This window comes from Vicugna pacos, unplaced genomic scaffold (genome assembly GCF_048564905.1).
Source record: "Vicugna pacos unplaced genomic scaffold, VicPac4 scaffold_103, whole genome shotgun sequence".
NCBI classification, from domain to species: domain Eukaryota; kingdom Metazoa; phylum Chordata; class Mammalia; order Artiodactyla; family Camelidae; genus Vicugna; species Vicugna pacos.
This window is the reverse complement of record NW_027328783.1, coordinates 1,785,289-1,857,377: the sequence shown is the minus strand read 5'-3', so window position 1 is coordinate 1,857,377 and position 72,089 is coordinate 1,785,289.

Below are 72,089 nucleotides of genomic sequence, written 5' to 3'. Positions count from 1 at the left end.
AGCCAAGTGATTCTATTAGATCCCAGGTGCTGCTGTCAGTTGGAGGAGCCTCCCCACTCTCAGGATACCAGAAAAGTTCTTCATGTGTGTCCTGCAAGTGGGGAAACAAAGTCCACGTTTATTTATTGGATCACAGGTGTTCCCAGTTTGGGGATATAGGTAAGCATTTACACTGCTCATAGAGAGGCACTCGCTATTACTTTGGTTTACTTCCCAACCCCACCTTAACTCACATCGCGGCCAAAGGAAACAATCAGGGATGTCATTCCAAGAGATTCTATTAGATCCCAGGTGCTGCCATCAGTTTGAGGAGCCTCCCCACACTTAGGATAGCCGAAGAGTTCTTCGTGTGCGTGCTGGAGTTGGGGAAACAGATCTACACATCTTGCAAGGGGCACAGGTATTCACATGTTGTGGATTGCAGTTTAAAGACCTCCACATCCCGTGGAGCGGCACTCGATTGTACTTGTTTGTGGAGGCTGAACCCGACAATCCCCCGCACTCTGGCATAGACAAGTCATCAGGGAAGGCAAACTTAGGGATTGTATTAGAATCCAGTCGCTGTTGTCAGTTGGAGAATCTTCCCCACACTCAGGATCGGAATCCAGCCTTTAGTGTGGGGGATGAGTGGTGACCCACCCCACGCAGAAGAATGGGGGCACAGGTGTTCCACGTTAGGGAGAATTCCTCAAAATATTTCCTCAGTCCATTGGAGGCACTCGATGCCACTTGGCCTCCAATCCCAACCCCCAGCTTTCCCTCGCAGTCCGGCGTAGGGAAACACACAGGAAATACAAGCTAAGGGGTTTTATTGGAACCCAGGCACTGCTGTCATTTGGAAGATCTTCCCCACTCTCAGGATACCTGAACACATTTTCGTGTGTGTGCTGGAGTTGGTGAAAGAGTGTCCACGCATCTTCATGAGGGCACAGGTGTTCCCAGGTTTGGATGTCGTTTAAACACCTCCACTGAACATAGAGTGGCACACGCTAATACTAGGCTTTAGAGCACAACCCCTACCTAGGCTCAGAGCCCGGCCTAGGAAAACACTGAAGGATGTCAAACATAGGGATTATATTAGATCCCAGGTGCTGCTGTCAGTTGGAGGAGTCTCCCCACACTCAGGATACCAGAACACCACATCGTGTGTGTGCTGAAGGTGGGGAAACAGTGTCCTTGCAACTTTCAGGGGGCACAGTTATTCCCAAATATTTGGTTGTAGGTTAAACCACTTCAAATCCCGTGGAGAGGCACTCAATAATTCTTGGGTTTAGAGCCCAACCCTCACATTCCCCCGCACTCCCGCCTAGGCTAGCCATCAGTGAAGACAAGTTAATGGATTGTATTAGAACCCAGGCCCTGCTGTCAGTTGTAGGTGCCTCCCCACACTCAGGAAACCTCAACCCGTCTTCGTGTGTGTGCTGGAGTTGGGGAAACAGAGCCGACGCATTTCTAGGGGGGCACAGTTGTTCCAAGTATGGGGATGTATTTTAAACAACTCCACTGCCCATAGAGAGGCTCCCGCTATTACTAGTCTTTAGTGCCCAACACCCAACTTCGCTCACAGCCTGGCCAATGGAAACACTCAGGGAAAGCAAGCCAAATGATATTATAAGTTCCCAGTTGCTGCTGTCATTTGGAGGTGCCTACCCACACTCAGTATACCAGAACAATTCTTCGTGGGTGTGCTGGAGGTGGGGAAAGAGAGACCACGCATTTATATGGGGGGCAGGTGTTTAAACTTTAGGGATGTAGTTTTAAAAACCTCCAATCCCATAGAGAGGCACTCGCTAAAACCTAGCTATAGAGACCAAACCCCACATTAAATCAAAGCCTGGCCTATGTAAACACTCAGGGAACACAAGCTAAGGGATTCTAATAGAACCCAGGTGCTGCTGTCATTTGGAGTAGCCTCCCCATGCTCAGGATTCCAGAAAACTTCTTCGTGTGTGTGCTGTTGGTGGAGAAACATTGTCCACGCATATTCCAGGGGGCAAAGGAAGTCCCTTGTTTGTGGTTGTTTGTTAAGCACCTCAATTTCCCATGGAGATTCACTCACTAATACTTGGATTTAGAGCCCAAATCCCACTTTGAACCGCACTCCGGCTTATGCAATCCATCAGGGAAGAGAAGCTTAAGGATTCTACTAGAACACCAGCACTGCTCTCAGTTGGAGGGACTTTCCCACTCTCAGAATTCCGGAAGCCAACCTTGTGTGGCTGGGAGATGTGGAGCCAAAATCCAAGTAGGTGAATTGGGACACACTTGTTTCCCATTAGGGAGAAGTCCTCTAAATAATTCCATATTCCATCGGGGGGCACTTGCTGCTACTTGGCCTCCAAGCCAAACTCCCAGATTTCCCTCTCAGCCCGGCATAGGGAAACCCTCAAGGAATACAAGCTAAGGGATTCTATTAGAACCCAGGCGCTGCTGTTATTTGGAGGAGCCTCCCCACAATCAGGATACCTGAGCACGTCTCCGTGTGTGTGCTGGAGGTGGGGAATCATAGACCACGCATCTTTATGGGGCACAGGTGTTCCAAGGTTGGGGAAGATGTTTTAAATCCTCCAATGCCCACAGAGATGCACTCGCTTATTCTTGGCTTTAGAGCCCATTCCCCACCATCGCTCACTGGTTGGTCTAGGAAGATAATTAGGGAAGTTAAGCTGAGTTATTCTATTAGAACGCAGGCGCTGCTGTCAGTTGGAGGATCTTCCACACACTCAGGATTCCGGATCCCAGCCTTGTGATTGGGGGAGTTGTGGATACCGAGTCCACACAGATGAATGTGGGCACAGGTGTTCCACAATAGCGTGAAATCCTCTTAGTACTTCCTCAGTAAATCGGGGGGCACTCGTTGCTACTTGGACTTCAAACCCAACCCCCACTTTCCCCCACTCTCCAGCCTAGGCATGCCATCAGGTAAGACAAGCTAAGGGATTCTATTAGAACCCAGGCGCTGCTGTCATTTGGAGGAGTCTCCCCACAGTCAGGATACCTGAGAAATTCTTTGTGTGTGTGCTGTTGTTGGAGATACATAGTCCATGCAACTTTAAGGGGGCACAGGTGTTCCCAGGGAGGGAATGTACTTTAAACACCTCCACTGCCCATGAGAGGCACTCACTATTACTTGGCTTTAGAGCCCAAACCCCACCTTCGCTCCCATCCCGTCCTTGGAAAACACTCAGGGAAGATAACCTAAGGGATCCTATTAGATCCCAGATGCTGCTGTCAGTGGGAGGTGCCTCCCCACACTCAGGATACCAGAACAATTCTTCATGTGTGTGCTGGAGGTGGGGAAACAGAGTCCACGCATTTTTCAAGGAGCACAGGTATTCCCAGGTTGTGGGGTTTCGGTGAATAATTTCCTCTTCCCATGGTGAAGCACTCTCTAATATTTGGATTTACAGCCCAACCCCCAATTTCCCCGCACTCCGCCCTTGGCAAGACATCATTGAAGAGAAGTAAATGTATTGTATTAGAACCCAGGCGGTGCTGTTATTTGGAGGAAACCCCCACACACAAAACATCTGAGCCAGATATCGTGTGTGTGCTGGAGGAGGGAAACTGAGTCCACACATCTTTATGGGGGCACAGGTGTTCCCAGGTTGGGGATATACTTTAACCACCTCCACTGCCCAATATAGGAACTCGCTAATACTCGGTTTTAGAGCACAACCCATAACTTCGCTCAAAACCCGGCCAAGGAAAATACTCAGGGAAGTCAATCTAATGGATCCAATTAGATCCCAGGTGCTATTGTCAGTTGCAGGAGCCTCCCCACACTCAGGATACCAGAAAACTTCGTGTGCGTGCTGGAGATAGGGAAACAAAGAACACGTTTTTTTCAGGGGTCTCAGTAATTCCCAACTTGTGGGTTGTAGTTTAAACATCTCCACTACCCATGAAGAGGCACAAGCTGATACTAAGTTTTAGAGCCCAAATCCCACTTTCAACCACACACTGGCCTAGGCAAACCATCAGGGAAGACAAGCAAAGGGATTCTGTTAAAACCAAGACGCTGATGTGAGTTGTAGGAACTACCCCACCGTCAGGATACTGGAACCCAACCTTGTGTGGTGGGGAGTTTTGAAGCCCCACTCCAGGAAGATGAATGGGAGCTCAGGTGATTCCCTTTATGGAGAATTCATCTAAATACTTCCTCAGTCCATCGGGGTCACTCGCTACTCTTTGGCCTCAAAGCCCAACCCCCAGGTTTCTCTCAGAGTCAGTCCTAGGGAAACACTCAGGGATTACAAGCTAAGGGATTCTATTAGAACCCAGCCGCTTCTGTCACCTGAAAGTTCCCGCCCACACTCAGGATACAAGAACACTTCTGCATGTGTGTTCTGCAAGTGGGGATACAGAGTCCACGCTTTTTTCAAGGAGCACAGGTATTCCCATGTTGTGGGTTTTTGCTTAATATCCTCCAAATCCCATGGAGAAACACTCGCTAATACTTGGATTTAGATCCCAACCCACCCTTTCAACAGCACTCCGTATCAGGCAACCAAACAGGGTAGTCAAGTTAAGCGATTTTTTAAGAACCAAGGCCCTGCTCTCAGATGGAGGAGGCTGCCCACTCTCAGGATAACTGTGCAAGTGTTCGTGTCTGTGCTGGTTGTGTGGAAACAGACTCCACGGATCTTTATGGGGCATAGGTGTTCCAAGGTTAGGGATGTTGTTTAAACACCTCCACAAACCATAGAGAGGTCACCGCAAATACTTGTTTTCGGAGCCCAAACCACACTTTCCCCCGCACTCCCGCCTAGGCTTTCCATCAGGGAAGACAAGCAAAGGGATTCAATTAGAACCCAGGCGCTGCTGTCAGTTGGAGGAACTTCCCTGCACTCAGAATTCCGGAACACATTCTTGGGTGTGGGAGAGTTGTGCAGCCCCACTCCACCCAGATGAATGGAGGAAAAGTTGTTCCGTTTCGGGAGAAGTCCTCTAAGTACTTTCTCAATGGATCAGGGGGTACTCACTGCTTCTTGGCCTCCAAGCCCAACCCCCAGCTTTCCCTCATGGCCTGGCCTTAAGGAACACTCAGGGAACAGAAGCTAAGGGATACTAATACAACCCAGCTGCTGCTGTCAGTTTGAGGAACTTCCCGAAATTCAGAATACCAGAACTCTTCTTCGCGTGTGTGCTGGATGTAGGGAAACAGTCAAAGCATCTTTCAGGGGGCACATTTATTCCATGGTTGTGGGTTTTAGGTTAAAACCCCACATCCCATGGATAGGCTCTCGCTAATAATTGGTTTAGAGCCCAACCCCCACATTCCCCCACTCTCCAGCCTTGGCATGCCATCAGGGAAGACAAGCTAAGGGATTCTATTAGAACCCAGGTGCTGCTGTCATTTGGAGGAGCCTCCCCACACTTAGGATAGCCAAAGAGTTCTTCGTGTGTGTGCTGGGGTTGGGGAAAAAGACTTACACATCTTGCAAGGGGCACAGGTATTCACAGGTTGTGGATTGCAGTTTAAAGCCCTCCACATCCCGTGGAGAGGCACTCGATTGTACTTGTTTGTCGAGGCTGAACCCCACATTCCCCCGCACTCTGGCATAGACAAGTCATCAGGGAAGGCAAACTTAGGGATTGTATTAGAACCCAGTCGCTGTTGTCAGTTGGAGAATCTTCCCCACACTCAGGATCCGGAATCCAGCCTTTAGTGTGGGGGATGTGTGGAGACCCACCCCACGCAGAAGAATGGGGGCACAGGTGTTCCACCTTAGGGAGAATTCCACAAAATATTTCCTCAGTCCATTGGAGGCACTCGATGCTACTTGGCCTCCAATCCCAACCCCCAGCTTTCCCTCGCAGTCCGGCGTAGGGAAACACACAGGAAATACAAGCTAAGGGGTTTTATTGGAACCCAGGCACTGCTGTCATTTGGAAGATCTTCCCCACTCTCAGGATACCTGAACAGACTTACTTGTGTGTGCTGGAGGTGGTGAAAGAGTGTCCACGCATCTTCATGTGGGTACAGGTGTTCCCAGGTTTGGATGTAGTTTAAACACCTCCACTGAACATAGAGAGGCACACGCTAGTACTTGGCTTTAGAGTCCAACACCCACCTAGGCTCAGAGCCCGGCCTAAGAAAACACTGAAGCATGTGAAACATAGGGATTATATTAGATCCCAGGCGCTGCTGTCATTTGGAGGAGCCTCCCCACAATCAGGATACCTGAGCACGTCTCCGTGTGTGTGCTGGAGGTGGGGAAACAGATTCCACGCATCTTTATGGGGCACAGGTGTTCCAAGGTTGGGGAAGTAGTTTAAAACCCTCCACTACCCACAGAGATGCACTCGCTAATACTTGGCTTTAGAGCCCATCCCCCACCATCGCTTACTGCTAGGCCTAGGAAAACACTTAGGGAAGTCAAGCTAAGGGATTCTATTAAAACCCAGGTGCTGCTGTCTGTTGGAGGAACCTCCCCACACTCAGAACCCCAGAACACTTCTTCCTGTGTGTGCTGGACGTGGGGAAAAAGCACACGCATTTTTCAGGGTTCACAGTAATTCCCAAGTTGTGGGTTGTAGTTTAAACCTCTCCACTACCCATGGAGAGGCACACGCTAATACTTAGTTTTAGATCCCAAATGCCACTTTCAACCACACACTGGCCTAGCCAACCATCAGGGAAGACAAGCAAAGGGATTCTATTAAAACCAAGACGCTGATGACAGTTGAAGGAACTACCCCACCCTCAGGATACTGGAACCCAACCTTGTGTGGTGGGGAGATTTGAAGCCCCACTCCACGCAGATGAATGGGTGCTCAGGTGTTTCCCTTTATGGAGAATTCATCTAAATACTTCCTCAGTCCATCGGGGACACTCGCTACTATTTGGCCTCAAAGCCCAACCCCCTGGTTTCTCTCAGAGTCAGTCCTAGGGAAACACTCAGGGATTACAAGCTAAGGGCTTCTATTAGAACCCAGCCGCTTCTGTCACCTGAAATTTCCAGCCCAAACTCAGGATAGCAGAAAACTTCTTCATGTGTGTTCTGGTGTTGGGGATACAAAGTCCATGCTTTTTTCAAGGAGCACAGGAATTCCCATGTTGTGGGGTTTTGGTTAATAACCTCCAAATCCCATGGAGAAGCACTCGCTAATACTTGGATTTAGAGCCCAACCCACACTTTCTCCAGCACTCCGTATCAGGCAACCAAACAGGGTAGACAAGTTAATCGATTTTTAAGAACCAAGGCCCTGCTCTCAGTTGGAGGAGGCTGCCCACTCTCAGGATAACTGTGCAAGTGTTCGTGTGTGTGCTGGAGGTGTGGAAACAGCCTCCACGGATCTTTATGGGGGCATAGGTATTCCCAGTTTAGGGTTGTAGTTTAAACAACTCCACAAACCATAGAGAGGTCATCGCAAATACTTGGTTTCGGAGCCCAAACCACACTTTCCCCCGCACTCCCGCCTAGGCTTTCCATCAGGGAAGACAAGCAAAGGGATTCAATTAGAACCCAGGCGCTGCTGTCAGTTGGAGGAACTTCCCTGCACTCAGAATTCCAGAACACATTCTTAGTTGTGGGAGAGATGTGCAGCCCCACTGCACCCAGATGAATGGAGGAAAAGTTTTTCCGTTTAGGGAGAAGTCCTCTAAGAATTTCCTCAATGGATCAGGGGGCACTCACTACTACTTGGCCTACAAGCCCTACCCCCGCTTTCCCTCATGGCCTGGCCTGAAGGAACACTCAGGGAAAAGAAGCTAAGGGATTCTAATAGAACCCAGGTGCTGCTGTCAGTTTGAGGAACTTCCCCATACTCAGAATACCAGAACACTTCTTCGTGTGTGTGCTGGATGTAGGGAAAGTTTCAAATCATCTTTCAGGGGGCACATTTATTCCATGGTTGTGGGTTGTAGGTTAAAAACCCACATCCCATGGATAGGCTCTCGCTAAGACTTGGCTTAGAGCACAACCCCCACATTCCCCCACTCTCCAACCTAGGCATGCCATCAGGGAAGACAAGCTAAGGGATTCTTTTAGAACCCCGGTGCTGCTGTCATTTGGAGGAGCCTCCCCACAATCAGGATACCTGAGCACGTCTCCGTGTGTGTGCTGAATGTGGGGAAACAGATTCTACGCATCTTTATGGGGCACAGGTGTTCCAAGGTTGGGGAAGTAGTTTAAAACCCTCCACTACCCACAGAGATGCACTCGCTAATACTTGGCTTTAGAGCCCATCCCCCACCATCGCTTACTGCTAGGCCTAGGAAAACACTTAGGGAAGTCAAGCTAAGGGATTCTATTACAACCCAGGTGCTGCTGTCTGTTGGAGGAACCTCCCCACACTCAGAACCCCAGAACAATTCTTCCTGTGTGAGCTGGACGTGGGGAAACATAGCACACGCATTTTTCGGCGGCACAGGTATTCCATGGTTGTGGGTTGTAGGTCAAACACCCACATCCCATGGATAGGCTCTCGCTAATACTTGGTTTAGAGCCAAATCCCAACTTACCCCCGCACACCGTCCTATTCAATTCATCATGGAATACAAGTTAAGGTATTGTATTAGAACCCAGGCGCTGCTGTTAGTGGGAAGAACCTCCCCACACTCAAGACATCTGAACCCAATGTCGTGTGTGTGCTGGAGGAGGGAAACAGAGTCCACGCATCTTTCTGAGGGCTCAGGTGTACCCAGGTTGTTGATGTATTTAAACAATTCCACTGCTCATAGGGTGGCATCAACTATTACTTTGGTTTAGTGTCCAACCACACCTTCGCTCACAGCCCGGCCTATGGAAGACTCAGAGAATTCAAGCCAAGTGATTCTATTAGATCCCAGGTGCTGCTGTCAGTTGGAGGAGCCTCCCCACTCTCAGGATACCAGAAAAGTTCTTCATGTGTGTCCTGCAAGTGGGGAAACAAAGTCCACGTTTATTTATTGGATCACAGGTGTTCCCAGTTTGGGGATATAGGTAAGCATTTACACTGCTCATAGAGAGGCACTCGCTATTACTTTGGTTTACTTCCCAACCCCACCTTAACTCACATCGCGGCCAAAGGAAACAATCAGGGATGTCATTCCAAGAGATTCTATTAGATCCCAGGTGCTGCCATCAGTTTGAGGAGCCTCCCCACACTTAGGATAGCCGAAGAGTTCTTCGTGTGCGTGCTGGAGTTGGGGAAACAGATCTACACATCTTGCAAGGGGCACAGGTATTCACATGTTGTGGATTGCAGTTTAAAGACCTCCACATCCCGTGGAGCGGCACTCGATTGTACTTGTTTGTGGAGGCTGAACCCGACAATCCCCCGCACTCTGGCATAGACAAGTCATCAGGGAAGGCAAACTTAGGGATTGTATTAGAATCCAGTCGCTGTTGTCAGTTGGAGAATCTTCCCCACACTCAGGATCGGAATCCAGCCTTTAGTGTGGGGGATGAGTGGTGACCCACCCCACGCAGAAGAATGGGGGCACAGGTGTTCCACGTTAGGGAGAATTCCTCAAAATATTTCCTCAGTCCATTGGAGGCACTCGATGCCACTTGGCCTCCAATCCCAACCCCCAGCTTTCCCTCGCAGTCCGGCGTAGGGAAACACACAGGAAATACAAGCTAAGGGGTTTTATTGGAACCCAGGCACTGCTGTCATTTGGAAGATCTTCCCCACTCTCAGGATACCTGAACACATTTTCGTGTGTGTGCTGGAGTTGGTGAAAGAGTGTCCACGCATCTTCATGAGGGCACAGGTGTTCCCAGGTTTGGATGTCGTTTAAACACCTCCACTGAACATAGAGTGGCACACGCTAATACTAGGCTTTAGAGCACATCCCCTACCTAGGCTCAGAGCCCGGCCTAGGAAAACACTGAAGGATGTCAAACATAGGGATTATATTAGATCCCAGGTGCTGCTGTCAGTTGGAGGAGTCTCCCCACACTCAGGATACCAGAACACCACATCGTGTGTGTGCTGAAGGTGGGGAAACAGTGTCCTTGCAACTTTCAGGGGGCACAGTTATTCCCAAATATTTGGTTGTAGGTTAAACCACTTCAAATCCCGTGGAGAGGCACTCAATAATACTTGGGTTTAGAGCCCAACCCTCACATTCCCCCGCACTCCCGCCTAGGCTAGCCATCAGTGAAGACAAGTTAATGGATTGTATTAGAACCCAGGCCCTGCTGTCAGTTGTAGGTGCCTCCCCACACTCAGGAAACCTCAACCCGTCTTCGTGTGTGTGCTGGAGTTGGGGAAACAGAGCCGACGCATTTCTAGGGGGGCACAGTTGTTCCAAGTATGGGGATGTATTTTAAACAACTCCACTGCCCATAGAGAGGCTCCCGCTATTACTAGTCTTTAGTGCCCAACACCCAACTTCGCTCACAGCCTGGCCAATGGAAACACTCAGGGAAAGCAAGCCAAATGATATTATAAGTTCCCAGTTGCTGCTGTCATTTGGAGGTGCCTACCCACACTCAGTATACCAGAACAATTCTTCGTGGGTGTGCTGGAGGTGGGGAAAGAGAGACCACGCATTTATATGGGGGGCAGGTGTTTAAACTTTAGGGATGTAGTTTTAAAAACCTCCAATCCCATAGAGAGGCACTCGCTAAAACCTAGCTATAGAGACCAAACCCCACATTAAATCAAAGCCTGGCCTATGTAAACACTCAGGGAACACAAGCTAAGGGATTCTAATAGAACCCAGGTGCTGCTGTCATTTGGAGTAGCCTCCCCATGCTCAGGATTCCAGAAAACTTCTTCGTGTGTGTGCTGTTGGTGGAGAAACATTGTCCACGCATATTCCAGGGGGCAAAGGAAGTCCCTTGTTTGTGGTTGTTTGTTAAGCACCTCAATTTCCCATGGAGATTCACTCACTAATACTTGGATTTAGAGACCAAATCCCACTTTGAACCGCACTCCGGCTTATGCAATCCATCAGGGAAGAGAAGCTTAAGGATTCTACTAGAACACCAGCACTGCTCTCAGTTGGAGGGACTTTCCCACTCTCAGAATTCCGGAAGCCAACCTTGTGTGGCTGGGAGATGTGGAGCCAAAATCCAAGTAGGTGAATTGGGACACACTTGTTTCCCATTAGGGAGAAGTCCTCTAAATAATTCCATATTCCATCGGGGGGCACTTGCTGCTACTTGGCCTCCAAGCCAAACTCCCAGATTTCCCTCTCAGCCCGGCATAGGGAAACCCTCAAGGAATACAAGCTAAGGGATTCTATTAGAACCCAGGCGCTGCTGTTATTTGGAGGAGCCTCCCCACAATCAGGATACCTGAGCACGTCTCCGTGTGTGTGCTGGAGGTGGGGAATCATAGACCACGCATCTTTATGGGGCACAGGTGTTCCAAGGTTGGGGAAGATGTTTTAAATCCTCCAATGCCCACAGAGATGCACTCGCTTATTCTTGGCTTTAGAGCCCATTCCCCACCATCGCTCACTGGTTGGTCTAGGAAGATAATTAGGGAAGTTAAGCTGAGTTATTCTATTAGAACGCAGGCGCTGCTGTCAGTTGGAGGATCTTCCACACACTCAGGATTCTGGATCCCAGCCTTGTGATTGGGGGAGTTGTGGATACCGAGTCCACACAGATGAATGTGGGCACAGGTGTTCCACAATAGTGTGAAATCCTCTTAGTACTTCCTCAGTAAATCGGGGGGCACTCGTTGCTACTTGGACTTCAAACCCAACCCCCACTTTCCCCCACTCTCCAGCCTAGGCATGCCATCAGGTAAGACAAGCTAAGGGATTCTATTAGAACCCAGGCGCTGCTGTCATTTGGAGGAGTCTCCCCACAGTCAGGATACCTGAGAAATTCTTTGTGTGTGTGCTGTTGTTGGAGATACATAGTCCATGCAACTTTAAGGGGGCACAGGTGTTCCCAGGGAGGGAATGTACTTTAAACACCTCCACTGCCCATGAGAGGCACTCACTATTACTTGGCTTTAGAGCCCAAACCCCACCTTCGCTCCCATCCCGTCCTTGGAAAACACTCAGGGAAGATAACCTAAGGGATCCTATTAGATCCCAGATGCTGCTGTCAGTGGGAGGTGCCTCCCCACACTCAGGATACCAGAACAATTCTTCATGTGTGTGCTGGAGGTGGGGAAACAGAGTCCACGCATTTTTCAAGGAGCACAGGTATTCCCAGGTTGTGGGGTTTCGGTGAATAATTTCCTCTTCCCATGGTGAAGCACTCTCTAATATTTGGATTTACAGCCCAACCCCCAATTTCCCCGCACTCCGCCCTTGGCAAGACATCATTGAAGAGAAGTAAATGTATTGTATTTGAACCCAGGCGGTGCTGTTATTTGGAGGAAACCCCCACACACAAAACATCTGAGCCAGATATCGTGTGTGTGCTGGAGGAGGGAAACTGAGTCCACACATCTTTATGGGGGCACAGGTGTTCCCAGGTTGGGGATATACTTTAACCACCTCCACTGCCCAATATAGGAACTCGCTAATACTCGGTTTTAGAGCACAACCCATAACTTCGCTCAAAACCCGGCCAAGGAAAATACTCAGGGAAGTCAATCTAATGGATCCAATTAGATCCCAGGTGCTATTGTCAGTTGCAGGAGCCTCCCCACACTCAGGATACCAGAAAACTTCGTGTGTGTGCTGGAGATAGGGAAACAAAGAACACGTTTTTTTCAGGGGTCTCAGTAATTCCCAACTTGTGGGTTGTAGTTTAAACATCTCCACTACCCATGAAGAGGCACAAGCTGATACTAAGTTTTAGAGCCCAAATCCCACTTTCAACCACACACTGGCCTAGGCAAACCATCAGGGAAGACAAGCAAAGGGATTCTGTTAAAACCAAGACGCTGATGTGAGTTGTAGGAACTACCCCACCGTCAGGATACTGGAACCCAACCTTGTGTGGTGGGGAGTTTTGAAGCCCCACTCCAGGAAGATGAATGGGAGCTCAGGTGATTCCCTTTATGGAGAATTCATCTAAATACTTCCTCAGTCCATCGGGGTCACTCGCTACTCTTTGGCCTCAAAGCCCAACCCCCAGGTTTCTCTCAGAGTCAGTCCTAGGGAAACACTCAGGGATTACAAGCTAAGGGATTCTATTAGAACCCAGCCGCTTCTGTCACCTGAAAGTTCCCGCCCACACTCAGGATACAAGAACACTTCTGCATGTGTGTTCTGCAAGTGGGGATACAGAGTCCACGCTTTTTTCAAGGAGCACAGGTATTCCCATGTTGTGGGTTTTTGCTTAATAACCTCCAAATCCCATGGAGAAACACTCGCTAATACTTGGATTTAGATCCCAACCCACCCTTTCAACAGCACTCCGTATCAGGCAACCAAACAGGGTAGTCAAGTTAAGCGATTTTTTAAGAACCAAGGCCCTGCTCTCAGATGGAGGAGGCTGCCCACACTCAGGATAACTGTGCAAGTGTTCGTGTCTGTGCTGGTTGTGTGGAAACAGACTCCACGGATCTTTATGGGGGCATAGGTGTTCCAAGGTTAGGGATGTTGTTTAAACACCTCCACAAACCATAGAGAGGTCACCGCAAATACTTGTTTTCGGAGCCCAAACCACACTTTCCCCCGCACTCCCGCCTAGGCTTTCCATCAGGGAAGACAAGCAAAGGGATTCAATTAGAACCCAGGCGCTGCTGTCAGTTGGAGGAACTTCCCTGCACTCAGAATTCCGGAACACATTCTTGGGTGTGGGAGAGTTGTGCAGCCCCACTCCACCCAGATGAATGGAGGAAAAGTTGTTCCGTTTCGGGAGAAGTCCTCTAAGTACTTTCTCAATGGATCAGGGGGCACTCACTGCTTCTTGGCCTCCAAGCCCAACCCCCAGCTTTCCCTCATGGCCTGGCCTTAAGGAACACTCAGGGAACAGAAGCTAAGGGATACTAATACAACCCAGCTGCTGCTGTCAGTTTGAGGAACTTCCCGAAATTCAGAATACCAGAACTCTTCTTCGCGTGTGTGCTGGATGTAGGGAAACAGTCAAAGCATCTTTCAGGGGGCACATTTATTCCATGGTTGTGGGTTTTAGGTTAAAACCCCACATCCCATGGATAGGCTCTCGCTAATAATTGGTTTAGAGCCCAACCCCCACATTCCCCCACTCTCCAGCCTTGGCATGCCATCAGGGAAGACAAGCTAAGGGATTCTATTAGAACCCAGGTGCTGCTGTCATTTGGAGGAGCCTCCCCACACTTAGGATAGCCAAAGAGTTCTTCGTGTGTGTGCTGGAGTTGGGGAAAAAGACTTACACATCTTGCAAGGGGCACAGGTATTCACAGGTTGTGGATTGCAGGTTAAAGCCCTCCACATCCCGTGGAGAGGCACTCGATTGTACTTGTTTGTCGAGGCTGAACCCCACATTCCCCCGCACTCTGGCATAGACAAGTCATCAGGGAAGGCAAACGTAGGGATTGTATTAGAACCCAGTCGCTGTTGTCAGTTGGAGAATCTTCCCCACACTCAGGATCCGGAATCCAGCCTTTAGTGTGGGGGATGTGTGGAGACCCACCCCACGCAGAAGAATGGGGGCACAGGTGTTCCACCTTAGGGAGAATTCCACAAAATATTTCCTCAGTCCATTGGAGGCACTCGATGCTACTTGGCCTCCAATCCCAACCCCCAGCTTTCCCTCGAAGTCCGGCGTAGGGAAACACACAGGAAATATAAGCTAATGGGTTTTATTGGAACCCAGGCACTGCTGTCATTTGGAAGATCTTCCCCACTCTCAGGATACCTGAACAGACTTACTTGTGTGTGCTGGAGGTGGTGAAAGAGTGTCCACGCATCTTCATGTGGGTACAGGTGTTCCCAGGTTTGGATGTAGTTTAAACACCTCCACTGAACATAGAGAGGCACACGCTAGTACTTGGCTTTAGAGTCCAACACCCACCTAGGCTCAGAGCCCGGCCTAAGAAAACACTGAAGCATGTGAAACATAGGGATTATATTAGATCCCAGGCGCTGCTGTCATTTGGAGGAGCCTCCCCACAATCAGGATACCTGAGCACGTCTCCGTGTGTGTGCTGGAGGTGGGGAAACAGATTCCACGCATCTTTATGGGGCACAGGTGTTCCAAGGTTGGGGAAGTAGTTTAAAACCCTCCACTACCCACAGAGATGCACTCGCTAATACTTGGCTTTAGAGCCCATCCCCCACCATCGCTTACTGCTAGGCCTAGGAAAACACTTAGGGAAGTCAAGCTAAGGGATTCTATTAAAACCCAGGTGCTGCTGTCTGTTGGAGGAACCTCCCCACACTCAGAACCCCAGAACACTTCTTCCTGTGTGTGCTGGACGTGGGGAAAAAGCACACGCATTTTTCAGGGTTCACAGTAATTCCCAAGTTGTGGGTTGTAGTTTAAACCTCTCCACTACCCATGGAGAGGCACACGCTAATACTTAGTTTTAGATCCCAAATGCCACTTTCAACCACACACTGGCCTAGCCAACCATCAGGGAAGACAAGCAAAGGGATTCTATTAAAACCAAGACGCTGATGACAGTTGAAGGAACTACCCCACCCTCAGGATACTGGAACCCAACCTTGTGTGGTGGGGAGATTTGAAGCCCCACTCCACGCAGATGAATGGGTGCTCAGGTGTTTCCCTTTATGGAGAATTCATCTAAATACTTCCTCAGTCCATCGGGGACACTCGCTACTATTTGGCCTCAAAGCCCAACCCCCTGGTTTCTCTCAGAGTCAGTCCTAGGGAAACACTCAGGGATTACAAGCTAAGGGCTTCTATTAGAACCCAGCCGCTTCTGTCACCTGAAATTTCCAGCCCAAACTCAGGATAGCAGAAAACTTCTTCATGTGTGTTCTGGTGTTGGGGATACAAAGTCCATGCTTTTTTCAAGGAGCACAGGAATTCCCATGTTGTGGGGTTTTGGTTAATAACCTCCAAATCCCATGGAGAAGCACTCGCTAATACTTGGATTTAGAGCCCAACCCACACTTTCTCCAGCACTCCGTATCAGGCAACCAAACAGGGTAGACAAGTTAATCGATTTTTAAGAACCAAGGCCCTGCTCTCAGTTGGAGGAGGCTGCCCACTCTCAGGATAACTGTGCAAGTGTTCGTGTGTGTGCTGGAGGTGTGGAAACAGCCTCCACGGATCTTTATGGGGGCATAGGTATTCCCAGTTTAGGGTTGTAGTTTAAACAACTCCACAAACCATAGAGAGGTCATCGCAAATACTTGGTTTCGGAGCCCAAACCACACTTTCCCCCTCACTCCCGCCTAGGCTTTCCATCAGGGAAGACAAGCAAAGGGATTCAATTAGAACCCAGGCGCTGCTGTCAGTTGGAGGAACTTCCCTGCACTCAGAATTCCAGAACACATTCTTAGTTGTGGGAGAGATGTGCAGCCCCACTGCACCCAGATGAATGGAGGAAAAGTTTTTCCGTTTAGGGAGAAGTCCTCTAAGAATTTCCTCAATGGATCAGGGGGCACTCACTACTACTTGGCCTACAAGCCCTACCCCCGCTTTCCCTCATGGCCTGGCCTGAAGGAACACTCAGGGAAAAGAAGCTAAGGGATTCTAATAGAACCCAGGTGCTGCTGTCAGTTTGAGTAACTTCCCCATACTCAGAATACCAGAACACTTCTTCGTGTGTGTGCTGGATGTAGGGAAAGTTTCAAATCATCTTTCAGGGGGCACATTTATTCCATGGTTGTGGGTTGTAGGTTAAAAACCCACATCCCATGGATAGGCTCTCGCTAAGACTTGGCTTAGAGCACAACCCCCACATTCCCCCACTCTCCAACCTAGGCATGCCATCAGGGAAGACAAGCTAAGGGATTCTTTTAGAACCCCGGTGCTGCTGTCATTTGGAGGAGCCTCCCCACAATCAGGATACCTGAGCACGTCTCCGTGTGTGTGCTGAATGTGGGGAAACAGATTCTACGCATCTTTATGGGGCACAGGTGTTCCAAGGTTGGGGAAGTAGTTTAAAACCCTCCACTACCCACAGAGATGCACTCGCTAATACTTGGCTTTAGAGCCCATCCCCCACCATCGCTTACTGCTAGGCCTAGGAAAACACTTAGGGAAGTCAAGCTAAGGGATTCTATTACAACCCAGGTGCTGCTGTCTGTTGGAGGAACCTCCCCACACTCAGAACCCCAGAACAATTCTTCCTGTGTGAGCTGGACGTGGGGAAACATAGCACACGCATTTTTCGGCGGCACAGGTATTCCATGGTTGTGGGTTGTAGGTCAAACACCCACATCCCATGGATAGGCTCTCGCTAATACTTGGTTTAGAGCCAAATCCCAACTTACCCCCGCACACCGTCCTATTCAATTCATCATGGAATACAAGTTAAGGTATTGTATTAGAACCCAGGCGCTGCTGTTAGTGGGAAGAACCTCCCCACACTCAAGACATCTGAACCCAATGTCGTGTGTGTGCTGGAGGAGGGAAACAGAGTCCACGCATCTTTCTGAGGGCTCAGGTGTACCCAGGTTGTTGATGTATTTAAACAATTCCACTGCTCATAGGGTGGCATCAACTATTACTTTGGTTTAGTGTCCAACCACACCTTCGCTCACAGCCCGGCCAATGGAAGACTCAGAGAATTCAAGCCAAGTGATTCTATTAGATCCCAGGTGCTGCTGTCAGTTGGAGGAGCCTCCCCACTCTCAGGATACCAGAAAAGTTCTTCATGTGTGTCCTGCAAGTGGGGAAACAAAGTCCACGTTTATTTATTGGATCACAGGTGTTCCCAGTTTGGGGATATAGGTAAGCATTTACACTGCTCATAGAGAGGCACTCGCTATTACTTTGGTTTACTTCCCAACCCCACCTTAACTCACATCGCGGCCAAAGGAAACAATCAGGGATGTCAATCCAAGAGATTCTATTAGATCCCTGGTGCTGCCGTCAGTTGGAGGAGCCTCCCCACAATTAAGTTTGCCGAAGTGTTCTTCGTGTGTGTGCAGTACGTTGGGAAACAGATCTACACATCATGCAAGGGGCACAGGTATTCACAGGTTGTGGATTGCAGTTTAAAGACCTCCACATCCCGTGGAGAGGCACTCGATTGTACTTGTTTGTCGAGGCTGAACCCCACATTCCCCCGCACTCTGGCATAGACAATCATCAGGGAAGGCAAACTTAGGGATTGTATTAGAACCAAGTCGCTGTTGTCAGTTGGAGAATCTTCCCCACACTCAGGATCCGGAATCCAGCCTTTAGTGTGGGGAATGTGTGGAGACCCACCCCACGCAGAAGAATGGGGGCACAGGTGTTCCACGTTAGGGAGAATTCCTCAAAATATTTCCTCAGTCCATTGGAGGCACTCGATGCTACTTGGCCTCCAATCCCAACCTACAGCTTTCCCTCGCAGTCCGGCGTAGGGAAACACACAGGAAATACAAGCTAAGGGGTTTTATTGGAACCCAGGCACTGCTGTCATTTGGAAGATCTTCCCCACTCTCAGGATACCTGAACACATTTTCGTGTGTGTCCTGGAGGTTGTGAAAGAGTGTCCACGCATCTTCATGAGGGCACAGATGTTCCCAGGTTTGGATGTAGTTTAAACACCTCCACTGAACATAGAGAGGCACACGCTAATATTTGGCTTTAGAGCCCAACCCCCATCTAGGCTCAGAGCCCGGCCTAGGAAAACACTGAAGGATGTCAAACATAGGGATTATATTAGATCCCAGTTGCTGCTGTCATTTGGAGGAGTCTCCCCACACTCAGGATACCAGAACACCACATCGTGTGTGTGCTGAAGGTGGGGAAACAGTGTCCTTACAACTTTCAGGGGTCACAGGTATTCCCAAATATTTGGTTGTAGGTTAAACCACTTCAAATCCCGTGGAGAGGCACTCAATAATACTTGGTTTTAGAGCCTAACCCTCACATTCCCCGGCACTCCCGCCTAGGCAAGCCATCATTGAACACAAATTAATGGATTGTATTAGAACCCAGGCCCTGCTGTCAGTTGTAGGTGCCTCCCCACACTCAGGAATCCTCAACCCGTCTTCATGTGTGTGCTGGAGTTGGGGAAACTGGGTCGACGCATTTCTTGGGGGGCTCAGTTGTTCCAAGATTGGGGATGTATTTTAAACACCTCCACTGTCCATAGAGAGGCACTCACTATTACTAGTCTTTAGTGCCCAACACCCAACTTCGCTCACAGCCTGGACAATGGAAACACTCAGGGAAAGCAAGCCAAATGATATTATAATTTCCCAGTTGCTGCTGCAATTTGGAGGTGCCTACCCACACTCAGTATACCAGAACTATTTTTCGTGGGTGTGCTGGAGGTGGAGAAAGAGAGACCACGCATTTATATGGGGGGCAGGTTTTTAAAGGTTAGGGATGTAGTTTTAAAAACCTCCATGCCCATAGAGAGGCACTCGCTAAAACCTAGCTATAGAGACCAAACCCCACATTAGATCAAAGCCTGTCCTATGTAAACACTCAGGGAACACAAGCTAAGGGATTCTAATAGAACCCAGGTGCTGCTGTCATTTGGAGTAGCCTCCCCATGCTCAGGATTCCAGAAAACTTCTTCGTGTGTGTGCTGTTGGTGGAGAAACAGTGTCCACGCGTATTACATGGGGCAAAGGTATTCCCTTGTTGTGGGTTGTTTGTTAAACACCTCAACTTCCCATGGAGAGCCACACACTAATACTTGGATTTAGAGCCCAAATGCCACTATGAACCGCACTCCATCTTATGCAATCCATCAGGGAAGAGAAGCTTAAGGATTCTACTAGAACACTGGCACTGCTCTCAGTTGGAGGAACTTTCCCACTCTCAGAATTCCGGAAGCCAACCTTGTGTGGCGGGGAGTTGTTGAGCCACAATCCAAGTAGATGAATGGGGTCACACTTGTTCCCCATTAGGGAGAAGTCCTCTAAATAATTCCATATTCCATCGGGGGGCATTTGCTGCTACTTGGCCTCCAAGCCAAACTCCCAGATTTCCCTCTCAGCCCGGCATAGGGACACACTCAAGGAATACAAGCTAAGGGAATATATTTGAAAACGGGCGCTGCTGTTAATTTTAGGAGCCTCCCCACAATCAGGATACCTGAGCACGTCTCCGTGTGTGTGCTGGAGGTGGGGAATCAGAGTCCACGCATCTTTATGGGGGCACAGGTGTTCCAAGTTTGGGGAAGAAGTTTCAAATCCTCCACTGCCCACAGAGATGCACTCGCTTATTCTTGGCTTTAGAGCCCATTCCCCACCATCGCTCACTGCTAGGTCTAGGAAAAAACTTAGGGAAGTCAAGCTGAGTTATTCTATTAGAATGCAGGCGCTGCTGTCTGTTGGAGGATCTTCCACACACTCAGGATTCCTTATCCAAGCCTTGTGTGGGGGAGGTTTGGATACCCAGTCCACACAGATGAATGGGGGCACAGGTGTTCCACATTAGCGTGAAATCCTCTAAGTACTTCCTCAGTAAATCAGGGGGCACTCGTTGCTACTTGGACTTCAAACCCAACCCCCACTTTCCCCCACTCTCCAACCTAGGCATGCCATCAGGTAAGACAAGCTAAGGGATTCTATTAGAACCCAGGTGCTGCTGTCAGTTGGAGGAGGCTCCCCACACTCATGATACCTGAACAAGTCTTTGTGTTTTTGTTGTTGTTGGAGATACATAGTCCACGCAACTTTTTGGGGCACAGGTGTTCCCAGGGAGGGAATGTACTTTAAACACCTCCACTGCCCATAGAGAGGCACTCGCTATTACTTGGCTTTATAGCCCAACCCCAACTTTCGCTCCCATCCCGTCCTTGGAAAACAAACAGGTTAGATAACATAAGGGATCCTATTAGATCCCAGATGCTGCTGTCAGTGGGAGGTGCCTCCCCACACTCAGGATACCAGAACAATTTTTCATGTGTGTGCTGGAGGTGGGGAAACAGAGTCCACGCATTTTTCAAGGAGCACAGATATTCACAGATTGTGAGATTTTGGTGAATAATTTCCTCTTCCCATGGAGAAGCACTCGCTAATACTTGGATTTACAGCCTAACCCCCAATTTCCCCCGCACACCGCCCTTGTCAAGCCATCATTGAAGAGAAGAAAATGTATTGTATTAGAACCCAGGCGCTGCTGTTAGTTGGAGGAACTTCCCCACACACAAAACTTCTGAGCCAGATATCGTGTGTGTGCTTGAGGAGGGAAACTGAGTCCACATATTTTTATGGGCGCACAGGTGTTCCCAGGTTGGGGATATACTTTAACCACCTCCACGGCCAAAAGATAGGAGCTCGCTAATACTTGGTTTTAGAGCACAACCCATAACTTCGCTCAAAACCCGGCCAAGGATTATACTCAGGGAAGTCAATCTAATGGATCCAATTAGATCCCAGCTGCTATTGTCAGTTGCAGGAGCCTCCCCACACTCAGGATACCAGAAAACTTCGTGTGTGTGCTGGAGGTGGAGAAACAAAGAACACGCATTTTTCAGGGGTCACAGTAATTCCCAAGGTGTGGGTTGTAGTTTAAACATCTCCACTACCCATGGAGAGGCACACGCTGATACTTAGTTTTAGAGCCCAAATCCCACTATCAACCACACACTGGCCTAGGCAAACCATCAGGGAAGACAAGCAAAGGGATTCTATTAAAACCAAGAGGTTGATATCAGTTGGAGGAACTACCCCACCCTCAGGATACTGGAACGCATCCTTGTGTGGTGGGGAGGTTTGAAGCCCCACTCCACGCAGATGAATGGGTGCTCAGGTGTTTCCCTTTATGGAGAATTCATCTAAATACTTCCTCAGTCCATCGGGGGGCTGTCGCTACTATTTGAAATCAAAGCCCAACCCCCAGGTTTCTCTCTGATTCAGTCCTAGGGAAACACTCAGGGATTACAAGCTAAGGGATTCTATTAGAACCCAGCCGCTTCTGTCACCTGAAAGTGACAGCCCACACTCAGGATACCAGACCACTACTTCATGTGTGTTCAGGAGGTGGGGATACAGAGTCCACGCTTTTTTCAAGGAGCACAGGTATTCCCATGTTGTGGGTTTTTGGTTAATAACCTCCAAGTCCCATGGAGAAGCACTCATTAATACTTGGATTTAGAGCCCAACCCAACCTTTCTCCAGCACTCCGTATCAGGCAACCAAAAAGGGTAGACAAGTTAAGGGATTTTATAAGAACCAAGGCCCTGCTGTCAGTTGGAGGAGGCTGCCCACTCTCAGGATAACTGTGCAAGTGTTCGTGTGTGTGCTGGAGGTGTGGAAACAACTCCACGGATCTTTATGGGGGCACAGGTGTTCCCAGGTTAGGGATGTAGTTTAAACACCTCAACAAACCATTGAGAGATCATGGCAAATACTTGGTTTCGGAGCCCAAACCACACTTTCCCCCGCTATCCCGCCTTGGCTTTCCATCAGGGAAAACAAGCAAAGGGATTCAATTAGAACCCAGGCGCTGCTGTCAGTTGGAGGAACTTCCCTGCACTCAGAATTCCAGAACACATTCTTAGGTGTGGGAGAGATGTGCAGCCCCACTGCACCCAGATGAATGGAGGAAAAGGTGTTCCGTTTAGGGAGAAGTCCTCTAAGTATTTCCTCACTGGATCAGGGGGCAATCACTGCTACTGGGCCTCCAAGCCCAACCCCCAGCTTTCCCTTATGGCCTGGCCAAAAGAACACTCAGGGAACAGAAGCTAAGGGATACTAATAGAATCCAGGTGCTGCTGTCAGTTTGAGGAACTTCCCCACACTCAGAATACCAGAACACATCTTCGTGTGTGTGCTGGATGTAGGGAAAGTGTCAAAGCATCTTTCAGGGGGCACATTTATTCCATGGTTGTGGGTTGTATCTTAAAAACCCACATCCGATGGATAGGCTCTCGCTAAGACTTGGCTTAGGGCACAACCCCCACTTTCCCCCACTCTCCAACCTAGGCATGCCATCAGGGAAGACAAGCTAAGGGATACTTTTAGAACCCAGGCGCTGCTGTCATTTGGAGGATCCTCCCCCAATCAGGATACCTGAGCACGTCTACTTGTGTGTGCTGGATGTGGGGAATCAGTGTCCACGCATCTTTATGGGGGCACAGGTGTTCCACGTTTGGGGAAGAAGTTTCAAATCCTCCACTGCCCACAGATATGCACACGCTTATTCTTCGCTTTAGAGCCCATTCCCACCATCGCTCAATGCTAGGTCTAGGAAAAAACTTAGGGAAGACAAGCTGAGTTATTCTATTAGAACGCAGGCGCTGCTGTCAGTTAGAGGACTTTCCAAACACTCAGGATTCCGGATCCCAGCCTTGTGTGTGGGGGAGGTGTGGATACCCAGTCCACACAGATGAATGGGGGCACAGGTGTTCCACATTAGCGTGAAATCCTCTAAGTACTTCCTCAGGAAATCGGGGGCACTCTTTGCTACTTGGACATCAAACACTACCCCCACTTTCCCCCACTCTCCAGCCTAGGCATGCCATCAGGTAAGACAAGTTAAGGGATTCTATTAGAACCCAGGCGCTGCTGTCAGTTGGAGGAGACTCCCCACAATCAGGATACCTGAACAAGCCTTTGTGTGTGTGCTGTTCTTGGAGATACATAGTCCACGCAACTTTAAGGGGAGACTGGTGTTCCTAGGGAGGGAATATACTTTAAACACCTCCACTGCTCATAGAGAGGCACTCGCTATTACTTGGCTTTAGAGCCCATCCCCCACCTCCGATCCCATCCCTTCCTTGGAAAACACTCAGGAAATATAACCTAAGGGATCATATTTGATCCCAGATGCTACTGTCATTTGGAGGAGCCTCCCCACAATCAGGATACCTGAGCACGTATCCGTGTGTGTGCTGGAGGTGGGGAAACAGATTCCACGCATCTTTATGGGGCACAGGTGTTCCAAGGTTGGGGAAGTAGTTTAAAACCCTCCACTACCCACAGAGATGCACTCGCTAATACTTGTCTTTAGAGCCCATCCCCCAATATCACTTACTGCTAGGCCTAGGAAAACAGTTAGGGAAGTGAAGCTGAGGGATTCTATTAAATCCCAGGTGCTGCTGTCTGCTGGAGGAACTTCCCCACTCTCAGAACCCAAGAACAATTCTTCCTCTGGGTGCTGGACGTGGGGAAACAGAGCACACGCATTTTTCAGGGGTCACAGTAATCCCCAAGTTGTGGGTTGTAGTTTCAACATCTCCACTACCCATGGAGAGGCACACGCTAATACTTAGTTTTAGATCCCAAATCACACTTTCAACCACACACTGGCCTAGGCAAACCATCAGGGAAGACAAGCAAAGGGATTCTATTAAAACCAAGCGCTGATGTCAGTTGGAGGAACTACCCCACCCTCAGGATACTGGAACCCAACCTTGTGTGGAGGGGAGATTTGAAGCCCCACTCCACGCAGATGAATGGGTGCTCAGGTGTTTCCCTTTAGGGAGAATTCATCTAAATACTTCCTCAGTCCATCGGGGACACTCGCTACTATTTGGCCTCAAAGCCCAACCCCCAGATTTCTCTCAGATTCAGTCCTAGGGAAACACTCAGGGATTACAAGCTAAGGGATTCTATTAGAACCCAGCCGTTCTGTCACCTGAAATTGCCAGCCCACACTCAGGATAGCAGAAAACTTCTTCATGTGTGTTCTGGTGGTGGGGATACAGAGTCCACACTTTTCAAGGAGCACAGGTATTCCCATGTTGTGGGGTTTTGGTTAATAACCTCCAAATCCCATGGAGAAGAACTCGCTAATACTTGGATATAAAGCCCCACCCACCCTTTCCAAAGCACTCCGTATCAGGCAACCAAACAGTGTAGACAAGTTAAGCGATTTTATAAGAACCAAGGCCCTGCTCTCAGTTGCAGGAGGCTGCCCACTCTCAGGATAACTGTGCAAGTGTTCGTGTGTGTGCTGGAGGTGTGGAAACAGACTCCACGGATCTTTATGGGGGCACAGGTGTTCCCAGGTTAGGGATGTAGTTTAAACACCTCCACTAACCATAGAGAGGTCATCGCAAATACTTGGTTTCGGAGCCCAAACCACACTGTCCCCCGCACTCCCGCCTAGGCTTTCCATCAGGGAAGACAAGCAAAGGGATTCAATTAGAACCCATTCGATGCTGTCATTTGGAGGAACTTCCCTGCACTCAGAATTCCAGAACACATTCTTAGGTGTGGGAGAGATGTGCAGCCCCACTGCACCCAGCTGAATCGAGGAAAAGGTGTTCCGTTTAGAGAGAATTCCTCTAAGTACTTCCTCAATGGATCAGGGGGCACTCACTGCTACGTGGCCTCCAAGCCCAACCCCAAGCTTTCCCTCATGGCCTGGCCTAAAAGAACACTCAGGGAACAGAAGCTAAGGGATACTAATAGAATCCAGGGGCTGCTGTCAGTTTGAGGAACTTCCCCACACTCAGAATAACAGAACACTATTTCGCGTGTGTGCTGGATGTAGGGAAACAGTCAAAGCATCTTTCAGGGGGCACATTTATTCCATGGTTGTGGGTTGTAGGTTAAAAACCCACATCCCATGGATAGGCTCTCACTAATACTTGGTTTAGAGCCCAACCCCCACTTTCCCCCACTCTCCAGCCTAGGCATGCCATCAGGGAAGACAAGCTAATGGATTCTTTTAGAACCCAGGCGCTGCTGTTTTTGGAGGAGCCTCCCCACAATCAGGATACCTGAGCACGTCTCCGTGTGTGTGCTGGAGGTGGGGAAACAGATTCCACGCATCTTTATGGGGCACAGGTTTTCCAAGGTTGGGGAAGTAGTTTAAAACCCTCCACTACCCACAGAGATGCACTCGCTAATACTTGGCTTTAGAGCCCATCCCCCACCATCGCTTACTGCTAGGCCTAGGAAAACACTTAGGGAAGTCAAGCTAAGGGATTCTATTAAAACCCAGGTGCTTCTGTCTGTTGGAGGAACCTCCCCACACTCAGAACCCCAGAACAATTCTTCCTGTGTGTGCTGGACGTGGGGAAACAGAGCACACGCATTTTCCAGGGGTCACAGTAATTCCCAACTTGTGGGTTGTAGTTTAAAAGTCTCCACTGCCCATGGAGAGGCACACGCTAATACTTAGTTTTAGATCCCAAATCCCACTTTCAACCACACACTGGCCTAGGCAAACCATCAGGGAAGACAAGCAAAGGGATTCTATTAATACGAAGACGCTGATGTCAGTTGGAGGAACTACCCCACCCTCAGGATACTGGAACCCAACCTTGTGTGGTGGGGAGATTTGAAGCCCCACTCCACGCAGATGAATGGGTGCTCAGGTGTTTCCCTTTATGGAGAATTCATCTAAATACTTCCTCAGTCCTTCGGGGACACTCGCTACTATTTGGCCTCAAAGCCCAACCCCCAGGTTTCTCTCAGAGTCAGTCCTAGGGAAACACTCAGGGATTACAAGCTAAGGGATTCTATTAGAACCCAGCCGCTTCTGTCACCTGAAATTGCCAGCCCACACTCAGGATAGCAGAAAACTTCTTCATGTGTGTTTTGGTTAAGTGGATCCAGAGTCCACGCTTTTTTCAAGGAGCACAGGTATTCCCATGTTGTGGGTTTTTGGTTAATAACCTCCAAATCCCATGGAGAAGCACTCGCTAATACTTGGATTTAGAGCCCAACCCACCCTTTCCCCAGCACTCCGTATCAGGCAACCAAACAGGGTAGACAAGTTAAGCGATTTTATAAGAACCAAGGCCCTGCTCTCAGTTGGAGGAGGCTGCCCACTCTCAGGATAACTGTGCAAGTGTTCGTGTGTGTGCTGGGGGTGTGGAAACAGACTCCACGGATCTTTATGGGGGCACAGGTGTTCCCAGGTTAGGGATGTAGTTTAAACAACTCCACAAACCATAGAGAGGTCATCGGAAATACTTGGTTTCGGAGCCCAAACCACACTGTCCCCCGCACTACCGCCTAGGCATTCCATCAGGGAAGACAAGCAAAGGGATTCAATTAGAACCCAGGCGCTGCTGTCAGTTGGAGGAACTTCCCTGCACTCAGAATTCCAGAACACATTCTTAGGTGTGGGAGAAATGTGCAGCCCCACTGCACCCAGATGAATGGAGGAAAAGGTGTTCCGTTTAGGGAGAAGTCCTCTAAGTACTTCCTCAATGGATCAGGGGGCACTCACTCCTACGTGGACTCCAAGCCCAACCCCAAGCTGTCCCTCATGGCCTGGTCTAAATGAACACTGAAGGAACAGAAGCTAAGGGATACTAATAGATTCCAGGTGCTGCTGTCAGTTTGAGGAACTTCCCCACACTCAGAATAACAGAACACTTCTTCGCGTGTGTGCTGGATGTAGGGAATCTGTCAAAGCATCTTTCAGGGGGCACATTTATTCCATGGTTGTTGATTGTAGGTTAAAAACCCACATCCCATGGATAGGCTCTCGCTAATACTTGGTTTAGAGCCCAACCCCCACTTTTCCCCATTCTCCAGCCTAGGCATTCCATCAGGGAAGACAAGCTAAGGGATTATTTTAGAACCCAGGCGCTGCTGTCATTTGGAGGAGCCTCCCCACAATCAGGATCCCTGAGCACGTCTCCGTGTGTGTGCTGGACTTGGGGAAACAGATTCCACGCATCTTTATGGGGAACAGGTGTTCCAAGGTTGGGGAAGTAGTTTAAAACCCTCCACTAACCACAGAGATGCACTCGCTAATACTTGGATTTAGAGCCCATCCCACACCATCGCTTACTGCTCGGCCTAGGAAAACACTTAGGGAAGTCAAGCTAAGGGATTATATTAAAACCCAGGTGCTGCTGTTTGTTGGAGGAATCTCCCCACACTCAGAAACCCAGAACACTCCTTCCTGTGTGTGCTGGACGTGGGGAAAAATAGCACACGCATTTTTCAGGTGTCACAGTAATTCCCAAGTTGTGGGTTGTAGTTTAAACATCTCCACTACCCATGGAGAGGCACACGCTAATACTTAGTTTTAGATCCCAAATCCCACTTTCAACCACACACTGGCCAAGGCAAACCATCAGGGAAGACAATCAAAGGGATTCTATTAAAACCAAGAAGCTGTTGGCAGTTGGAGGAACTACCCAACCCTCAGGATACTGGAACCCAACCTTGTGTGGTGGGGAGATTTGAAGCCCCACTCCACGCAGATGAATGGGTGCTCAGGTGTTTCCCTTTATGGAGAATTCATCTAAATACTTCCTCAGTCCATCGGGGACACTCGCTACTATTTGGCCTCAAAGCCCAACCCCCAGGTTTCTCTCAGAGTCAGTCCTAGGGAAACACTCAGGGATTACAAGCTAAGGGATTCTATTAGAACCCAGCCGCTTCTGTCACCTGAAATTGCCAGCACAATCTCAGGATAGCAGAAAACTTCTTCATGTGTGTTCTGGTGGTGGGGATACGGAGACCATGCTGTTTTCAAGGAGCACAGGTATTCCCATGTTGTGGGGTTTTGGTTAATAACCTCCAAATCCCATGGAAAAGCACTCGCTAATTCTTGGATGTATAGCCCAACCCACCCTTTCTCCAGCACTGCGTATCAGGCAACCAAACAGTGTAGAGAAGTTAAGCGATTTTATAAGAACCAAGGCCCTGCTCTCAGTTGGAGGAGGCTGCCCACTCTCAGGATATCTGTGCAAGTGATCGTGTGTGTGCTGGATGTGTGGAAACAGACTCCACGGATATTTATCGGGGAACAGGTGTTCCCAGGTTAGGGATGAAGTTTAAACACCTCCACAAACCATAGAGAGGTCATCGCAAATACTTGGTTTCGGAGCCCAAACCACACTTTCCCCCGCACTCCCGCCTAGGCTTTCCATCAGAGAAGACAAGCAAAGGGATTCAATTAGAACCCAGACGCTGCTGTCAGTTGGAGGAACTTCCCTGCACTCAGAATTCCAGAACACATTCTTAGGGGTGGGAGAGATGTGCAGCCCCACTCCACCCAGATGAATGGAGGAAAAGGTGTTCCGTTTTGGGAGAATTCCTCTAAGTACTTCCTCAATGGATCAGGGGGCACTCACTGCTACGTGGACTCCAAGCCCAACCCCCAGCATTCCCTCATGGCCTGGCCTAAAATAACACTCAGGGAACAGGAGCTAAGGGATACTAAAAAATCCAGGTGCTGCTGTCAGTTTGAGGAACTTCCCCACACTCAGAATACCAGAAAATTCTTCGCGTGTGTGCTGGATGTAGGGAAAAAGTCAAAGTATCTTTCAGGGGGCACATTAATTCCATGGTTGTGGGTTGTAGGTTAAAAAACCACAACCCATGGAGAGGCTCACACTAATACTTGGTTTAGGGCCCAACCCACACTTTCCACTTTTCTCCAGCCTAGGCATGCCATCAGGGAAGTCAATCTAAGGGATTCTATTAGAACCCAGGCGCTGCTGTCATTTGGAGGAGACTCCCCACAATCAAGATACCTGAGCACGACTCCGTGTGTGTGCTGGAGGTGTGGAAACAGATTCCACGCATCTTTATGGGGCACAGGTGTTCCAAGGTTGGGGAAGTAGTTTAAAACCCTCCACTACCCACAGAGATGCACTCGCTAATACTTGGCTTTAGAGCCCATCCCCCACCATCGCTTACTGCTAGGCCTAGGAAAACACTTAGGGAAGTCAAGCTAAGGGATTCTATTAAAACCCAGGTGCTGCTGTTTGTTGGAGGAACCTCCCCACACTCAGAACCCCAGAACACTTCTTCCTGTGTGTGCTGGACGAGGGGATACATAGCACAAGCATTTTTCAGTGTTCACAGTAATTCCCAAGTTGTGGGTTGTAGTTTAAACATCTCCACAACCCATGGAGAGGCACACGAATTTACTAAGTTTTAGATCCCAAATCACACTTTCAACCACACACTGGCCTAGTCAATCCATCAGGGAAGGAAAGCAAATGGATTCTATTAAATCCAAGACGCTGATGTCAGTTGGAGGAACTACCCCACCCTCAGGATACTGGAAGCCAACCTTGTGTGGTGGGGAGATTTGAAGCCCCAATCCACGCAGATGAATGGGTGCTTAGGTGTTTCCCTTTATGGAGAATTCATCTAAATACTTCCTCATTCCATCGGGGACACTTGCTACTATTTGGCCTCAAAGCCAAACCCCCAGTTTTCTCTCAGAGTCAGTCCTAGGGAAACACTCAGGGATTACAAGCTAAGGGATTCTATTAGAACCCAGCCGCTTCTCTCACCTGAAATTGCCAGCCCACACTCAGGATAGCAGAAAACTTCTTCATGTGTGTTCTGGTGGTGGGGATACAGAGTCCACGTTTGTTTCAAGGAGCACAGGTATTCCCATGTTGTGGGGTTTTGGTTAATAACCTCCAAATCCCATGGAGAAGCACTCGCTAATACTTGGATTTAGAGCCCAACCCACCCTTTCTCCAGCACTCCGCATCAGGCAACCATACAGTGTAGACAAGTTAAGCGATTTTATAAGAACCAAGTACCTGCTCTCAGTTGGAGGAGGTTGCCCAATCTGAGGATAATTTTGCAAGTGTTCGTGTGTGTGCTGGAGGTGTGGAAACAGACTCCACGGATTTTTATGGGGGCACAGGTGTTCCCAGGTTAGGGATGTAGTTTAAACACCTCCACAAACCATAGAAAGGTCATCGGAAATACTTGGTTTCAGAGCCCAAACCACACTTTCCCCCACACTCCCGCATAGGCTTTCCATCAGGGAAGACAAGCAAATGGATTCAATTAGAACCCAGGCGCTGCTGTCAGTTGGAGGAACTTCCCTGCACTCAGAATTCCAGAACACATTCTTAGGTGTGGGAGAGATGTGCAGCCCCACTCCACCCAGATGAATGTAGGAAAAGGTGTTCCGTTTAGGGAGAAGTCCTCTAAGTACTTCCTCAGTGGATCAGGGGGCACTCACTGCTACTTGGCCTCCAAGCCCAACCCCCAGCTTTCCCTCATGGCCTGGCCTAAAGAACACTCTGGGAACAGAAGCTAAGGGATACTAATAGAACCCAGGTGTTGCTGTCAGTTTGAGGAACATCCCCACACTCAGAATACAAGAACAAATCTTCGCGTGTGTCCTGGATGTAGGGAATCAGTCAAAGCATCTTTCAGGGGGCACATTTATTCCATGGTTGTGGGTTGTAGGTTAAAAACACACATCCCATGGATAGGCTCTCGCTAAGACTTGGTTTAGATCCCAACCCCCACTTTCCCCCACTCTCCAGTCTAGGCATGCCATCAGGGAAGACAAGCTAAGGGATTCTTTTAGAACCCAGGCGCTGCTGTCATTTGGAGGAGCCTCCCCACAATCAGGATAACTGAGCACGTCTCCGTGTGTGTGTGCTGGAGGTGGGGAAACAGATTCCACGCATCTTTATGGGGCACAGGTGTTCCAAGGTTGGGGAAGTAGTTTAAAACCCTCCACTACCCACAGAGTTGTACACGCTAATACTTGGGTTTAGAGCCCATTCCCCACCATCGCTCACTGCTAGGTCTAGGAGAAAACTTAGGGAAGTCAAGCTGAGTTACACTATTATAACGAAGGCGCTGCTGTCAGTTGGAGGATCTTCCACACACCCAGGATTCCGGATCCCAGCGTTGTGTGTGGGAGGTGTGGATACCCAGTCCACACAGATGAATGGGGGCACAGGTGTTCCATATTAGCGTGAAATCCTCTAAGTACTTCCTCAGTAAATTGGGGGGCACTCGTTGCTACTTGGACTTCAAACCCAACCCCCACTTTCCCCCACTCTCCAGCCTAGGCATGCCATCAGTTAAGACAAGCTAAGGGATTCTATTAGAACCCAGGCGCTGCTGTCAGTTGGAGGAGGCTCCCCACACTCAGGATACCTGAACAAGTCTTTGTGTTTGTGTAGTTGTTGGAGATACATAGTCCACGCAACTTTTTGGGGCACAGGTGTTCCCAGGGAGGGAATATTCTTTAAACACCTCCACTGCCCATAGAGAGGCACTCGCTATTACTTGGCTTTAGAGCCCAACCCCCACCTTCGCTCCCATCCCGTCCTTGGAAAACACTCAGGGAAGATAACATAAGGGATCCTATTAGATCCCAGATGCTGCTGTCAGTGGGAGGTGCCTCCCCACACTCGGGATACCAGAACAATTCTTCATGTGTGTGCTGGAGGTGGGGAAACAGAGTCCACGCATTTTTCAAGGAGCACAGGTATTCCCAGATTGTGAGATTTTGGTGAATAATTTTCTATTCCCATGGAGAAGCACTCGCTAATACTTGGATTTACAGCCCAACCCCCAATTTCCCCCGCACACCGCTCTTGGCAAGCCATCATTGAAGAGAAGTAAATGTATTGTATTAGAACCCAGGCGCTGCTGTTAGTTGGAGGAACCTCCCCACACACAAAACTTCTGAGCCAGATATCGTGTGTCTGCTTGAGGAGGGAAACTGAATCCACACATCTTTATGGGGGCACAGGTGTTCCCAGGTTGGGGATATACTTTAACCACCTCCACTGCCAAAAGATAGGAGCTCGCTAATACTTGGTTTTAGAGCACAACCCATAACTTCGCTCAAAACCCGGCCAAGGAATATACTCAGGGAAGTCAATCTAATGGATCCAATTAGATCCCAGCTGCTATTTTCAGATGCAGGAGCCTCCCCACACTCAGGATACCAGAAAACTTCTTGTGTGTGCTGGAGTTGGGGAAACAAAGAACACGCATTTTTCAGGGGTCACATTAATTCCCAAGTTGTGGGTTGTAGTTTAAACATCTCCACTACCCATGGAGAGGCACACGCTGATACTTAGTTTTAGAGCCCAAATCCCACTATCAACCACACACTGGCCTAGGCAAACCATCAGGGAAGACAAGCAAAGAGATTCTATTAAAACCAAGAGGTTGATATCAGTTGGAGGAACTACCCCACACTCAGGATACTGGAACCCAACCTTGTGTGGTTGGGAGGATTGAAGCCCCACTCCACGCAGATGAATTGGTGCTCAGGTGTTTCCCTTTATGGAGAATTCATCTAAATACTTCCTCAGTCTATCGGGGGGCAGTCGCTACTATTTGAACTCAAAGTCCACCCCCCAGGTTTCTCTCAGAGTCAGTCCTAGGGAAACACTCAGGGATTACAAGCTAAGGGATTCTATTAGAACCCAGCCGCTTCTGTCACCTGAAAGTGCCAGCCCACACTCAGGATACCAGAACACTTCTGCATGTGTGCTCTGGAGGTGGGAATACAGGGTCCACGCATATTTCAATGAGCACAGGTATTCCCATGTTGTGGGTTTTTGGTTAATAACCTCCAAATCCCATGGAGAAGCACTCGCTAATACTTGGATTTAGAGCCCAACCCACCCTTTCCCCAGCACTCCGTATCAGGCAACCAAACAGGGTAGACAAGTTAAGCGATTTTATAAGAACCAAGGCCCTGCTCTCAGTTGGAGGTGGCTGCCCACTCTCAGGATACCTGTGCAAGTGTTCGTGTGTGTGCTGGGGGTGTAGAAACCGACTCCACGGATCTTTAAGGGGGCACAGGTGTTCCCAGGTTAGGGATGTAGTTTAAATACCTCCACAAACCATAGAGAGGTCATCGCAAATACTTGGTTTCGGAGCCCAAACCACACTTTCCCCCACACTCCCGCCTAGGCTTTCCATCAGGGAAGACAAGGAAAGGGATTCAATTGAAACCAAGGGGCTCCTGTCAGTTGGAGGAACTTCCCTGCACTCAGAATTCCAAAACACATTCTTAGGTGTGGGAGAGATGTGCAGCCCCACTCCACCCAGATGAATGGAGGAAAAGGTGTTCCGTTTCGGGAGAAGTCCTCTAAGTACTTCCTGAATGGATCAGGGGGCACTCACTGCTACTTGGCCTCCAAGCACAACCCCCAGGTTTCCCTCATGGCCTGGCCTAAAAAACACTCAGGGAACAGAAGCTAAGGGATACTAATAGAATCCAGGTGCTGCTGTCAGTTTGAGGATCTTCCCCACACTCAGAATTCCAGAAAACTTCTTCGCGTGTGTGCTGGATGTAGGGAAACAGTCAAAGCATCTTTCAGGGGGCACATTTATTCCATGTTTGTGGGTTGTAGGTTAAAAACCCACATCCCATGCATAGGCTCTCGCTTATACTTCGTTTAGAGCCCAACCCCCTCTTTCTCACCCTCTCCAGCCTCAGCATGCCATCAGGGAAGACAAGCTAAGGGATTCTATTAGAACCCAGGCGCTACTGTCATTTGGAGGAGCCTCGCCACAATCTGGATACCTGAGCACGTCTCCGTGTGTGTGCTGGAGGTGGGGAAACAGATTCCACGCATTTTTATGGGGCACAGGTGTTCCAAGGTTGAGGAAGTAGTTTAAAACCCTCCACTACCCACAGAGTTGCACTCGCTAATACTTGGCTTTAGAGCCAATCCCCCACCATCGCTTAATGCTAGGCAAAGGAAAACACTTAGGGAAGTCAAGCTAAGGGATTCTATTAAAACCCAGGTGCTGTTGTCTGTTGGAGGAACCTCCCCACACTCAGAACCCCGGAACACTTCTTCCTGTGTGTGCTGGACGTGGGGAAACATAGCACACGCATTTTTCATGGGGCACAGTTATTCCATGGTTGTGGGTTGTAGGTCAAACACCCACATCCCATGGATAGGTTCTCGATAATACTTGTTTTAGAGCCAAATCCCAACTTTCCCCCGCACACCGGCCTTTTCAATCCATCATGGAAACAAGTTAAATTATTGTATAAGAACCCAGGCGCTGCTGTTAGTGGGAAGAACCTCCCCAAATTCAAGACATCTGAACCCAATGCCGTGTGTGTGCTGGAGGAGGGAAACAGAGTCCACGCATCTTTCTGGGGACACAGGTGTTCCCAGGTTGGGGATGTAGTTAAACACTTCCACTGCTTATAGAGAGGCACTCGCTATTACTTTGGTTTAGTGTCCAACCACACCTTCGCTCACAGCCCGGCCTATGGAAACACTCAGGGATGTCAAGCCAAGTGATTCTATTAGATCCCAGGTGCTGCTGTCAGTTGGAGGAGTCTCCCCACACTCAGGATACCAGAAAAGTTCTTCATGTGTGTCCTGGAGGTGGGGAAACAAAGTCCACGTTTATTTATTGGATCACAGGTGTTCCCAGGTTGGGGATGTAGGTAAGCACTTCCACTGCTCATAGAGAGGCACTCGCTATTACTTTGGTTTAGTGCCCAACCCCACCTTAACTCACATCGCGGCCAAAGGAAACAATCAGGGATGTCTATCCAAGAGATTTTATTAGATCCCAGGTGTTGCCGTCATTTTGAGGAGCATCCACACACTTAGGATATCCGAAGTGATCTTCGTGTGTGTGCTGGAGTTGGGAAACAGATCTACACATCTTGCAAGGGGCACAGGTATTCACAGGTTGTGGATTGCAGTTTAAAGACCTCCACATCCCGTGGAGAGGCACTCGATTGTTCTTGTTTGTCGAGGCTTAACCACACATTCCCCCGCAATCTGGCATAGACAAGTCATCAGGGAAGGCAAACTTACTGATTGTATTAGAACCCAGTCGCTGTTGTCAGTTGGAGAATCTTCCCCACACTCAGGATCCGGAATCCAGCCTTTAGTGTGGGGAATGTGTGGAGACCCACCCCACGCAGAAGAATGGGGGCACAGGTGTTCCACGTTAGGGAGAATTCCACAAAATATTTCCTCAGTCCATTGGAGGCACTCGATGCTACTTGGCCTCCAATCCCAACCCACAGCTTTCCCTCGCAGTCCGGCGTAGGGAAACACACAGGAAATACAAGCTAAGGGGTTTTATTGGAACCCAGGCACTGCTGTCATTTGGAAGATCTTCCCCACTCTCATGATACCTGAACACATTTTCGTGTGTGTGCTGGAGTTGGTGAAAGAGTGTCCACGCATCTTCATGAGGGCACAGGTGTTCCCAGGTTTGGATGTAGCTTAAACACCTCCACTGAACATAGAGAGGCACACGCTAATACTTGGGTTTAGAGCCCAACCCCCACCTAGGCTCAGAGCCCGGCCTAGGGAAACACTGAAGCTTGTCAAACATAGGGTTTATATTAGATCCCAGTTGCTGCTGTCAGTTGGAGGAGTCTCCCCACACTCAGGATACCAGAACACCACATCGTGTGTGTGTGCTGAAGGTGGGGAAACTGTGTCCTTACAACTTTCAGGGGGCACAGGTATTCCCAAATATTTGGTTGTAGGTTAAATCACTTCAAATCCTGTGGAGAGGCACTCAATAATACTTGGTTTTAGAGCCCAACCCTCACATTCCCCCGCACTCCCGCCTAGGCTAGCCATCAGTGAAGACAAGTTAATGGATTGTATTATATCCTAGGCCCTGCTGTCAGTTGTAGGTGCCTCCCCACACTCAGGAAACCTCAACCCGTCTTCGTGTGTGTGCTGGAGTTGGGGAAACAGAGTCGACGCATTTCTTCGGGGGCACAGTTGTTCCAAGTTTGGGGATGTATTTTAAACACCTGCACTGCCCATAGAGAAGCACTCGCTATTACTAGTCTTTAGTGCCCAACACCCAACTTCGCTCACAGCCTGGACAATGGAAACACTCAGGGAAAGCAAGCCAAATGATATTATTAGTTCCCAGTTGCTGCTGTCATTTGGAGGTGCCTACCCACACTCAGTATACCAGAACTCTTCTTCGTGGGTGTGCTGGTGGTGGGGAAAGAGAGACCACGCATTTATATGGGGGGCAGGTGTTTAAAGGTTAGGGATGTAGTTTTAAAAACCTCCATGCCCATAGATAGGCACTCGCTAAAACCTAGCTATAGAGACCAAACCCCACATTAGATCAAAGCCTGGCCTATGTAAACACTCAGGGTACACAAGCTAAGGGATTCTAATAGAACCCAGGTGCTGCTGTCATTTGGAGTAGCCTCCCCATGCTCAGGATTCCAGAAAACTTCTTCGTGTGTGTGCTGTTGGTGGAGAAACAGTGTCCACGCATATTCCATGGGGCAAAGGTATTCCCTTTTTGGGGGTTGTTGGATATACACCTCAACTTCCCATGGAGAGGCACTCACTAATACTTGGATTTAGAGCCCAAATCCCACTTTGAACCGCACTCCACCTTATGCAATACAGCAGGGAAGAGAAGCTTAAGGATTCTTCTAGAACACTGGCACTGCTCTCAGTTGGAGGAACTTTCCCACTCTCAGGATTCCGGAAGCCAACCTTGTGTGGCGGGGAGATGTGGAGCCACAATCCAAGTAGATGAATGGGGTCACACTTGTTTCCCATTAGGGAGAAGTCCTCTAAATAATTCCATATTCCCTCAGGGGGCAGTTGCTGCTACTTGGCCTCCAAGCCAAACTCCCAGATTTCCCTCTCAGCCCGGCATAGGGACACACTCAAGGAATACAAGCTAAGGGATTCTATTAGAACCCAGGCGCTGCTGTCATTTGGAGGAGCCTCCCCACAATCAGGATACCTGAGCACGTCTCCGTGTGTGTGCTGGAGGTGGGGAATCAGAGTCCACGCATCTTTATGGGGGCACAGGTGTTCCAAGGTTGGGGAAGAAGTTTCAAATCCTCCACTGCCCACAGAGATGCACTCGCTTATTCTTGGCTTTAGAGCCCATTCCCCACCATCGCTCACTGCTAGGTCTAGGAAAAAACTTAGTTAAGTCAAGCTGAGTTATTCTATTAGAATGCAGGCGCTGCTGTCAGTTGGAGGATCTTGCACACACTCAGGATTCCGGATCCCAGCCTTGTGTGTGGGGGAGGGATGTATACCCAGTCCACACAGATGAATGGGGGCACAGGTGTTCCACAATAGCGTGAAATCCTCTTAGTACTTCCTCAGTAAATCGGGGGGCACTCGTTGCTACTTGGACTTCAAACCCAACCCCCACTTTCCCCCACTCTCCAGCCTAGGCATGCCATCAGGTAAGACAAGCTAAGGGATTCTATTAGAACCCAGGCGCTGCTGTCAGTTGGAGGAGGCTCCCCACACTCAGGATACCTGAACAAGTCTTTGTGTGTGTGCTGTTGTTGGAGATACATAGTCCACGCAACTTTAAGGGGGCACAGGTGTTCCCAGGGAGGGAATGTACTTTAAACACCTCCACTGCCCATAGAGAGGCACTCGCTATTACTTGGCTTTAGAGCCCAACCCCCACCTTCGCTCCCATCCCGTCCTTGGAAAACACTCAGGGAAGAGAACCTAAGGGATCCTATTAGATCCCAGGTGCTGCTGTCAGTGGGAGGTGCCTCCCCACACTCAGGATACCAGAACAATTCTTCATGTGTGTGCTGGAGGTGGGGAAACAGAGTCCACGCATTTTTCAAGGAGCACAGTTATTCCCAGTTTGTGGGATTTCGGTGAATAATTTCCTCTTCCCATGGAGAAGCACTCGCTAATACTTGGATTTACAGCCCAACCCCCAATTTCACCCGCACTCCGACCTTGTCAAGCCATCATTGAAGAGAAGTAAATGTATTGTATTAGAACCCAGGCGCTGCTGTTAGTTGGAGGAACCTCCCCACACAAAAAACATCTGAGCCAGATATCATGTGTGTGCTGGAGGAGGGAAACTGTGTCCACACAACTTTATGGGGGCACAGGTGTTCCCAGGTTGGGGATATACTTTAACCACCTCCACTGCCAAAAGCTAGGAGCTCGCTAATACTTGGTTTTAGAGCACAAACTTCGCTCAAAACCCGGCCAAGGAAAATACTCAGGGAAGTCAATCTAATGGATCCAATTAGATCCCAGGTGCTATTGTCAGTTGCAGGAGCCTCCCCACACTCAGGATACCAGAAAACTTCGTGTGTGTGCTGGAGGTGGGGAAACAAAGAACACGCAATTTTCAGGGGTCACAGTAATTCCCAAGTTGTGGGTTGTAGTTTAAACATCTCCACTACCCATGGAGAGGCACACGCTGATACTTAGTTTTAGAGCCCAAATCCCACTATCAACCACACACTGGCCTAGGCAAACCATCAGGGAAGACAAGCAAAGGGATTCTATTAAAACCAAGAGGTTGATATCAGTTGGAGGAACTACCCCACCCTCAGGATACTGGAACGCAACCTTGTGTGGTGGGGAGGTTTGAAGCCCCACTCCACGCAGATGAATGGGTGCTCAGGTGTTTCCCTTTATGGAGAATTCATCTAAATACTTCCTCAGGCCATCGGGGGGCACTCGCTACTATTTGGCTTCAAAGCCCAACCCCCAGGTTTCTCTCAGAATCAGTCCTAGGGAGACATTCAGGGATTACAAGCTAAGGGATTCTATTAGAACCCAGCCGCTTCTGTCACCTGAAAGTGCCAGCCCACACTCAGGATTCAAGAACACTTCTGCATGTGTGTTCTGCAAGTGGGGATACAGAGTCCACGCATTTTTCAAGGAGCACAGGTATTCCCATGTTGTGGGTTTTTGGTTAATAACCTCCAAATCCCATGGAGAAGCACTCGCTAATACTTGGATTTAGAGCCCAACCCACCCTTTCCCCAGCACTCCGTATCAGGCAACCAAACAGGGTAGACAAGTTAAGCGATTTTATAAGAACCAAGGCCCTGCTCTCAGTTGGAGGAGGCTGCCCACTCTCAGGATAACTGTGCAAGTGTTCGTGTGTGTGCTGGAGGTGTATAAACAGACTCCACGGATCTTTATGGGGGCACAGGTGTTCCCAGGTTAGGGATGTAGATTAAACACCTCCATTAACCATAGATAGGTCATCGCAAATACTTGGTTTCGGAGCCCAAACCAAACTTTCCCCCCCACTCCCGCCTAGGCTTTCCATCAGGGAAAACAAGCAAAGGGATTCAATTAGAACCCAGTCGATGCTGTCAGTTGGAGGAACTTCCCTGCACTCAGAATTCCAGAACACATTCTTAGGTATGGGAGAGTTGTACAGCCCCACTGCACCCAGATGAATGGAGGAAAAGGTTTTCCGTATAGGGAGAAGTCCTCTAAGTACTTCCTGAATGGATCAGGGGGCACTCACTGCTACTTGGCCTCCAAGCCCAACCCCAAGCTTTCCCTCATGGCCTGGCCTAAAAGAACACTCAGGGAACAGAAGCTGAGGGATACTAATAGAATCCAGATGCTGCTGTCAGTTTGGGGGAATTCCCCACACTCAGAATACCAGAACACATCTTCGTGTGTGTGCTGGAAGTAGGGAAACATTCAAAGCATCTTTCAGGGGGCACATTTATTCCATGGTTGTGGTTTGTAGTTTAAATACCCACATCCCATGGATAGGCTCTCGCTTATACTTGGTTTAGAGCCCAACCCCCTCTTTCCCACACTCTCCAGCCTAGGCATGCCATCAGGGAAGTCAAGTTAAGGGATTTTATTAGAACCCAGGCGCTGCTGTCATTTGGAGGAGCCTCCCCACAATCAGGATACCTGAGCACGTCTCCTTGTGTGTACTGGAAGTGGGGAATCAGAGTCCACGCATCTTTATGGGGGCACAGGTGTTCCAAGTTTGGGGAAGAAGTTTCAAATCCACCACTGCCCACAGATATGCACACGCTTATTCTTCGCTTTAGAGCCCATTCCCCACCATCGCTCAATGCTAGGTCTAGGAAAAAACTTAGGGAAGACAAGCTGAGTTATTCTATTAGAACGCAGGCGCTGCTGTCAGTTAGAGGACCTTCCAAACACTCAGGATTCCGGATCCCAAACTTGTGTGTGTGGTAGGTGTGGATACCCATTCCACACAGTTGAATGGGGGCACAGGTGTTCCACATTAGCGTGAAATCCTCTAAGTACTTCCTCAGGAAATCGGGGGCACTCTTTGCTACTTGGACATCAAACACTACCCCCACTTTCCCCCACTCTCCAGGCTAGGCATGCCATCAGGTAAGACAAGCTAAGGGATTCTATTAGAACCCAGGCGCTGCTGTCAGTTGGAGGAGACTCCCCACACTCAGGATACCTGAACAAGCTTTGTGTGTGTGCTGTTCTTGGAGATACATAGTCCACGCAACTTTAAGGGGACACTGGTGTTCCTAGGGAGGGAATATACTTTAAACACCTCCACTGCTCATAGAGAGGCACTCGCTATTACTTGGCTTTAGAGCCCATCCCCCACCTCCGATCCCATCCCTTCCTTGGAAAACACTCAGGAAATATAACCTAAGGGATCGTATTTGATCCCAGATGCTACTGTCAGAAGGAGGTGCCTCCCCACACTCAGAATACCTGAACAATTCTTCATGTGTGTGCTGGAGGTGGGGAAACAGAACCCACACATTTTTCAAGTAGCACAGTTATTCCCAGGATGTGGGATTTTGGTGAATAATTTCCTTTTCCCATGGAGAAGCACTCGCTAATACTTGGATTTGCAGCCCAAACCCCAATTTCCCCCACACTCCCGCCTAGGCTATCCATCAGGGAAGACAAGCTAAGGGATACTATTAAAACCCAGGCGCTGCTGTCAGTTGGAGGAACTTCCTTGCACTCAGAATTCCAGAACACATTCTTAGGTGTGGGAGAGATGTGCAGCCCCACTGCACCCAGATGAATGGAGGAAAACGTGTTCCGTTTCGGGAGAAGTCCTCTAAGTCTTCCTCAGCGGATCAGGGTGCACTCACTGCTACTTGGCCTCCAAGCCCAACCCCCAGCTTTCCCTCATGACCTCGCCTAAAGGAACACTCAGGGAACAGAAGTTAAGGGATACTAATAGAATCCAGGTGCTGCTGTCAGTTTGAGGAACTTCCCAACACTCAGAATACCAGAACACTTCTTCGCGTGTGTGCTGGATGTAGGGAAACAGTCAAAGCATCTTTCAGGGGGACATTTATTCCATGGTTGTGGGTTGTAGGTTAAAAACCCACATCCCATGGATAGGCTCTCGCTAATACTTGGTTTAGAGCTCAACCCCCACTTTCCCCCACTCTCCAGCCTAGGCATGCCTTCAGGGAAGAAAAGCTAAGGGATTCTATTAGAACCCAGGCGCTGCTATTAATTGGAGGAGCCTCCCCTCAATCAGGATACCTGAGCACGTCTCCGTGTGTGTGTTGGAGGTGGGGAAACAGATTCCACGCATCTTTATGGGGCACAGGTTTTCCTAGGTTGGGGAAGTAATTTAAAAACCTCCACTACCCACAGAGATGCACTCGCTAATACTTGGCTTTAGAGCCCATCCCCCACCATCGCTTACTGTTAGGCCTAGGAAAACGCTTAAGGAAGTCAAGCTAAGGGATTCTATTAAAACCCAGGTGCTGTTGTCTGTTGGAGGAACCTCCCCACACTCAGAAACCCAGAACACTTCTTCCTGTGTTTGCTGGACATGGGGAAACAAAACACACGCATTTTTCATGGGTCACAGTAATTCCCAAGTTGTGGGTTGTTGTTTAAACATCTCCACTACAAATGGAGAGGCACACGCTAATAATTAGTTTTAGATCCCAAATCCCACTTTCAACCACACACTGGCCTAGTCAAACCATCAGGGTAGACAAGCAGAGGGATTCTATTAAAACCAAGACGCTGATGTCAGTTGGAGGAACTACCCCACCCTCAGGATACTGGAACCCAACCTTGTGTGGAGGGGAGATTAGAAGCCCCACTCCACGCAGATGAATGGGTGCTCAGGTGTTCCCTTTATGGAGAGTTCATCTAAATACATCCTCAGTCCATCGGGGACACTCGCTACTATTTGGCCTCAAAGCCCAGCCCCCAGGTTTCACTCAGAGGTGGTCCTAGAGAAACACTCAGGGATTACAAGCTAAGGGATTCTATTAGAACCCAGTCGCTTCTGTCACCTGAAATTGCCAGCCCACACTCAAGATAGCAGAAAACTTCTTCATGTGTGTTCTGGTGGTGGGGATACAGAGTCCACGCTTTTTTCAAGGAGCACAGGTATTCCCATGTTGTGGGTTTTTGGTTAATAACCTCCAAATCCCATGGAGAAGCACTCGCTAATACTTGGATTTAGAGCCCAACCCAACCTTTCCCCAGCAATCCTTATCAGGCAACCAAACAGGGTAGACAAGTTAAGCGATTTTATAAGAACCAAGGCCCTGCTCTCAGTTGGAGGAGGGTGCCCACTCTCAGGATAACTGTGCAAGTGTTCGTGTGTGTGCTGGAGGTGTGGAAACAGACTCCACGGATCTTTATGGGGGCACAGGTGTTCCCAGGTTAGGGATGCAGTTTAAAAACCTCCACAAACCATAGAGAGGTCATCACAAATACTTGCTTTCGGAGCCCAAACCACACTGTTCCCCGCTCTACCGCCTAGGCTTTCTATCAGGGAAGACAAGTAAAGGGATTCAATTAGAACCGAGGCGCTGCTGTCAGTTGTAAGAACTTCCCTGCACTCAGAATTCCAGAACACATTCTTAGGTGTGGGAGAGATGTGCAGCCCCACTGCACCCAGATGAATGGAGGAAAAGGTGTTCCGTTTAGGGAGAAGTCCTCTAAGTACTTCCTCAATGGATCAGGGGGCACTCACTGCTACGTGGCCTCCAAGCCCAACTCCCAGCTTTCCCTCATGTCCTGGCCTAAAGGAACACTCAGGGAACAGAAGCTAAGGGATACTAATAGAATCAAGGTGCTGGTGTCTGTTTGAGGAACTTCCCCACACTCAGAATACCAGAACACATCTTCGTGTGTGTGCTGGATGTAGGGAAACAGTCAAAGCATTTTTCAGGGGGCACATTTATTCCATGGTTGTGGGTTGTAGGTTAAACCCCCACATCCCATGGATATACTCTCGCTAATACTTGGTTTAGAACCCAACCCCCACTTTCCCCCACTCTCCAGCATAGGCATGCCATCAGGGAAGTCAAGCTAAGGGATACTTTTAGAACCCAGGCGCTGCTGTCATTTGGAGGAGCTTCCCCACAATCAGGATACCTGAGCACGTCTCCGTGTGTGTGCTGGAGGTGGGGAAACAGATTCCACGCATCGTTATGGAGCACAGGTTTTCCTAGGTTGGGGAAGTAATTTAAAACCCTCCACTACACACAGAGATGCACTCGCTAATACTTGGCTTAGGAGCCCATCCCCCACCATCGCTTACTGCTAGGCCTAGGAAAACACTTAGGGAAGTCAAGCTAAGGGATTCTATTAAAACCCAGGTGCTGCTGTCTGCTGGAGGAACCTCCCCACACTCAGAAACCCAGAACACTTCTTCCTGTGTGTGCTGGACGTGGGGAAACATAGCACACGCATTTTACAGGGGTCACAGTAATTCCCAAGTTGTGGGTTGTTGTTTAAACATCTCAACTACCCATGGAGAGGCACACGCTAATACTTAGTTTTAGATCCCAAATCCCACTTTCAACCAAACACTGGAATAGGCAAACCATCAGGGAGACAAGCAAAGGGATTCTATTAATACCAAGACGCTGATGTCAGTTGGAGGAACTACCCCACCCTCAGGATACTGGAACACAACCTTGTGTGGTGGGGAGATTTGAAGCCCCACTCCACGCAGATGAATGGGTTCTCAGGTGTTTTCCTTAATGGAGAATTCATGTAAATACTTCCTCAGTCCATCGGGGACACTCGCTACTATTTGGCCTCAAAGCCCAACCCCCAGGTTTCTCTCAGAGTCAGTCCTAGGGAAACACTCAGGGATTACAAGCTAAGGGATTCTATTAGAACCCAGCCACTTCTGTCACCTGAAATTGCCAGCCCACACTCAGGATAGCAGAAAACTTCTTCATGTGTGTTTTGGTGGAGTGGATATAGAGTCCACGCTTTTTTCAAGGAGCACAGGTATTCCCATGTTGTGGGTTTTTGGTTAATAACCTCCAAATCCCATGGAGAAGCACTCACTAATACTTGGATTTAGAGCCCAACCCACCATTTCCCCAGCACTCCGTATCAGGCAACCAAACAGATTAGACAAGTTAAGCGATTTTATAAGAACCAAGGCCTTGCTCTCAGTTGGAGGTTCTGCCCACTCTCAGGATAACTGTGCAAGTGTTCGTGTGTGTGCTGGAGGTGTGGAAAGAGCCTCCACGGATTTTATGGGGGCACAGGTGTTCCCAGGTTAGGGATGTATTTTAAACACCTCCACAAACCATAGAGAAGTCATCGCAAATAATTGGTTTCGGAGCCCAAACCACACTGTCCCCCGAACTCCCGCCTAGGCTTTCCATCAGGGAAGACAAGCAAAGGGATTCAATTAGAACCCATGCACTGCTGTCAGATGGAGGAACTTCCCTGCACTCAGAATTCCAGAACAAATTCTTAGGTGTGGGAGAGTTGTGCAGCCCCACTGCACCCAGATGAATGGAGGAAAAGGTGTTCCGTTTAGGGAGAAGTCCTCTAAGTACTTCCTCAATGGATCAGGGGGCACTCACTGCTACGTGGCCTCCAACCCCAACCCCCAGCTTTCCCTCATGTCCTGGCCTAAAGGAACACTCAGGGAACAGAAGCTAAGGGATACTAATAAAACCCAGGCGCTGCTGTCATTTGGAGGAGCCTCCCCACAATCAGGATACCTGAGCACGTCTCCGTGTGTGTGCTGGAGGTGGGGAAACAGATTCCACGCATCTTTATGGGGCACAGGTGTTCCAAGGTTGGGGAAGTAGTTTAAAACCCTCCACTACCCACAGAGATGCACTCGCTAAAACTTGGGTTTAGAGCCCATCTCCCACCATCGCTTACTGCTAGGCCGAGGAAAACACTTAGGGATGTCAAGCTAAGGGATTCTATTAAAACCCAGGTGCTGCTGTCTGTTGGAGGAACCTCCCCACACTCAGAACCCCAGAACAATTCTTCCTGTGTGTGCTGGACGTGGGGAAACAGAGCACACGCATTTTTCAGGGGTCACAGTAATTCCCAAGTTGTGGGTTGTAGTTTAAATGTCTCCACTGCCCATGGAGAGGCACACGCTAATACTTAGTTTTAGATCCCAAATCCCACTTTCAACCACACACTGGCCTAGGCAAACCATCAGGGAAGACAAGCAAAGGGATTCTATTAAAACCAAGACGCTGATGTCAGTTGGAGGAACTACCCCACCCTCAGGATACTGGAACCCAACCTTGTGTGGTGGGGAGATTTGAAGCCCCACTCCACGCAGATGAATGGGTGCTCAGGTGTTTCCCTTTATGGAGAGTTCATCTAAATACATCCTCAGTCCATCGGGGACACTCGCTACTATTTGGCCTCAAAGCCCAACCCCCAGGTTTCACTCAGAGACGGTCCTAGAGAAACACTCAGGGATTACAAGCTAAGGGATTCTTTTAGAACCCAGCCGCTTCTGTCACCTGAAATTGCCAGCCCACAATCAAGATAGCAGAAAACTTCTTCATGTGTGTTCTGGTGGTGGGGATACAGAGTCCACGCTTTTTTCAAGGAGCACAGTTATTCCCATGTTGTGGGTTTTTGGTTAATAACCTCCAAATCCCATGGAGAAGCACTCGCTAATACTTGGATTTAGAGCCCAACCCACCCTTTCCCCAGCATTCCGTATCAGGCAACCAAACAGTGTAGTCTAGTTAAGCGATTTTATAAGAACCAAGTCACTGCTCTCAGTTGGAGGATGCTGCCCACAATCAGGATATCTGTGCAAGTGTTTGTGTGCGTACTGGAGGTGTGAAAACAGACTCAACGGATCTTTATGGGGGCACAGGTTTTCCCAAGTTAGGGATGTAGTTAAACACCTCCACAAACCATAGATAGGTCATCGCAAATACTTGGTTTCGGAGCCCAAACCACACTGTCCCCCGCACTCCCGCCTAGGCTTTCCATCAGGGAAGGCAAGCAAAGGGATTCAATTAGAACCCAGACGCTGCTGTGAGTAGGAGGAACTTTCCGGCACTCAGAATTCCAAAACACATTCTTAGGTGTGGGAGAATTTGCAGCCCAACTCCACCCAGATGAATGGAGGAAAAGGTGTTCGGTTTAAGGAGAAGTCCTCTAAGTAATTCCTCAGTGGATATGGGGGCACTCACTGCTACTTGGCCTCCAAGCCCAACCCCCAGATTTACCTCATGGCCTGGCCTAAAGGAACACTCAGGGAACAGAAGCTAAGTGTTACTAATAGAACCGAGGAGCTGCTGTCAGTTTGAGGAACTTCCCCACAATCAGAATACAAGAACAATTCTTCGTGTGTGTGCTGAATGTAGGGAAAGAGTCAAAGCATCATTCAGGGGGCACATTTATTCCATGGTTGTGGGTTGTATGTTAAAATCCCAAATCCCATGGATAGGCTCTTGCTAATACTTGGTTTAGAGCTCAACCCCCACTTTCCCCCACTCTCCAGCCTAGGCATGCCATCAGGGAAGACAAGCTAAGGGATTATATTAGAACCCATGCGCTGCTGTCATTTGGAGGAGCATCCCCACAATCCGGATACCTGAGCACGTCTCCGTGTGTGTGCTGGAGGTGGGGAAACAGATTCCACGCATCTTTATGGGGCACAGGTTTACCAACGTTGGGGAAGTAGTTTAAAACTCTCCACTACCCACAGAGATGCACTCGCTAATACTTGACTTTAGAGCCCATCCCCTAACATCGTTTACTGCTAGGCCTATGAAAACACTTAGGGAAGTCAAGCTAAGGGATTCTATTAAAACCCAGGTGCTGCTGTCTGTTGGAGGAACCTCCCCACTCTCAGAACCCCAGAACAATTCTTCCTGTGTGTGCTGGACGTGGGGAAACAGCACAGGTTTTTTTCAGGGGTCACAGTTATTCCCAAGTTGTGGGTTGTAGTTTAAACATCTCCAATGCCCATGGAGAGGCACACGCTAATACCGAGTTTTAGATCCCAAATCCCACTTTCAACCACAAACTGGCCTAGGCAAACCATCAGGGAAGACAAGCAAAGGGATTCTATTAAAACCAAGTCGCTGATGTCAGTCGGAGGAACTACCCCACCCTCAGGATACTGGAACCCAACCTTGTGTGGTGGGGAGATTTGAAGCCCCACTCCACGCAGATGAATGGGTGCTCAGGTGTTTCCCTTTATGGAGAATTCATCTAAATACTTCCTCAGTCCATCGGGGACACTCGCTACTATTTGGTCTCAAAGCCCAACCCGGAGGTTTCTCACAGAGTCAGTCCTAGGGAAACACTCAGGGATTACAAGCTAAGGGATTCTATTAGAACCCAGCCGCTTCTGTCACCTGAAATTGCCAGCCCACACTCAGGATAGCAGAAAACTTCTTCATGTGTGTTCTGGTGGTAGGGATACCGAGTCCATGCTTTTTTCAAGGAGCAAATGTATTCCCATTTTGTGGGGTATTGGTTAGTATCGTTCAAATCCCATGGAGAAGCACTCGCTAATACTTGGATTTAGAGCCTATCCCACCCTTTCTCCAGTACTCCGTATCAGGCAAACAAACAGTGTAGACTAGTTAAGCGATTTTATATGATCCAAGGCCCTGCTCTCAGATGGAGGAGGCTGCCCACTCTCAGGATAACTGTGCAAGTGTTCGTGTGTGTGCTGGAGGTGTGGAAACAGACTCCACGGATCTTTATGGGGGCACAGGTGTTCCCAAGTTAGGGATGTAGATAAACACCTCCACAAACCATAGAGAGGTCATCGCAAATACTTGGCTTCGGAGCGCAAACCACACTTTCCCCCACACTCCCGCCTAGGCTTTCCATCAGGGAAGAAAAGCAAAGGGCTTCATTTAGAACCCAGGCGCTGCTGTCAGTTGCAGGAACTTCCAGGCACTCAGAATTCAAGAACACATTCTTAGGTGTGGGAGAAATGTGTAGCCCCACTCCACCCAGATGAATGGAGGAAAAGGTGTTCCGATTAAGGAGAAGTCCTCTAAGTACTTTCTCAGTCGATCAGGGGGCACTCACTGCTACTTGGCCTCCAAGCCCAACCCCCAGTTTTCCCTCATGGCCTGGCCTAAAGGAACACTAAGGGAACAGAATCTAAGGGATACTAATAGAACCCAGGTGCTGCTGTCAGTTTGAGGAACCTCCCACACTCAGAATACCAGAACACTTCTTCGCGTGTGTGCTGGATGTAGGGAAAAAGTCAAAGCATCTTTCAGGGGGCACATTTATTCCATGGTTGTGGGTTGTAGGTTAAAAACCCACATCCCATGGATAGGCTCTCGCTAATACTTGGTTTAGAGCCCAACCCCCACTTTCCCCCACTCTCCAGCCAAGGCATGCCATCAGGGAAGACAAGCTAAGGGATTCTATTAGAACCCAGGCGCTGCTGTCATTTGGAGGACCCTCCCCACAATCAGGATACCTGAGCACGTCTCCGTGTGTGTGCTGGAGTTGGGGAAACAGATTCCACGCAACTTTATGGGTCACAGGTGTTCCAAGGTTGGGGAAGTAGTTTAAAACCCTCCACTACCCACAGAGATGCACTCGCTAATACTTGGCTTTAGATACCATCCCCCACCATCGCTTACTGCTAGGCCTAGGAAAACACTTAGGGAAATCAAGATAAGGGATTCTATTAGAACCCAGGCGCTGCTGTCAGTTGGAGGAGACTCCCCACATTCAGGATACATGAACAAGTCTTTGTGTGTGTGCTGTTCTTGAAGATACATAGTCCACACAACTTTATGGGGGCACAGGTGTTCCCAGGGAGGGAATGTACTTTAAAAACCTCCACTGCCCATAGAGAGGCACTCGCTATTACTTGGCTTTAGAGCCCAAACCCCATCTTCGCTCCCATCCCGTCCTTGGAAAACACTCAGGGAAGATAACCTAAGGGATCCTATTAGATCCCAGAGGCTGCTGTCAGTGGGAGGTGCCTCCCCACACTCAGGATACTAGAATAATTCTTCATGTGTGTGCTGGAGGTGGGGAAACAGAGTCCATGCATTTTTCAAGGAGCACAGGTATTCCCAGGTTGTGGGATTTTGGTGAATAATTTCCTCTTCCCATGGAGAAGCACTCACTAATATTTGGATTTACAGCCCAACCCCCAATTTCCCCCGCACACCGCCCTTGGGAAGCCATCATTGAAGACAAGTAAATGTATTGTATTAAAACCCAGGCGCTGCTGTTAGATGGAGGAACCTCCCTACACTCAAAACATCTGAGCCAGATATCGTGTGTGTGCTGGAGGAGGGAAAATGAGTCCACACATCTTTATGGGGGCACAGGTATTCCCAGGTTGGGGATATACTTTAACCACCTCCACTGCCAAATGATAGGAACTCGCTAATACTTGGATTTAGACACAACCCAAACATCGCTCAAAACCCGGCCAAGGAAAATACTCAGGGAATTCAATCTAATGGATCCAATTAGATCCCAGGTGCTATTGTCAGTTGCCGGAGCCTCCCCACACTCAGGATACCAGAAAACATCGTGTGTGTGCTGGAGGTGGGGAAACAAAGAACACGCATTTTTCAGGGGTCACAGTAATTCCAAATTGTGGGTTGTAGTTTAAACATCTCCACTACCCATGGAGCGGCACACGCTGATACTTAGATTTAGAGCCCAATTCCCACTTTCAACAAGACACTGGCCTAGGCAAACCATCAGGGAAGACAAGCAAAGGGATTCTATTAAAACCAAGACACTGATGTAGTTGGAGGAAATACCCCACCCTCAGGATACTGGAACCCAACCTTGTGTGGTGGGGAAGTTTGAAGCCCCACTCCACGCAGATGAATGGGTGCTCAGGTGTTTCCCTTTATGGAGAATTCATCTAAATACTTCCTCAGTCCATTAGGGGACACTCGCTACTATTTGGCCTCAAAGCCCAACCCCCAGGTTTCTCTCAGAGTCAGTCCTAAGGAAATACTCAGGGATTACTGGCTAAGTGTTTCTATTAGAACCCAGCCGCTTCTGTCACCTGAAATTGCCAGCCCACACTCAGGATAACAGAACACCTCTGCATGTGTATTCTGGGGGTGGGGATACAGAGTTCACGCATTTTTCAAGGAGCACAGGTATTCCCATGTTGTGGGTTTTTGCTTAATAACCTCCAAATCCCATGGAGAAACACTCACTAATAATTGGATTTAGAGCCCAACCCACCCTTTCTCCAGCACTCCGTATCAGGCAACAAATCAGGTTAGACAAGTTAAGCGATTTTATAACAACCAAGGCATTGCTCTCAGTTGGAGGAGTCTGCCCACTCTCAGGATAACTGTGCAAGTGTTCGTGTGTGTGCTGGAGGTATGGAAACAGACTCCACGGATCTTTATGGGGGCACAGGTGTTCCCAGGTTGGGGATGTAGTTAAACACTTCCACTGCACATAGAGAGGTACTCGCTATTACTTTGGTTTAGTGTCCAACCACACCTTCGCTCACAGCCCGGCCTATGGAAACACTCAGGAAATTCAAGCCAAGTGATTCTATTAGATCCTAGGAGCTGCTGTAGGTTGGAGGAGCCATCCCACACTCAGGATAACAGAAAAGTTCTTCATGTGTGTCCTGGAAGAGGGGAAAAATGTCCACGATTATTTATTGGATCACAGGTTCTCCCAAGTTGGGGATATATGTAAAAACTTCCACAGTTCATAGAGAGGTATTCGCTATTACTTTGGTTTAGTGCCCCACTCCACTTTAACTCACATCGCGGCCAAAGGAAACAATCAGGGATGTCAATCCAAAAGATTCTATTAGATCCCAGGTGCTGCCATCAGTTTGAGAAGCCTCCCCACATTTAGGATAGCCGAATACTTCTTCTTGTGTGTGCTGGAGTTGGGGAAACAGAACTACACATCTTGCAAGGGGCACAGGTATTCACAGGTTGTGGATTGCACTTTTTAATTCCTCCACATCCCGTGGAGAGGCACTCGATTGTACTTGTTTGTCAAGGCTGAACCCCACATTCCCCCGCACTCTGGCATTGACAAGTCATCAGGGAAGGCAAACATAAGGATTGTATTAGAACCTAGTCGCTGTTGTCAGTTGGACAATCTTCCCCACACTCAGGATCCGGAATCCAGCCTTTAGTGTGGGGGATGTGTGGACACCAACCCCACCCAGAAGAATGGGGGCACAGGTGTTCCACGTTAGGGAGAACTCCTCAAAATATTTCCTCAGTCCATTGGAGACACTCGATGCTACTTGGCCTCCAATTCCAACCCCCAGCTTTCCCTCGCAGTCCGGCGTAGGGAAACACACAGGAAATACAAGCTAAGGGGTTTAATTGGAACCCAGGCACTGCTGTCATTTGGAGGAACCTCCCCACAATCAGGACACCTGAGCACGTCTCTGTGTGTGTGCTGGAGGTGGGGAAACAGATTCCACGCATCTTTATGGGGCACAGGTGTTCCAAGGTTGGGGAAGTAGTTTAAAATCCTTCACTACCCACAGAGATGCACTCGCTAATACATGGCTTTAGAGCCCATCCCCCACCATCGCTTACTACTAGGCCTAGGAAAAGAGGGTAGTCAAGCTACGGGATTCTATTAAAACCCAGGTGCTGCTGTCTGTTGGAGGAACCTCCCCACACTCAGAACCCCAGAACATTTCTTCCTGTGTGTGCTGGACGTGGGGAAACATCACACGCATTTTTCAGGGGTCACAGTAATTCCCAAGTTTGGGTTGTAGTTTAAACATCTCCACTACCCATGGAGAGACACACGCTAATACTTAGTTTTAGATCCCAAATCCCACTTTCAACCACACACTGGCCTAGGCAAACCATCAGGGAAGACAAGCAAAGGGATTCTATTAAAACCAAGACGCTGATGTCAGTTGGAGGAACTACCCCACCCTCAGGATACTGGAACACAACCTTGTGTGGTGGGGAGATTTGAAGCCCCACTCCACGCAGATGAATGGGTGCTCAGGTGTTTCCCTTTATGGAGAATTCATCTAAATACTTCCTCAGTCCATCGGGGACACTCGCTACTATTTGGCCTCAAAGTCCAACCCCCAGGTTTCTCTCAGAGTCAGTCCTAGGGAAACACTCAGGGATTACAAGCTAAGGGATTCTATTAGAACCCAGCCGCTTCTGTCACCTGAAATTGCCAGCCCACACTCAGGATAGCAGAAAACTTCTTCATGTGTGTTCTGGTGCTGGGGATACAGAGTCCACGCTTTATTCAAGGAGCACAGGTATTCCCATGTTGTGGGTTTTTGGTTAATAACCTCCAAATCCCATGGAGAAGCACTCGCTAATACTTGGATTTAGAGCCCAACCCACCCTTTCCCCAGCACTCCGTATCAGGCAACCAAACAGGGTAGACAAGTTAAGCGATTTTATAAGAACCAAGGCCCTGCTCTCAGTTGGAGGAGGCTGCCCACTCTCAGGATAACTGTGCAAGTGTTCGTGTGTGTGCTGGAGGTGTGGAAACAGACTCCACGGATCTTTATGGGGGCACAGGTGTTCCCAGGTTAGGGATGTAGTTTAAACACCTCCACAAACCATAGAGAGGTCATCGCAAATACTTGGTTTCGGAGCCCAAACCACACTGTCCCCCGCACTCCCGCCTAGGATTTCCATCAGGGAAGACAAGCAAATGGATTCAATTAGAACCCAGGCGCTGCTGTCAGTTGGAGGAACTTCCCTGCACTCAGAATTCCATAACACATTCTTAGGTGTGGGAGAGATGTGCAGCCCCACTGCCCCCAGATGAATGGAGGAAAAGGTGTTCCGTTTAGGGAGAAGTCCTCTAAGAAATTCCTCAATGGATAAAGGGGCACTCACTGCTACTTGGCTTCCAAGCCCAACCCCCAGCTGTCCCTCATGGCCTGGCCTAAAAGAACACTCAGGGAACAGAAGCTAAGGCATACTAATAGAATCTAGGTGCTGCTGTCAGTTTGAGAAACCTCCTCACACTCAGAACACCAGAACACAAATTCGTGTGTGTGCTGGATGTAGGGAAACAGTCAAAGCATCTTTCAGGCGGCACATTTATTCCATGGTTGTGGGTTGTAGGTTAAAAACCCACATCCCATGGATAGGCTCTTGTTAATACTTGGTTTAGAGCCCAACCCCCACTTTCCCCCACTCTCCAGCCTAGGCATGTCATCAGGGAAGACAAGCTAAGGGATTCTTTTGGAACCCAGGCGCTGCTGTCATTTGGAGGAGCCTCCCCACAATCAGGATACCTGAGCACGTCTCCGTGTGTGTGCTGGACATGGGGAAACAGATTTCACGCATCTTTATGGGGCACAGGTGTTCCAAGGTTGGGGAAGTAGTTTAAAACCCTCGACTACCCACAGAGATGCACTCGCTAATACTTGGCTTTAGAGCCCATCCCCCACCATCGCTTACTGCTAGGCCTAGGAATACACTTAGGGAAGTCAAGCTAAGGGATTCTATTAAAACCCAGGTGCTGCTGTCTGTTGGAGGAACCTCCCCACACTCAGAACCCCAGAACACTTCTTCCTGAGTTTGCTGGACGTGGGGAAACATAGCACACGCATTTTTCAGGGGTCACAGTAATTCACAAGTTGTGGGTTGTAGTTTCAACATCTCCATAACCATGGAGAGGCACACGCTAATACTTAGTTTTAGATCCCAAATTCCACTTTCAACCACACACTGGCCTAGGCAAACCATCAGGGAAGACAAGCAAAGGGATTCTATTAAAATCAAGACGCTGATGTCAGTTGGAGGAACTACCCCACCCTCAGGATACTGGAACCCAACCTTGTGTGGTGGGGAGATTTGAAGCCCCACTCCACGCAGATGAATGGGTGCTCAGGTGTTTCCTTTTATGGAGAATTCATCTAAATACTTCCTCAGTCCATCGGGGACACTCGCTACTATTTGGCCTCAAAGCCCAACCCCCAGGTTTCTCTCAGAGTCAGTCCTAGGGAAACACTCAGGGATTACAAGCTAAGGGATTCTATTAGAACCCAGCCGCTTCTGTCACCTGAAATTGCCAGCCCACACTCAGGATAGCAGAAAACTTCTTCATGTGTGTTCTGGTGGTGGGGATACTGTGTCCACGCTTTTTTCAAGGAGCACAGGTATTCCCATGTTGTGGGTTTTTGGTTAATAACCTCCAAATCCCATGGAGAAGCACTCGCTAATACTTGGATTTAGAGCCCAACCCACCCTTTCCCCAGCACTCCGTATCAGGCAACCAAACAGGGTAGACAACTTAAGCGATTTTATAAGAACCAAGGCCCTGCTCTCAGTTGGAGGAGGCTGCCCACTCTCAGGATAACTGTGCAAGTGTTCGTGTGTGTGCTGGAGGTGTGGAAACAGACTCCACGGATCTTTATGGGGGCACAGGTGTTCCCAGGTTAGGGATGAAGTTTAAACAACTCCACAAACCATAGAGAGGTCATCGCAAATACTTGGTTTCGGAGCCCAAACCACACTGTCCCCCGCACTCCCGCCTAGGCTTTCCATCAGGGAAGACAAGCAAAGGGATTCAATTAGAACCCAGGCGCTGCTGTCAGTTGGAGGAACTTCCCTGCACTCAGAATTCCAGAACACATTCTAAGGTGTGGGAGAGATGTGTAGCCCCACTGCACACAGATGAATGGAGGAAAAGGTGTTCCGTTTAGGGAGAATTCCTCTAAGTAATTCCTCATTGGATCAGGGGGCACTCAATGCTACGTGTCCTCCAAGCCCAACCCCCAGCTTTCCCTCATGGCCTGGCCTAAAGAACACTCAGGGAACAGAAGCTAAGGCATACTAATAGAATCCAGGTGCTGCTGTCATTTTGAGGAACTTCCCCACACTCAGAATACCAGAACACATCTTCGTGTGTGTGCTGGATTTAGGGAAACAGTCAAAGCATTTTTCAGGCGGCACATTTATTCCATGGTTGTGGGTTGTAGGTTAAAACCCACATCCCATGGATAGGCTCTCGCTAATACTTGGTTTAGAGCCCAACCCCCACTTTCCCCCACTCTCCAGCCTAGGCATGCCATCAGGGAAGACAAGCTAAGGGATTCTTTTAGAACCCAGGCGCTGCTGTCATTTGGAGGAGCCTCCCCACAATCAGGGTACCTGAGCACGTCTCCATGTGTGTGCTGGAGGTGGGGAAACAGATTCCACGCATCTTTATGGGGCACAGGTGTTCCAAGGTTGGGGAAGTTGTTTAAAACCCTCGACTACCCACAGAGATGCACTCGCTAATACTTGGCTTTAGAGCCCATCCCCCACCATCGCTTACTGCAAGGCCTAGGAATACACTTAGGAAAGTCAAGCTAAGGGATTCTATTAAAACCCAGGTGCTGTTGTCTGTTGGAGGAACCTCCCCACCCTCAGAACCCCAGAACACTTCTTCCTGTGTGTGCTGGACGTGGGGAAACATAGCAAACGAATTTATCAGGAGTCACAGTAATTCCCAAGTTGTGGGTTGTAGTTTCAACATCTCCACTCCCCATGGTGAGGCACAGGCTAATACTAAGTTTTAGATCCCAAATCCCACTTTCAACCACACACTGGCCTAGGCAAACCATCAGGGAAGACAAGCAAAGGGATTCTATTAAAACCAAGACGCTGATGTCAGTTGGAGGAACTACCCCACCCTCAGGATACTGGAACCCAACCTTGTGTGGTGGGGAGATTTGAAGCCCCACTCCATGCAGATGAATGGGTGCTCAGGTGTTTCCCTTTATGGAGAATTCACCTAAATACTTCCTCAGTCCATCGGGGACACTCGCTACTATTTGGCCTCAAAGCCCAACCCCCAGGTTTCTCTCAGAGTCAGTCCTAGGGAAACACTCAGGGATTACAAGCTAAGGGATTCTATTAGAACCCAGCCGCTTCTGTCACCTGAAATTGCCAGCACACACTCAGGATAGCAGAAAACTTCTTCATGTGTGTTCTGGTGGTGGGGATCCAGAGTCCACGCTTTTTTCAAGGAGCACAGGTATTCCCATGTTGTCGGTTTTTGGTTAATATCTTCCAAATCCCATGGAGAAGCACTCGCTAATACTTGGATTTAGAGCCCAACCCACCCTTTCCCCAGCACTCCTTAACAGGCAACCAAACAGGGTAGACAACTTAAGCGATTTTATAAGAAACAAGGCCCTGCTCTCAGTTGGAGGAGGGTGCCCACTCTCAGGATAACTGTGCAAGTGTTCGTGTGTGGGCTGGAGGTGTGGAAACAGACTCCACGGATCTTTATGGGGGCACAGGTGTTCCCAGGTTAGGGATGTAGTTTAAACACCTCCACAAACCATAGAAAGGTCATCGCAAATACTTGGTTTCGGAGCCCAAACCACACTTTCAACCGAACTCCCGCCTAGGCTTTCCATCAGGGAAGACAAGCAAAGGGATTCAATTAGAACCCAGGCGCTGCTTTCAGTTGGAGGAACTTCCCTGCACTCAGAATTCCAGAACACATTCTTAGGTGTGGGAGAGATGTGCAGCCCCACTGCACCCGGATGAATGGAGGAAAAGGTGTTCTGTTTAGGGAGAAGTCCTCTAAGTACTTCCTCAATGGATCAGGGGGGACTCACTGCTACGTGGCCTCCAAGCCCAACCCCCAGTTTTCCCTCATGGCCTGGCCTAAAAGAACACTCAGGGAACAGAACTAAGGGATACTAATAGAATCCAGGTGCTGCTGTCAGTTTGAGGAACTTCCCCACACTCAGAATACCAGAACACATCTTCGTGTGTGTGCTGGATGTAGGGAAACAGTCAAAGCATTTTTCAGGCGGCACATTTATTCCATGGTTGTGGGTTGTAGGTTAAAAACCCACATCCCATGGATAGGCTCTCGCTAATACTTGGTTAAGAGCCCAACCCCCACTTTCCCCCACTCTCCAGCCTACGCATGCCATCAGGGAAGACACGCTAAGGGATTCTTTTAGATCCCAGGTGCTGCTGTCATTTGGAGGAGCCTCCCCACAATCAGGATACCTGAGCACGTCTCCGTGTGTGTGCTGGAGGTGGGGAAACAGATTCCACGCATCTTTATGGGGCACAGGTGTTCCAAGGTTGGGGAAGTAGTTTAAAACCCTATACTAACCACAGAGATGCACTCGCTAATACTTGGCTTTAGAGCCCATCCCCCACCATCGCTTACTCCTAGGCCTAGGAAAACACTTAGGGAAGTCAAGCTACGGAATTCTATTAAAACCCAGGTGCTGCTGTCTGTTGGAGGAACCTCCCCACACTCAGAACCCCAGAACACTTCTTCCTGTGTGTGCTGGACGTGGGGAAACATAGCACACGCATTTTTCAGGGGTCACAGTAATTAACAAGTTGTGGGTTGTAGTTTCAACATCTCCACTCCCCATGGAGAGGCACACGCTAATACTTAGTTTTAGATCCCAAATCCCACTTTCAGCCACACACTGGCCTAGGCAAACCATCAGGGAAGACAAGCAAAGGGATTCTATTAAAACCAAGACGCTGATATCAGTTGGAGGAACTACCCCACCCTCAGGATACTGGAACAAAAACTTGTGTGGTGGGGAGATTTGAAGCCCCACTCCACGCAGATGAATGGGTGCTCAGGTGTTTCCCTTTATGGAGAATTCATCTAAATACTTAATCAGTCCAACGGGGACACTCGCTACTATTTGGCCTCAAAGTCCAACCCCCAGGTTTCTCTCAGAGTCAGTCCTAGGGAAACACTCAGGGATTACAAGCTAAGGGATTCTATTAGAACCCAGCCGCTTCTGTCACCTGAAATTGCCAGCCCACAGTCAGGATTGCAGAAAAATTCTTCATGTGTGTTCTGGTGGTGGGGATACAGAGTCCAAACTTTTTTCAAGGAGCACAGGTATTCCCATGTTGTGGGTTTTTGGTTAATAACCTCCAAATCCCATGGAGAAGCACTCGCTAATACTTGGATTTAGAGCCCAACCCAAACTTTCTCCAGCACTCCGTATTCGGCAACCTTACAGGGTAGACAAGTTAAGCCATTTTATAAGAACCAAGGCCCTGCTCTCAGTTGGAGGCGGGTGCCCACTCTCAGGATAACTGTGCAAGTGTTCGTGTGTGTGCTGGGGGTGTGGAAACAGGCTCCACGGATCTTTATGGGGGCACAGGTGTTCCAAGGTTAGGGATGTAGTTTAAACACCTCCACAAACCATTGAGAGGTCATCGCAAATACTTGGTTTCGGAGCCCAAACCACACTGTCCCCCGCACTCCCGCCTAGGCATTCCATCAGGGAAGACAAGCAAAGGGATTCAATTAGAACCCAGGCGCTGCTATCAGTTGGAGGAACTTCCCTGCACTCAGAATTCCAGAACACATCTTCGTGTGTGTGCTGGATGTAGGGAAACAGTCAAAGCATTTTTCAGGCGGCACATTTATAGCATGGTTGTGGGTTGTAAGTTAAAAACCCACATCCCATGGATAGGCTCTCGCTAATACTTGGTTTAGAGCCCAACCCCCACTTTCCCCCACTCTCCAGCCTACGCATGCCATCAGGGAAGACAAGCTAAGGGATTCTTTTAGATCCCAGGCGCTGCTGTCATTTGGAGGAGCCTCCCCACAATCAGGATACCTGAGCACGTCTCCGTGTGTGTGCTGGAGGTGGGGAAACAGATTCCACGCATCTTTATGGGGCACAGGTGTTCCAAGGTTGGGGAAGTAGTTTAAAACCCTATACTAACCACAGAAATGCACTCGCTAATACTTGACTTTAGAGCCCATCCCCCACCATCGCTTACACCTAGGCCTAGGAAAACACTTAGGGAAGTTAAGCTACAGAATTCTATTAAAACCCATGTGCTGCTGTCTGTTGGAGGAACCTCCCCACACTCAGAACCCCAGAACACTTCTTCCTGTGTGTGCTGGACGTGGGGAAACATAGCACACGCATTTTTCAGGGGTCACAGTAATTAACAAGTTGTGGGTTGTAGTTTCAACATCTCCACTCCCCATGGAGAGGCACACGCTAATACTTAGTTTTAGATCCCAAATCCCACTTTCAGCCACACACTGGCCTAGGCAAACCATCAGGGAAGAAAAGCAAAAGGATTCTATTAAAACCAAGACGCTGATGTCAGTTGGAGGAACTACCCCACCCTCAGGATACTGGAACACAAACTTGTGTGGTGGGGAGATTTGAAGCCCCACTCCACGCAGATGAATGGGTGCTCAGGTGTTTCCCTTTATGGAGAATTCATCTAAATACTTAATCAGTCCATCGGGGACACTCGCTACTATTTGGCCTCAAAGCCCAACCCCCAGGTTTCTCTCAGAGTCAGTCCTAGGGAAAAACTCAGGGAATACAAGCTAAGGGATTCTATTAGAACCCAGCCGCTTCTGTCACCTGAAATTGCCAGCCCACAGTCAGGATTGCAGAAAACTTCTTCATGTGTGTTCTGGTGGTGGGGATACAGAGTCCAAACTTTTTTCAAGGAGCACAGGTATTCCCATGTTGTGGGTTTTTGGTTAATAACCTCCAAATTCCATGGAGAAGCACTCGCTAATACTTGGATTTAGAGCCCAACCCAAACTTTCCCCAGCACTCCGTATCAGGCAACCAAACAGGGTAGACAAGTTAAGCCATTTTATAAGATCCAAGGCCCTGCTCTCAGTTGGAGGTGGCTGCCCACTCTCAGGATAACTGTGCAAGTGTTCGTGTGTGTGCTGGAGGTGTGGAAACAGACTCCACGGATATTTATTGGGGCACAGGTGTTCCAAGTTTAGGGATGTAGTTTAAACACCTCCACAAACCATAGAGAGGTCATCGCAAATACTTGGTTTCGGAGCCCAAACCACACTGTCCCCCGCACTCCCGCCTAGGCTTTCCATCAGGGAAGACAAGCAAAGGGATTCAATTAGAACCCAGGCGCTGCTGTCAGTTGGAGGAACTTCCCTGCACTCAGAATTCCAGAAAACATTCTTAGGTGTGGGAGAGATGTGCAGCCCCACTGCACCCAGATGAATGGAGGAAAAGGTGTTCCGTTTAGGGAGAAGTCCTCTAAGTATTTCCTCAATGGATCGGGGGGCACTCACTGCTACGTGGCCTACAAGCCCAACCCCCAGCTTTCCCTCATGGCCTGGCCTAAAAGAACACTCAGGGAACAGAAGCTAAGGCATACTAATAGAATCCAGGTGCTGCTGTCAGTTTGAGGAACTTCCCCACACTCAGAATACCAGAACACATCTTCGTGTGTGTGCTGGATGTAGGGAAACAGTCAAAGCATCTTTCAGGGGGCACATTTATTCCATGGTTGTGGGTTGTAGGTTAAAAACCCACATCCCATGGATAGGCTCTCGCTAATACTTGGTTTAGAACCCAACCCCCACTTTTCCCCACTCTCCAGCCTAGGCATGCCATCAGGGAAGACAAGCTAAGGGATTCTTTTAGAACCCAGGCGCTGCTGTCATTTGGAGGAGCCTCCCCACAATCAGGGTACCTGAGCACGTCTCCATGTGTGTGCTGGAGGTGGGGAAACAAATTCCACGCATCTTTAAGGGGCACAGGTTTTCCACGGTTGCGGAAGTAGTTTAAAACCCTCCACTACCCACAGAAATGCACTCGCTAATACTTGGCTTTAGAGCCCATCCCCCACCATCGCTTACTGCTAGGCCTAGGGAAACACTTAGAGAAGTCAAGCTAAGCGATTCTATTAAAACCCAGGTGCTGCTGTCTGTTGGAGGAACCTCCCCACAATCAGAAACCCAGAACACTTCTTCCTGTGAGTGCTGGACGTGGGGAAAGAGCACACGCAATTTTCAGGGGTCACAGTAATTCCCAAGTTGTGGGTTGCAGTTTCAACATCTCCACTCCCCATGGAGAGGCACACGCTAATACTTAGTTTTAGATCCCAAATCCCACTTTCAACCAAACACTGGCCTAGTCAAACCATCAGGGAAGACAAGCAAAGGGATTCTATTAAAACCAAGACCCTGATGTCAGTTGGAGGAACTACCCCACCCTCAGGATACTGGAACCCAACCTTGTGTGGTGGGGAGATTTGAAGCCCCACTCCACGCAGATGAATGGGTGCTCAGGTGTTTCCCTTTATGGAGAATTCACCTAAATACTTCCTCAGTCCATTGGGGACACTCGCTACTATTTGGCCTCAAAGCCCAACCCCCAGGTTTCTCTCAGAGTCAGTCCTAGGGAAACACTCAGGGATTACAAGCTAAGGGATTCTATTAGAACCCAGCCGCTTCTGTCACCTGAAATTGCCAGCCCACACTCAGGATAGCAGAAAACTTCTTCATGTGTGTTCTGGTGGTGGGGATAAAGAGACCACGCTTTTTTCAAGGAGCACAGGTATTCCCATGTTGTGGGTTTTTGGTTAATAACCTCCAAATCCCATGGAGAAGCACTCGCTAATACTTGGATTTAGAGCCCAACCCACCCTTTCCCCAGCAATCCGTATCAGGCAACCAAACAGAGTAGACAAGTTAAGCGATATTATAAGAACCAAGGCCCTGCTCTCAGTTGGAGGAGGCTGCCCACTCTCAGGATAACTGTGCAAGTGTTCGTGTGTGTGTTGGAGGTGTGGAAACAGACTCCAAGTTTCTTTATGGGGGCACAGGTGTTCCCAGGTTAGGGATGTATTTTAAACACCTCCACAAACCATAGAGAGGTCATCGCAAATACTTGGTTTCGGAGCCCAAACCACACTGTCCCCCGCACTCCCGCCTAGGCTTTCCATCAGGGAAGACAAGCAATGGGATTCAGTTAGAACCCAGGCTCTGCTGTCAGTTGGAGGAACTTCCCTGCACTCAGAATTCCAGAACACATTCTTAGGTGAGGGAGAGATGTGCAGCCCCACTGCACCCAGATGAATGGAGGAAAAGGTGTTCCGTTTAGGGAGAAGTCCTCTAAGTACTTCCAGTGGATCAGGGGGCACTCCCTGCTACATGGCCACCAAGCCCAACCCCCAGCTTTCCCTCATGGCCTGGCCTAAAGGAACACTCAGGGAACAGAAGCTAAGGGATACTAATAGAACCAAGGTGCTGCTGTCAGTTTGAGGAAACTCCCCATATTCAGAATACCAGAACATTTCTTCGCGTGTGTGCTGGATGTAGGGAAACAGTCAAAGCATCTTTCAGGGGGCACATTTATTCCATGGTTGTGGGTTGTATGTTAAAAACCCACATCCCATGGATAGGCTCTCGCTAATACTTGGTTTAGAGCCCAACCCCCACTTTCCCCCACACTCCAGGCTAGACATGCCATCAGGGAAGACAAGCTAAGGGATTCTTTTAGAACCCAGGCGCTGCTGTCATTTGGAGGAGCCTCCCCAAAATCAGGATACCTGAGCACGTCTCCGTGTGTGTGCTGGAGGTGGGGAAACAGATTCCACGCATCTTTATGGTGCACAGGTGTTCCAAGGTTGGGGAAGTAGTTTAAAACCCTCGACTACCCACAGAGATGCACTCGCTAATACTTGGCTTTAGAGCCCATCCCCAACCATCGCTTGCTGCTAGGCCAAGGAAAACACTTAGGGAAGTCAAGCTAAGGGATTCTGTTAACACCCAGGTGCTGCTGTCTGTTGGAGGAACCTCCCAACACTCAGAACCCCAGAACATTTCTTCCTGTGTGCTGGACGTGGGGAAACATAGCACACGCATTTCTCATGGGTCACAGTATTTCCCAAGTTGTGGGTTTTAGTTTCAACATCTCCACACCCCATGGAGAGGCACACGCTAATACTTAGTTTTAGATCCCAAATCCCACTTTCAACCACACACTGGCCTAGGCATACCATCAGGGAAGACAAGCAAAGTGATTCTATTAAAACCAAGACGCTGTTGTCAGTTGGAGGAACTACCCCACCCTCAGGATACTGGAATTCAACCTTGTGTGGTGGGGAGATTTGAAGCCCCACTCCACGCAGATGAATGGGTGCTCAGGTGTTTCCCTTTATGGAGAATTCATCTAAATACTTCCTCAGTCCATCGGGGACACTCGCTACTATTTGGCCTCAAAGCCCAACCCCCAGGTTTCTCTCAGAGTCAGTCCTAGGGAAACACTCAGGGATTACAAGCTAAGGGATTCTATTAGAACCCAGCCGCTTCTGTCTCCTGAAAGTGCCAGCCCACACTCAGGATAGCAGAAAACTTCTTCATGTGTGTTCTGGTGGTGGGGATACAGAGTCCACGCTTTTTTCAAGGAGCACAGGTATTCCCATGTTGTGGGTTTTTTGTTAATAACGTCCAAATCCCATGGAGAAGCACTCGCTAATACTTGGATTTAGAGCCCAACCCACCCTTTCCCCAGCTCTCCGTATCAGGCTACACAACAGGGTAGACAATTTAAGCGATTTTATAAGTACCAAGGCCCTGCTCTCAGTTGGAGGAGGCTGTCCATTCTCAGGATAACTGTGCAAGTGTTCGTGTGTGTGCTGGAGGTGTGGAAACAGACTCCACGGATCTTTACGGGGGCACAGGTGTTCCCAGGTTAGGGATGTAGTTTAAACACCTCCACAAACCATAGAGAGGTCATCGCAAATTATTGGTTTCAGAGCCCAAACCACACAGTTCCATGCACTCCCGCCTAGGCTTTCCATCAGGGAAGACAAGCAAAGGGATTCTTTTAGAACCCAGGCGCTGCTGTCATTTGGAGGAGCCTCCCCACAATCAGGATACCTGAGCACGTCTCCGTGTGTGTGCTGGACGTGGGGAAACAGATTCCACGCATCTTTATGGGGCACAGGTGTTCCAAGGTTGGGGAAGTAGTTTAAAACCCTCCACTACCCACAGAGATGCACTCGCTAATACATGGCTTTTGAGCCCATCCCCCACCATCGCTTACTGCTAGGCCTAGGGAAACACTTAGTGAAGTCAAGCTAAGGGATTCTATTAAAATCCAGGTGCTGCTGTCTGTTGGAGGAACCTCACCACACTCAGAACCCCAGAACACTTCTTCCTGTGTGTGCTGGACGTGGGGAAACATAGCACACGCATTTTTCAGGGGTCACAGTAATTAACAAGTTGTGGGTTGTAGTTTCAACATCTCCACTCCCCATGGAGAGGCACACGCTAATACTTAGTTTTAGATCCCAAATCCCACTTTCAGCCACACACTGGCCTAGGCAAACCATCAGGGAAGACAAGCAAAGGGATTCTATTAAAACCAAGACGCTGATATCAGTTGGAGGAACTACCCCACCCTCAGGATACTGGAACAAAAACTTGTGTGGTGGGGAGATTTGAAGCCCCACTCCACGCAGATGAATGGGTGCTCAGGTGTTTCCCTTTATGGAGAATTCATCTAAATACTTAATCAGTCCAACGGGGACACTCGCTACTATTTGGCCTCAAAGTCCAACCCCCAGGTTTCTCTCAGAGTCAGTCCTAGGGAAACACTCAGGGATTACAAGCTAAGGGATTCTATTAGAACCCAGCCGCTTCTGTCACCTGAAATTGCCAGCCCACAGTCAGGATTGCAGAAAAATTCTTCATGTGTGTTCTGGTGGTGGGGATACAGAGTCCAAACTTTTTTCAAGGAGCACAGGTATTCCCATGTTGTGGGTTTTTGGTTAATAACCTCCAAATCCCATGGAGAAGCACTCGCTAATACTTGGATTTAGAGCCCAACCCAAACTTTCTCCAGCACTCCGTATTCGGCAACCTTACAGGGTAGACAAGTTAAGCCATTTTATAAGAACCAAGGCCCTGCTCTCAGTTGGAGGAGGGTGCCCACTCTCAGGATAACTGTGCAAGTGTTCGTGTGTGTGCTGGGGGTGTGGAAACAGGCTCCACGGATCTTTATGGGGGCACAGGTGTTCCAAGGTTAGGGATGTAGTTTAAACACCTCCACAAACCATTGAGAGGTCATCGCAAATACTTGGTTTCGGAGCCCAAACCACACTGTCCCCCGCACTCCCGCCTAGGCATTCCATCAGGGAAGACAAGCAAAGGGATTCAATTAGAACCCAGGCGCTGCTATCAGTTGGAGGAACTTCCCTGCACTCAGAATTCCAGAACACATCTTCGTGTGTGTGCTGGATGTAGGGAAACAGTCAAAGCATTTTTCAGGCGGCACATTTATAGCATGGTTGTGGGTTGTAAGTTAAAAACCCACATCCCATGGATAGGCTCTCGCTAATACTTGGTTTAGAGCCCAACCCCCACTTTCCCCCACTCTCCAGCCTACGCATGCCATCAGGGAAGACAAGCTAAGGGATTCTTTTAGATCCCAGGCGCTGCTGTCATTTGGAGGAGCCTCCCCACAATCAGGATACCTGAGCACGTCTCCGTGTGTGTGCTGGAGGTGGGGAAACAGATTCCACGCATCTTTATGGGGCACAGGTGTTCCAAGGTTGGGGAAGTAGTTTAAAACCCTATACTAACCACAGAAATGCACTCGCTAATACTTGACTTTAGAGCCCATCCCCCACCATCGCTTACTCCTAGGCCTAGGAAAACACTTAGGGAAGTTAAGCTACAGAATTCTATTAAAACCCATGTGCTGCTGTCTGTTGGAGGAACCTCCCCACACTCAGAACCCCAGAACACTTCTTCCTGTGTGTGCTGGACGTGGGGAAACATAGCACACGCATTTTTCAGGGGTCACAGTAATTAACAAGTTGTGGGTTGTAGTTTCAACATCTCCACTCCCCATGGAGAGGCACACGCTAATACTTAGTTTTAGATCCCAAATCCCACTTTCAGCCACACACTGGCCTAGGCAAACCATCAGGGAAGACAAGCAAAAGGATTCTATTAAAACCAAGACGCTGATGTCAGTTGGAGGAACTACCCCACCCTCAGGATACTGGAACACAAACTTGTGTGGTGGGGAGATTTGAAGCCCCACTCCACGCAGATGAATGGGTGCTCAGGTGTTTCCCTTTATGGAGAATTCATCTAAATACTTAATCAGTCCATCGGGGACACTCGCTACTATTTGGCCTCAAAGCCCAACCCCCAGGTTTCTCTCAGAGTCAGTCCTAGGGAAAAACTCAGGGAATACAAGCTAAGGGATTCTATTAGAACCCAGCCGCTTCTGTCACCTGAAATTGCCAGCCCACAGTCAGGATTGCAGAAAACTTCTTCATGTGTGTTCTGGTGGTGGGGATACAGAGTCCAAACTTTTTTCAAGGAGCACAGGTATTCCCATGTTGTGGGTTTTTGGTTAATAACCTCCAAATTCCATGGAGAAGCACTCGCTAATACTTGGATTTAGAGCCCAACCCAAACTTTCCCCAGCACTCCGTATCAGGCAACCAAACAGGGTAGACAAGTTAAGCCATTTTATAAGATCCAAGGCCCTGCTCTCAGTTGGAGGTGGCTGCCCACTCTCAGGATAACTGTGCAAGTGTTCGTGTGTGTGCTGGAGGTGTGGAAACAGACTCCACGGATATTTATTGGGGCACAGGTGTTCCAAGTTTAGGGATGTAGTTTAAACACCTCCACAAACCATAGAGAGGTCATCGCAAATACTTGGTTTCGGAGCCCAAACCACACTGTCCCCCGCACTCCCGCCTAGGCTTTCCATCAGGGAAGACAAGCAAAGGGATTCAATTAGAACCCAGGCGCTGCTGTCAGTTGGAGGAACTTCCCTGCACTCAGAATTCCAGAAAACATTCTTAGGTGTGGGAGAGATGTGCAGCCCCACTGCACCCAGATGAATGGAGGAAAAGGTGTTCCGTTTAGGGAGAAGTCCTCTAAGTATTTCCTCAATGGATCGGGGGGCACTCACTGCTACGTGGCCTACAAGCCCAACCCCCAGCTTTCCCTCATGGCCTGGCCTAAAAGAACACTCAGGGAACAGAAGCTAAGGCATACTAATAGAATCCAGGTGCTGCTGTCAGTTTGAGGAACTTCCCCACACTCAGAATACCAGAACACATCTTCGTGTGTGTGCTGGATGTAGGGAAACAGTCAAAGCATCTTTCAGGGGGCACATTTATTCCATGGTTGTGGGTTGTAGGTTAAAAACCCACATCCCATGGATAGGCTCTCGCTAATACTTGGTTTAGAACCCAACCCCCACTTTTCCCCACTCTCCAGCCTAGGCATGCCATCAGGGAAGACAAGCTAAGGGATTCTTTTAGAACCCAGGCGCTGCTGTCATTTGGAGGAGCCTCCCCACAATCAGGGTACCTGAGCACGTCTCCATGTGTGTGCTGGAGGTGGGGAAACAGATTCCACGCATCTTTAAGGGGCACAGGTTTTCCACGGTTGCGGAAGTAGTTTAAAACCCTCCACTACCCACAGAAATGCACTCGCTAATACTTGGCTTTAGAGCCCATCCCCCACCATCGCTTACTGCTAGGCCTAGGGAAACACTTAGAGAAGTCAAGCTAAGCGATTCTATTAAAACCCAGGTGCTGCTGTCTGTTGGAGGAACCTCCCCACAATCAGAAACCCAGAACACTTCTTCCTGTGAGTGCTGGACGTGGGGAAAGAGCACACGCAATTTTCAGGGGTCACAGTAATTCCCAAGTTGTGGGTTGCAGTTTCAACATCTCCACTCCCCATGGAGAGGCACACGCTAATACTTAGTTTTAGATCCCAAATCCCACTTTCAACCAAACACTGGCCTAGTCAAACCATCAGGGAAGACAAGCAAAGGGATTCTATTAAAACCAAGACCCTGATGTCAGTTGGAGGAACTACCCCACCCTCAGGATACTGGAACCCAACCTTGTGTGGTGGGGAGATTTGAAGCCCCACTCCACGCAGATGAATGGGCGCTCAGGTGTTTCCCTTTATGGAGAATTCACCTAAATACTTCCTCAGTCCATTGGGGACACTCGCTACTATTTGGCCTCAAAGCCCAACCCCCAGGTTTCTCTCAGAGTCAGTCCTAGGGAAACACTCAGGGATTACAAGCTAAGGGATTCTATTAGAACCCAGCCGCTTCTGTCACCTGAAATTGCCAGCCCACACTCAGGATAGCAGAAAACTTCTTCATGTGTGTTCTGGTGGTGGGGATAAAGAGACCACGCTTTTTTCAAGGAGCACAGGTATTCCCATGTTGTGGGTTTTTGGTTAATAACCTCCAAATCCCATGGAGAAGCACTCGCTAATACTTGGATTTAGAGCCCAACCCACCCTTTCCCCAGCAATCCGTATCAGGCAACCAAACAGAGTAGACAAGTTAAGCGATATTATAAGAACCAAGGCCCTGCTCTCAGTTGGAGGAGGCTGCCCACTCTCAGGATAACTGTGCAAGTGTTCGTGTGTGTGTTGGAGGTGTGGAAACAGACTCCAAGTTTCTTTATGGGGGCACAGGTGTTCCCAGGTTAGGGATGTATTTTAAACACCTCCACAAACCATAGAGAGGTCATCGCAAATACTTGGTTTCGGAGCCCAAACCACACTGTCCCCCGCACTCCCGCCTAGGCTTTCCATCAGGGAAGACAAGCAATGGGATTCAGTTAGAACCCAGGCTCTGCTGTCAGTTGGAGGAACTTCCCTGCACTCAGAATTCCAGAACACATTCTTAGGTGAGGGAGAGATGTGCAGCCCCACTGCACCCAGATGAATGGAGGAAAAGGTGTTCCGTTTAGGGAGAAGTCCTCTAAGTACTTCCAGTGGATCAGGGGGCACTCCCTGCTACATGGCCACCAAGCCCAACCCCCAGCTTTCCCTCATGGCCTGGCCTAAAGGAACACTCAGGGAACAGAAGCTAAGGGATACTAATAGAACCAAGGTGCTGCTGTCAGTTTGAGGAAACTCCCCATATTCAGAATACCAGAACATTTCTTCGCGTGTGTGCTGGATGTAGGGAAACAGTCAAAGCATCTTTCAGGGGGCACATTTATTCCATGGTTGTGGGTTGTATGTTAAAAACCCACATCCCATGGATAGGCTCTCGCTAATACTTGGTTTAGAGCCCAACCCCCACTTTCCCCCACACTCCAGGCTAGACATGCCATCAGGGAAGACAAGCTAAGGGATTCTTTTAGAACCCAGGCGCTGCTGTCATTTGGAGGAGCCTCCCCAAAATCAGGATACCTGAGCACGTCTCCGTGTGTGTGCTGGAGGTGGGGAAACAGATTCCACGCATCTTTATGGTGCACAGGTGTTCCAAGGTTGGGGAAGTAGTTTAAAACCCTCGACTACCCACAGAGATGCACTCGCTAATACTTGGCTTTAGAGCCCATCCCCAACCATCGCTTGCTGCTAGGCCAAGGAAAACACTTAGGGAAGTCAAGCTAAGGGATTCTGTTAACACCCAGGTGCTGCTGTCTGTTGGAGGAACCTCCCAACACTCAGAACCCCAGAACATTTCTTCCTGTGTGCTGGACGTGGGGAAACATAGCACACGCATTTCTCATGGGTCACAGTATTTCCCAAGTTGTGGGTTTTAGTTTCAACATCTCCACACCCCATGGAGAGGCACACGCTAATACTTAGTTTTAGATCCCAAATCCCACTTTCAACCACACACTGGCCTAGGCATACCATCAGGGAAGACAAGCAAAGTGATTCTATTAAAACCAAGACGCTGTTGTCAGTTGGAGGAACTACCCCACCCTCAGGATACTGGAATTCAACCTTGTGTGGTGGGGAGATTTGAAGCCCCACTCCACGCAGATGAATGGGTGCTCAGGTGTTTCCCTTTATGGAGAATTCATCTAAATACTTCCTCAGTCCATCGGGGACACTCGCTACTATTTGGCCTCAAAGCCCAACCCCCAGGTTTCTCTCAGAGTCAGTCCTAGGGAAACACTCAGGGATTACAAGCTAAGGGATTCTATTAGAACCCAGCCGCTTCTGTCTCCTGAAAGTGCCAGCCCACACTCAGGATAGCAGAAAACTTCTTCATGTGTGTTCTGGTGGTGGGGATACAGAGTCCACGCTTTTTTCAAGGAGCACAGGTATTCCCATGTTGTGGGTTTTTTGTTAATAACGTCCAAATCCCATGGAGAAGCACTCGCTAATACTTGGATTTAGAGCCCAACCCACCCTTTCCCCAGCTCTCCGTATCAGGCTACACAACAGGGTAGACAATTTAAGCGATTTTATAAGTACCAAGGCCCTGCTCTCAGTTGGAGGAGGCTGTCCATTCTCAGGATAACTGTGCAAGTGTTCGTGTGTGTGCTGGAGGTGTGGAAACAGACTCCACGGATCTTTACGGGGGCACAGGTGTTCCCAGGTTAGGGATGTAGTTTAAACACCTCCACAAACCATAGAGAGGTCATCGCAAATTATTGGTTTCAGAGCCCAAACCACACAGTTCCATGCACTCCCGCCTAGGCTTTCCATCAGGGAAGACAAGCAAAGGGATTCTTTTAGAACCCAGGCGCTGCTGTCATTTGGAGGAGCCTCCCCACAATCAGGATACCTGAGCACGTCTCCGTGTGTGTGCTGGACGTGGGGAAACAGATTCCACGCATCTTTATGGGGCACAGGTGTTCCAAGGTTGGGGAAGTAGTTTAAAACCCTCCACTACCCACAGAGATGCACTCGCTAATACATGGCTTTTGAGCCCATCCCCCACCATCGCTTACTGCTAGGCCTAGGGAAACACTTAGTGAAGTCAAGCTAAGGGATTCTATTAAAATCCAGGTGCTGCTGTCTGTTGGAGGAACCTCACCACACTCAGAACCCCAGAACACTTCTTCCTGTGTGTGCTGGACGTGTGGAAACAGCACACGCATTTCTCAGGGGTCACAGTAATTTCCAAGTTGTGGGTTGTAGTTTAAACATCTCCACTCCCAATGGAGAGGCACACGCTAATACTTAGTTTTAGATCCCAAATCCCACTTTCAACCACACACTGGCCTACGCAAACCATCAGGGAAGACAAGCAAAGGGATTCTATTAAAACCAAGACGCTGATGTCAGTTGGAGGAACTACCCCACCCTAAGGATACTGGAAGCCAACCTTTTGTGGTGGGGACATTTGAAGCCCCACTCCACGCAGATGAATGGGTGCTCAGGTGTTTCCCTTTATGGAGAATTCATCTAAATACTTCCTCAGTCCTTCGGGGACACTCGCTACTATTTGGCCTCAAAGCCCAACCCCCAGGATTCTCTCAGATTCAGTCCTAGGGAAACACTCAGGGATTACAAGCTAAGGGATTCTATTAGAACCCAGCCGATTCTGTCATCTTAAATTGCCAGCCCACACTCAGGATAGCAGAAAACTTCTTCATGTGTGTTCTGGTGGTGGGGATCCAGAGTCCACGCTTTTTTCAAGGAGCACAGGTATTCCCATGTTGTGGGTTTTTGGTTAATAACCTCCAAATCCCATGGAGAAGCACTCGCTAATACTTGGATTTAGAGCCCAACCCACCCTTTCCCCAGCACTCCGTATCAGGGAACCAAACTGTGTAGACAAGTTAAGCGATTTAATAAGAACCAAGGCCCTGCTCTCAGTTGGAGGAAGCTGCCCACTCTCAGGATAACTGTGCAAGTGTTCGTGTGTGTGCTGGAGGTGTGGAAACAGACTCCACGTTTCTTTACGGGGGCACAGGTGTTCCCAGCTTAGGGATGTACTTTAAACACCTCCACAAACCATAGAGAGGCCATCGCAAATACCTGGTTTCGGAGCCCAAGCCACACTTTGCCAAGAACTCCCGCCTAGGCTTTCCATCAGGGACGACAAGTAAAGG